The sequence below is a fragment of the Pelodiscus sinensis genome, chromosome 29, assembly GCF_052426305.1.
Source record: "Pelodiscus sinensis isolate ZL-2025 chromosome 29, ASM5242630v1, whole genome shotgun sequence".
Classification (NCBI taxonomy): domain Eukaryota; kingdom Metazoa; phylum Chordata; order Testudines; family Trionychidae; genus Pelodiscus; species Pelodiscus sinensis.
In genome coordinates, this window is record NC_143080.1 from 5,441,726 (window position 1) to 5,513,436 (window position 71,711).

Genomic DNA, 71,711 nt, shown 5'->3' on the forward strand with positions numbered 1-71,711 from the left:
ATGGGTGTCCAGATCACAACAAGGGATCCCCAAGGTGGAAATCTGGTTGTTAGGTGTTACATAGTGTGTTGGTGTGTTCCATCTCATTCCATCAGTAGCAGCTGGAAGGATTTGCCTTTACAGTAGATAATGCTGGGAAGAAGGCAGTGGTGGGCTAGGACTTTGGCAGATTGGGAGATAGAACATACAGAGGTTGAGAGCCCCGAGGAAACACGTTTTCAACGAGGTGCATAAAACTGTTGTTTAAGCCCAAATTACATCCCTCCGGATGCTTTAGAAAACCTCCACTCTTTCTTCTCTCTGCCTGGAGGTGCAGCAAAGTCAACTGGTGTCTCCTGAACCAAACATTTACCTGAGGAGCTCATTTGATCAGCAGGCACTTCAATGGAAGTCTGATTCCTTCCCTCCCTGATCACCAGCAGAGCCTAACTCAGCGACGGTGGACGAGTCTTCCTTCTGCGTCAGGATGCGGCTAGAAGTGGTTGTCACAAGCAGGAATGATGCTGAGAGCCCTGCAAATCCGCAGGTATCCGCAGTCCCGGCTCATTTTGCAGATGCACATTTTGTATCTGTGCAGGGCTGTAATGATGCTAGTTCTCCGCAGGCTCTGGAGCAGTAAGAGGAACAAGGGACGCCTGAAGTCTCGAAACCCTTCACTTCATGGAAGGGGATATGTCTGATCTTCTGCCCTGCTCCAAAAATGTGGTCTGGCAAATACAAGCAAAGTGGTCTGGACTACTTACCAACGTTTTCCACAAGATGTCAGCATCTTGTTAAAGAGAGCTCAGTCAGGGTGCCTGTCCTTCCTCATGCTGGCTATTTTGCTCAGGCCTTGTCCTGGTCCCACTTTCCAGGTGATAACACCCATTGCAAGTATCTAAAAGGGTGTTACAAAGAGGTGGGAGAAAAATTGTTCTCCTTGGCCTCTGAGGACAGGACGAGAAACAATGGGCTTCAACTACAGCAAGGGAGGTTTAGGTTGGACAACTAACTTCCTAATGGACAGGGTGGTGAAACACTGGAATAAATTGCCCAGGGAGGTTGTGGAATCTCCACCACTGGAGATATTTAAGAGCAGGTTAGACAGACACCTGTCAGGGATGGTCTAGACGGTACTTGGTCCTGCCATGAGGGCAGGGGAGAGGACTCGATGACCTCTCAAAGTTCTATGATTCTATGATTGCTATATTACCTAACACAGTGGGACTGGAGTATGTCAAAGAGAAGACTACGCAATAGAAATTTCATGCTGCAATAAGTTCTGCATCTGTCAGGATCCAAAAAGGAAGGTCTGTAGCCTTATGCTGCCATCTTTCCACATGCAAAGAGCAGGACAGTTAAGAACATAAGATCGGCCAGACTGGGTCAGACCAAAGGTTTATCCAACCTAGTATCTTGTATTGCGACAATGGCAACTTTCTCCGTACCTGTCATGATTTGATAGAATCCTAGAATCCTAGGGCTGGAAGAGACATCAGGAGTCATCGAGTTCAAACGCCCTGCCCAAAGCAGGACCAATCCCAACTCAATCAACCCAGCCAGGGCTTTGTCAAGCTGGGACTTAAAAATCTCTGGGGATGGAGATTCCACCCCCTCCCTAGGGAATCCATCCCAGTGCTTCCCCACCCTCCTACGGAAATCGTTTTTCCTAATATCCAACCTAGACCTCCCCCACTGCAACTTGATACCTTTGCTCCTCGTTCTGCCATCTGCCACCACTGAGAACAGCCTCTCTCCAGCCTCTTTGGAACCCCCCTTCAGGGAGTTGAAGGCCGCTCTCAAATCCCCCCTTTTTTTCCTGTAGACTAAGTAAGAGCAAATCCCTCGACCTCTCCTTGTGCTCCAACCCCCTAATCATTTTTGTTGCCCTTTGCTGGACTTTCTCCACATCTTGCGTCCACATCTTTTCTGTAATGGGGGCCCCAGAACTGGACACGGTCAGGGCCGGACTGAGGCATGGACGAGCCGGACAGCTGCCGGGGGGGCCAACCAATGGGGGGCGCCTGATGGCAGCTGTAAGGAGCGCGCGGCACCCCTTACAGCTGTCATCAGGCACCGCGCGCCCAACTCGCGGTGTGCCGGCCAGCAGCGCCCTACCCCCCTTGGCCGTGGGGCCCTGCATGGCCTGGCGCGTGCACCAGCAGCGCTGTCCGGGCCAGGCTGGGCAGCACATGTGCCATGCACCCCAGGGACGGGCCCCGGGCTGTGCACCAGCGGCCATGGCCAGCATGTGCATGTGCCGTGCTCCTCAGGGGCGGGCCCGTGCATGCGCCGTGCGCCTGGGGGCAGTGGCACGCACTCGGGCCTAGGGCGCCAAAAGGGCTCGGGCCAGTCCTGGACACAGTACTCCAGATGTGGCCTCCTCAGTGCTGAATAAAAGGGAATAATCACTTCTCCAGATCTGCTGGCAACGCTTCTCCTAATGCAGCCCAATATGCCCTTAGCCTTCTTGGCTACAAGGGCATCCTGTTGACTCATATCCAGCTTCTCATCCACTGGAATCCCCAGGTGCTTTTCTGCTCAACCGCTGCTAAGCCAGTCGGTCCCCAGCCTGTAGCAATGCTTGGGATTCTTCCGTCCCAAAGGCAGGACTCTGCACTTTGTCCTTGTTGAACCTCATCCGATTTCTTTTGGCCCAATCCTCCAATTTGCCTAGCTCAGACCTCGATCATCTCCCCCTTAGTGTCCTCTTTTCTAAGCTGAACGGTTGCATCAGCCTGTGAGTTTTAAAGCTTAAACTCGATACTGCTTGCTGCATTCTTTCTGTGCAGACTGGGAACGGGAACCTCCAGAGACAGCCAATTCCTCATGCCCATTGCTTTGTAACTAGATCTGGGAAATTGCCTCTTCACTGCGCTCCCCCGGCCGGGGAACCCTGTCTTCGAGAATTGTCGGGCCTCTTACACAAGCTACTGCACAACGTACTCTGTGGTGGTGCCTAATTTTGTGCAGCTCCTTGCGTGCTGTCGCAGGAGTTGCATTTGCTGGCTGATCCTATGAATGAGACTCTGTTGAGCTGACAAGTCCACCTGGTCACTTACACTGTGTGTCAGGCAGTCTGATGAGCCAGCCCCGCCGTCTCCCCTTGTTGGGACGGGCTCTGTACTCACAGCAGCGAAGAGCTTGTCTGAGCGAGAGCTCCAGCATCTGCCTCGTTTCTAATGGCTCCTTGCCACTTCCCCACTGTTGTCTGGAGTCACGTTGTTCCCCTAACCTTCTGATCAGGGGATCTGCATTGGTGACAGTCTCCTCTGGCTGTCCCAGTGTGGTTGGGCACAGCCGTGGATATGTGGCTAAGGGGAATGACTTCACTTAGCACAAAGGCAGCTCTACATTGTAAGAGCGTAGAGATCTGAAATCCTGGCAGCAGAATAGATAAGAACAAGGCCAGCAGCAGCATGTGTCCCCTGCAAACAAGCCTTAGCCTGGGCCGAGAGAAGGAGAGGGACTTTTAGGGACTTTCGCCTGCCAGGTGGATACAGGAATTGAGCCTGCTAGGCACAGCAGGATTCAACCTCTCTGGGGCCCAGAAGAGGGTCACCGGCCTGCACTCCCCTGGGGTCACATTGTCATTATGGGCCCCTTCTGTCCTTCCGATCTCAGCATTTATCTTCGGCCCCTCTGCTGAGCCTGCCAGGGAAGGGGCCAGCTTAAATCCCCCTTCCCCCCACTCATCCCACAGATTCCAACCTGTGCCTGACCCGAGCAAATTGTTATGTAGGAAAGTTCCATAAACCCTTCTCCGGTGGGTTTCGACTTTTTTGCATTTGCGGGTCCTTTCGGAACATCAGAACGGCCAGACTGGACAGTTAACCAGTGTCCTGTCTGCCAGCAGTGGCCAATGCTAGATGCCCCAGTGGGAATGAACAGCTGAGGGAATCATCAGATGATGCCTCCCCTGTCACCCATTTCCAGCTTCTGACAACAGAGGCTCAGGACAGCATCCCTGCCCAGCCTGGCTAATAGCCACTGATGCACCTAACCTCCATGAATTCATCTAACTCTTTCTTGAACCCTGTTAAGGTGCGTCTACACTGCACCAAACATAAGCTACGCCATTAGCCCTATGCAAATTGCATCGCTTATTTGGAGCTAATTTCGAAATAGCTTATTTCAAAATTTGGCACTGTCTACATAGCACCAAATTTCGAAATAAAGCGCTGTTACAAAATGTCCCTTAACTCTCATGGCAGGAGGGTTGTACAGGGATGCTGGAATAGTGTTCCTGTTATTTCGAACGCTATTTCAAAATAACGGTCTGCTTTAAAGATGCGGAATAGCTATTTCGGGATACTGCCGGTGTTCCGAAATAGCTCTGCAGTGTAGACGTAGCCTTAAAGTCCTGACCTTCATACCACCCCCTGGCAAGGAGTTCCACAAGTTGACTGTGCGTGGTGTGAAGAAAAGTTTCCTTTGGTTTGTTTTCAACTTCTGCCTAAGAACAGAAGTTAAACGAATTGCCTACATGGCACAGCCAGGACCCACCTCTGTTCTGCTTTCTTACTTTCCCCGCATATTGACACATGGCAGACTAGTGTCACGAGAACCCTATTGTCTGTACAGCAGGTGCAGCTGAATTTTGTTCTGTCCGTTTTTTGCGGGACTCCTCCGAGACAGGCAGTGGACAGAGCCCAGGCAGGAAACCACGGCTCTAATCTGCACCTTTCATCTGCATTCTGGCCTCAAATAGCTTCCCTTTACAGGAAGCGAGTGAAACGTTTCCATTGCAGTGAGTGGCTCAGGCCAGGACCCACACACTCGACACACGTCTGCACGACTCTTTTCATTAGTGATATGAAATGAATGAACTTGCAAGAGGGGGGTCCACCAGGTCTGCCTGGCAGGCATAAGCCTCTGGCCCTCCCAAAGCATTGCTGCACGAGCCAAGGGGAGTCTGGTGTGATCACATCCCGTCCGTGTCTCCATGCCCACCTGGTCCATCCCCAATGCGATGTTCTGGGCTGAGGGAAATGAGCAGTGTTGCTAGTACGTGACCGGTTTAAGCCTGGGTTGCAGCTTTGGGCTGCTCGTGAAAGACAACAGACCGGCTGGAAGAAAGATGCAAAAGCCCTGAGGTCCCATTTCCATCCCCTGGGCCGCTGGTCAGTGGAGCTGTGGAAGGGACACCGGGTGCTCTCTGCACCATGTTGGAACTGGAGCTGGGATCGCAGGGCACATCTTTGTCCCTGCTCTGGTGCGGGAGTCAGCTCTGGAGAGGACAGAAGCGGGTCACGGGAAGGCCTCATGGTTTGGGTGAGTTTCGTAGGGCGCGTCCTGCCCAGTCCTCTTTGGCCAGAAGAACGGCAGCTCTGATACGGGGAATGGTGGACGAGGCTCTGCTAATAAAGCGGCAAATTCACCTCATTGCTCAAAGCAGCTGATTCAGGGCACTGCATGGGCTGCAATGGTTCAACATCACAGTGTCCTGGGCCGAGACTCTAAGGCTGTGGTTCTCAACTGGTGGTCCATGGTGACTTTTTCGGTGGCCAACAGGAACATTGTCCAAAGTCACATGACGTGGGCAGGCACCAAAAATCTGTTAGCGAGAAATAAATTTCAAACCAAAGTGCTCGTTGTCTGCTCTTTTTTAGCATGTCTCAAAAAGGAGGTGGTCCACAGAAATTTTTTCATTGGCCTGGTGGTCCATGGACTGAAACGAGTTGAGAACCACTGCTCTAGGGTTTGAAGGCTGTTTCAGGCTTCACTGTTGGTGGTGGCTTGCAGGCCTTTAGCTACATCTCATCTGTGATGTGCTTAAAAACAATCTCCCGTCTGAGCTTGCTGTCTCAGCTCGCTCAGGCATCTGGGACACACTCCTGTTCGGAGGGTCAAGGCTGGAACCACATCAGAAGCTGCTGGCCTTGAAGACGTGGTGATACATTATAAAGGGTCTTGTTTGCTTCTTGAAACCGCTTCTTAAGGGCTTGTGAAATCAGACCCATGTGCAGCACGGCTTCGTGCGACCAGATAACCCTGCTGCTTGTGGTTAGGTTTGGAGGGTTGAGCAAAGAAGTACAAAGGTGTACTTCTTGACACCTGAGGTGCCTCTGGGAAAGTTCAGCTACACTGAAGAAAATGTTGTCGCTGAGTTGTCTTAACCTCTTCAAAGGAGTCCTATATCATGACTCCTGGAAGAAGCTGTACAGCCTCCTTGTGCTGTTAGCTTTGTTTAGTCATTCTGAGAGAGGCTGTTTTTCTTTCCCCCCCAACCCAGACACCACAGAACAGATTGTTTCTCTCCAGTGAGACAGAAAGTTGCATGTGGGGTCCTTGGGTGCTGTGGCCAATGCGTCCCACAAAACCACCCACTCTTACTTGCACCACGCTGCTGGTGAGACTTAGATAATGTTTCAATGGACCTAGGGACTGCCCTATGTGGGATCAGGGCCCTCTTGTTCTGGGCTGTTTGCAGCAAAAATGGGGTTCTTCCCTGCAGGACTAAAAAAGGAACAGTGGTTGGTGTGGTGAGTGAGAGTGGCTACGGAGGGAGCTGTGGGAATCTCCAAGTTGCCCTTACCAGCTATGCTCATGAAATAAATCGGAGCATGTGATGGCTGTATAGGCCAGTCACCATGCACAAGGGTTACGTTGCTCAAGGTAGAGGCAGACAGAAGAGTGTTTTCATTGGCCTGGTACCTGAGGTGAGTGTCCTGGGGTGAATCGGAACTGATGGTTGTTTGGGATGGCTGTCTGTCTCTCTAGCTCCTCCGCCTATCTGGAACTCTGCTGCGGGGCATGAGGCATTGGAGATCCCCCCTGTTGTGGGGCCTACACAGATGGCGGGGAGTGAATCGCATGAAACACAGCTGAGTGTGGTAGTTCCAAGCAACTCAGAAGCCTAATTTCCCTGGGCTTTCAGCAAGATTTCCAGAAGTGGCTTGGGAAGCTGTAGTTTTGCTGGGCCCAGCGGGAGATGTCTTAAAGGGGCTGCCCAGCACTGTCTTAAAACCAGGTCCCTGGGCCTGGCTTCCAGTTGGGCACCTAAGCTGCCCCTAAGGGGAGATGCACAGGGGCTCAGGGCTGCGGTGGGAGAGATATTTCTCCCCAAGTCTTGAAGTACTCAGCAGCTGGGGAAAGAGACCCCTTGCTGGCCCTGGCAAGGAGCTGCCCAGGGAAGCCCTAATCCCGTGCCCCACCTCGAGCCTGCCCCCAACCCTGAACACCCTCCTGCACCCTGAGTCCTTTTGCCCCAGTCCCACTCAGCTCTTGCACTTCCAGCTGGAGTCCTTGCAACCCATCCCTCTGTCCCACCCCTGCACCCCAACCCTCTGCACCAGGCCTAAGCTCTGTCCCACACTCAGAAGCCGTGGCCCACCCTCACCACATGTTGCACATCACCGCCATAGGGGTGCACATAAGAAAATTCATTCTGCATGGGGAGGGGGAAATTAGAGGGAACACTGCATGGGCTCCAAAAGTGGGAGGCACCAGTCACCTCTGAAAACGTAGGAGGTTACAGTCGGACGTGAGTCAAGTGCCAAAGTTGCTTTTGAAAATGGGGCTTAGACTCATGAGTTTTCTGAAGCACTCGTGAACATGTTACCCTGGCTCCCAGACTTTCCTGCAGAACGCCCCCTCCCGCCTGTGCTGTGTGGCACGTGGAAATACGTGTGGTGACTCTACTAAAGCGGGGCTGAAAAGGTGCAAAACATTTCCCCTGAGGAATTTGCAGAGGCTCTTTTGAAATTCTTCAAGCCATTTTGTGCGGTTATGGGGGAACCTGCCACAATATTTTCTTCGGTAAAACTTGAACATTGGTACAGCTTGGTCGGTTCTGGGTGTCTCCTGGGGTTTTACCTCAATCCTGTAGTGTACATGACAGATTCCGACTGATCTTCATCCAAAGTCCATTGCAGTCAATAGAAAGATTCCCATTAACCTCAGTGAGTTTTGGATCAGGTACATAGTGAAACAGGAGAGAAAGCAGGGAAAAACCTTCAGCAATGTGATTGTTTAGAAGTGAAATATGCAAGACTTCTGTGAGTTAACTGATGTGTTGCAGGCGAGCTGGCTTGGCTTTTTCTTCCCTTCTTAAAAATTCATCACAACCCTGAACTCTCGGAAATGGCAGGCCCAACCTACATATCATCTGGCACTGTAGCGTTCCCTGTAAGCTGAGGGCTTGTGCAGCCTCTCAGGAGAGATTCAAATGCTGCCCAGTTGATAAGCAGAGTGCCCACAGTTAGGTTTTCCATTTCTACTGGTGGTGCACCTGCCTTGATGCACATACAATTATTCTACACACAGATGGAAAAGATTGGCAAGAACATTGCTTGTGTGTCCTGCAAAACTGGGGCTCTGTTGATGAACCAAGCTGCACGACTAACAAAGGAAATAAATAGCTGTTCAATACCTTGTTTTAGACAATTGGATGAAAAACAAAGCAGCGAGAAGGGAAGTGGTAGTTTCAGTTCCCACAAACTGCAGATTTGCATTGCATAGCAAGGGCAAGAACACCAGATCCGGCCGAGAGCCCTTGAGAACTGAAGGCCTTTCCTTGCCAAGGCAAGATTTTAAGATTTGGTAACAGTTGTTAGCATGACAGCTGCCTAAATCAGTGTTGGGAGATACGGCTGCTTCCCATGTCTCAGGTGTTGATGACCACTCAGCTGTTTGCAGGAGGAAACAGACCCTGGATGTACGATCTTGCTGGATGATTAAAGTAAAAAAATACGCTGCAGCAATGCTTTATCTGTACCTTGAAATGCTCTGCGTGTGTCTTATGATGAGATTTTTAAACCCCTTTTTTGCCAAAGTCAGGAACATTTAAGAAGCTTTTCCGACCTAGGGGAAAACTCCTCCATGTAATAATACCCAGGAGAAATGAGGAACATGGCGACTTGCCCAAGGTCACATGGGAAGCCAGCATTGAAGCTTCATCCTCTACTCCACGCTGCTTCTCTGTGTAACCCCCAAATTGGGCAGAAATGTTGGAGCTCATCTAAAATTCTTCAGGCGTGTATAAAAACTGAAGCCAGTTTAGCAGAGTCTAAGTTTAGCCAGTTTACCAGTTGGCTTCATTTTAGGGATGTTAACGGGTTTTGCCCACGAAAGCTAATGCCCAAATAAATGTTAGTCATTACGGTGCCCGAGGACACCTCGTTGCTTTTTGCAGAGACAGACTAACCCGGCCGCCCCTCTGATAATTAGCAAAGCGTTTAGTGTTCATCTAAATTTACTTGCTTACTGATTGGTTTGGTTTGGATTTGTTCTGCCCTGTGGTTAACGCAGCTTCCAGTGGCTGAATTGTGCCTTCGCTTTGTTGCTAGGCCGTGTGTTTTTTGACAGACACGTGGTCGGCAGCTGGGCTCTGGAAATGCCTGAACTTGACAATCATGTAGCTGGCGTCAGATCCCATCTGTCGAATGCTCGTGAGAAGTGTTAATAGTTTCTAGTGAAACCTGGAATCCCCCCTTCTAATTTCGCTAGCCAATTAGCCCGTCATAAGATGGGATTTTCAGGTCTCTCCTCCACGTCGGTCTTCTCTCCTGAGACTCCGGTCTCTCGCCGCATCTCTCTCTGTCTCTCTCCTCCTACTGCCTCCCCCCCTCTCTCTCAGCTCTCCTCCGCCTCCTGCTTCTCTCTCTGTCTCTCTCTTTCTCTTCTCCTCCCCCTCCCGCCTCTCATTCGGGGGACTGCGGAGCCCAAACGGCTGTTTGGGCTCCTCACTCTCTGTGCTGCGTGGGGGGTGCGGAGCCCAAACGGTCGCTTGCGGCGCCTGCTCACACGCGGTGGCCTGGCTGAGCAGCGCAGAAGTCAGCCGAGCGCCATGACGGGAGGCGAAGGTGGGCGGGGCAGCGATGTTCACGGCTGGGGGGGGGAGCCTGGAACCGCTGTCATGCCACACGTCACAGCCCCGCCCCCCTTCGCCTCCCACTGTGGTGCTCGGCTGACTTCTGCGCCTCTCAGCCGGGCCACCGCGTGGGAGCAAGCGGCCGTTTGAGCTCTCCCGTGGCGGCCCGGCTGGGCGGTGCAGAAGTCAGCCAAGTGCCACGGCAGGAGGTGAAGGGGGAGCGGGGCGGTGACGTACATGGCCAGGCCCCGCCTCTTGGCCATGTACGTCACCACCCCGCCCTCTTCCCTTCCCGCCGTGGCGCTCGGCTGACTTCTGCGCTGCTCAGCTGGGCTGCTGCGGGGGAGCAAGTGGCGCAAGCGACCGTTTGGGCCCCGCACTCCCCATGGAGCATGGGCCGCCCAGAGGGAACAGCCAGCATTTCAGGCAACAGCACCGCCGAGAGGGAACAGCCAGCTTTTCAGCATTGCAGAGTCACAGACATTGGGCTACTATATATGGGCATGTTTACACTAGCCCCCTAGTTCGAACTAGGGAGGCTAATGTAGGCATCTGAAGTTGCAAATGAAGCCCGGGATTTAAATATCCTGGGCTTCATTTGCATCTTCCCGGGAGCCGCCATTTTTAAATGTCCCTTAGTCCGAACTCCGTGCCCGTGACTACACGCGGCACGGAGTAGGTAGTTCGAATTAGGATCTCTAATTTGAACTACTGTTACTCCTCGTGGACGTCTGTGCCTCTCAGCAACCATCTGGTGGGCGAGGCCAGGAGCTGGGCAGCGCGGGGCCCTGAATGCGCGAGTGAGCAACTGGGTGGGCGGGGCCAGGAACTGGGCAGCGCGGGGCCCAAGGCAACTGCCTCGCTCGCCTTGCCCAAAGGCCAGGCCTGGGTGTTGGAGCCATAAACTGGGGGCGAAGAGGAAGAGAGAGAGAGAGAGAAAGAGAGAGAGGTGTTACCTGAGGGTTTTTCCCCTTTGATTCCACACACCTGGGATGCTGTTATGGCAGAGGATAGTTTAGATTGGCCTTGTTTTCATCCCAATTAACAGCTGTCCAGGAGCAGGCGGCAGTGTGGTTTGTGGCCGGGGGTTGGGAAGAGAATGCATGTAAGTAAAAAACCAAAACCAAACCAAACCAAACCCCAAACAAACAAACAAACCATAACCCTTGTTTTCGTTCTTTAAATTTGACTAAAGCAAACTCCTGTCTCCGAGATCTGACAGGGAGCCCAGCTGTGCGCTGTCATTTGGTCTCCAGCTGGTTCCATTGCTGCTTTCTTGGGGCTTATTTATAGCTCTTCTATTCCCTTTTCGTGCATTGGTATGGTCTTGCTGGACAGGTCCGTTCTGACCGCGTAATTTACAGTCACTTGAGCGGGGGCGGAGTGACTACTCTCCATTTCAGGTCTGCCTGTATTTTCTAAGAGGAATTGGAACCTGTGGTTGTCGCTGGTATGTGGAAAGATCTCACATGGTGTTTGTACAGCGGGGGTACATCACCAGGAGTGACATGGCTCTGTGACAGCCTGACACTGGGCTAGAGCCTGGTGTCTCATGCATGTCAAGCATCACTGGGCGTCTGGAAAAATTTACAGATATTACCTACTGCTGTGTTTCTGCCTACAGGACCTAGGGACGCTCTGGTGATACGGTCCCGGTGCATCAGAGATGTGACTCCAGTCCAGACTCAGCAAGTATACAGCTGAGTGTAAAACACTTCACATGTTCAGTTCTGGATATTGCTACCTGCTCTTAGTCAGTTAAGCATCTTAGTACATGGTTAAAGTGTCAGTAGATGGAGTGTAAAATTGCCTTTCTGTAATTGTAAAGAAAACATATATTTATTCCTAGTTTTGTTCATGGCCCTTTGGGTTTTTTAGGCTGTGTTGGTTCGATCATCTTTTTGTACTGAGGTTTGTACGTAACTGGATCTTTTATAAGACATGGTTGGTCTTTTAAAATGTGTTTTAGATTATTTTCATGTTCATCTTCAGCTTGTTTTTTGTTGTTGTTTTTGATTGATCTCATCCACATCATGGGCCAATTTTCCTTTTAAAATCTTTCTGATTTTACTGTTGTCATGTGGCTACAGATTGCTGATGCAGATAAGGGTTAAAAATATCCCAGGGTAAACCCCCCCCCTAGTTAAACTATAAGACAATTTTTATAATAGACATCAACCCTCATGCTTCAGGTCATAAGCCAACCATGGAGGTCAGGAATAATTTTCTTCTGTATATAAGGTTGTGGGATAACTGTCCATGGTGAAGTAGTTTTGTTCTGCTTGTGTTTTCTACCTTCCTCTGTGATAAGTGGCACAGATAGGAATTTTATTATGCTTTTTAAGGTGAATACCAGCGTGGAGCAGTGGTGTCGTATCTCATCATGTGAACATCTTCCACACAGTTACCAAAAAAACCCTAGACCTTCTCATTACTGATTTTTTTTATTAAAGATACACAACATTGTTAACAGTGCAAAATACCTTCTTGCATAAGCAGTAATAAAAAAGGGGATCCGATTTACACAGTAACTGAGCAGCATTGAGGTAAATGGGTTATGGGTTAAACTAAGGATAAACACCACTATTTAAAATACAATAGCAACTTGTTTTACTGTATTTATCACATGTAGGTGAAGGAAAACAAAATGTCCAGGTCAGTTCCCAATAAAGGATATTTTACACACCTTTTCCTATAGAGTAATATTGATACAAGGGAAATGAACCAACAAACATCTCTATAGAGCACTAGAAGGAGCAAACATTAACCTTTATGATCAGTACAAGCTCCACAGAATGGAAAATATACTGGGGGAGGGGAAGCGGGGGAGAAGGGTTATACCGTATGCTAATGTTTTTTAGTTAATGGTAATAAGTTACTTTTCGCACCACTGGCAAAAAGTCATCTTGACATAGTCTAAGTTTTCAGAGTAAAACCTGGTTAAGAACAGATTAGACCATGGGTTCCCAAACTGGGGGGCGTGAGGCAACCCAGCCCCCCCCATCAAGTTTTGCTGCACTGCTTAGTTCCTTTTTTTTTTCCCCCTCAACAAGTTTTTTTGGGGGGAGGAGGGGCGTGAGGATTTTTCAAAAATCAGAAAGGGGGGAGTGATGCTGAAAAGTTTGGGAACCACTGGGTTAGACAAATGTCTGTCAGGGATGGGCTTGGTAGGTAGATTTAATCCTGTCCTAGTTGAGGAAATGAACTAGGAAAAATCTCTTGAGGTCCTTTTCAGCCTGACACTGTTGTGATTCTACCAGGGGCCTAAAGTCAGGCTGTTAAGCAATGATACCTGTAAGAGAAGCACTTAGGTGGCCACCCAGGAGAGAGTTAGGTGCTGCCCAGCTGATTAGCAGAGTGCCCAAAGCCAACAGCGTATGTTTCAACTGGTGGTGCACACCCACTCTTGCCTTGGTGCACATAACAAAATTTATTCTGCACATGGACGGAAAAATTAGAGGGAACATTGCTTGTCAATCTCCTAGAATTCTTTGAGGGTGTTTGCAAACATGTGGATAAGGTGTTCCAGGGGATGTAGCGTACTTGGATTTTGGGAAGCTCATCAAACACTCTTAAGCATAGGATAACCGGTTAAAATAGAGGCAAACAGTAGAACTAAATGGTCATTTTTCACAAAGGAAAGAGGTAGATATAATGGGGTCCCTCAAGGATCTGTACTGGGACCAGTGCTGTTCAACATATCATAAAGGGGTAAATAGTGAGGTGGCAAAATTTGCAAATGATACAAAATGAGTAAAGATAGTTAAGTTTAAAGCTGAAGTGATGCGTTACTAAGGTTACAAAGCTGGGCAACTCAGCAGGAAAAAGGCAGATGGAACTGAGTATTGATAAATGCAATGTCATGTACACCGGAACACAGAATCCCAGTCACAGCTGGAACAAAATGATGGTGTCTAAATTACCTGTTACGACTCAAGAGCAATTTCTTGGCTTCATCATGGATCATTCTCTGAAAACATCTACTCACTGTGCAGTGGCCATCAAAAAACCTAACAGGGTAGGAACTGTTAGGCAAAGGATAGCTAATACGACAGAAAATATCATAATGCTGCTATATATACCTGGGTATGCCCACACCTTGAATACTATGTGCTGGTCTGCTTGCCCCATCTCAGAAAAGAGATTAGAATTGGAAAAAGTACAAAGAAAGGCAACAAAACCAAGTGTGGGTATAGAGTCGCTTTCATCTGAGGAGAAATTAAAGTTTGGGAACATTCCACTAGAAAAAGAGACTATGAAGGGGGGAAGTGATAGAAGTCTATAATATCAGGCATGGTGTGGGCAAAGTGAATAGGGAAGTGTTATTTACCAATTCACGTAACACAATTTATATTAATATGTGGTAGGCTTCAAACAAATTAGAGGAAGTACTTCACAAAATGAACAGTCAACCTGTGGAACTCATTTCAGGGGATGTTGTGGCAGCCAAAATATAACTGGGCTCATAAAAGAATTAGGAAGTTCATGGAGGATAGGTCCATCAGTGGCTATTACCCAAGACCATCAGGGATGCAACCCTACACTCTGGGTGTCCCTAGACCTCCAACTGCTAGAAGCTGGGAGCGGATGACAGAAGATAGATAACTCAGTCATTTCCCCATTCTGCTCACTCCCTATGAAGCCTCTGTCCCTGACCACTGTTGGAAGACAGGCTGCTGGATAAGAATGACCATAAAATTACAATTGCATTTTCTTAGTGAAATAGGTCTTTTATTTAATTAAAAACAAATCAGCTTGAATATTTAAGCTGGAAGAAGCTGAGGGCTTGTCTACACAAACAGTTGGTTCACAGCGAGCTGTAGTGTGATTGTACCCAGCCCTTGTCTGCCACAAACTAACAGTTGGCGTAGGCCTGGCTGGTGCATATTAACCGTTTGTCGAAGTGCTTTGATCTAGGCCCATTTCAAAGAGGATGAGATTGAAGCAAATTAACGAACTGTTAATGCACGTCAACAGATTAGTGGTTCATCACACACCCCCGCTTCCCATGAACAAATTGTTTGTCTAGACAAACCCTGTTTGTGGGAGGTACAGCCTTATCGCCTACATTCATGTACAGCTTTGTGTCTGTTGTTCTACATATAGCAACTTTGTATAGCTAAATATACAGTATATCGCATTGATGCACCAGAAAAAGACCCTGTTGGGTACCTTACTCTGGGAAACACATTTTGAGAGATGATTGGTAGCCTTCCTCAATAAGGAGGGTAGGATCAATCAAACAAACAAACAAAATACAAAAACCTGAATATCCATTGTGTCAGTTCTAAGCCCCTTGTTTCTTAGGACTACTAAGAAAGCAGCACTCATTCTGCAAGAGACGCGGGCACCATGAAACACGCTAAACAATCAGATAGGATTGTGTAATCCTGAACGCATGAACTATGCAGAACAGAACTGATTTCCTTCTTTAGGCAGCCAGCGCATCATTTACTGAAATCTCTTGCCTCTGAGCAAAAGTTTTCAAGGACGTTATAAGAATGGACAGTTGAGCAGCTGGTGCAAGAAGGGCCAGCCAGAGCTTGTTGGGCCTCTTGCCAAGCAGGGCAGAATTTGTGTTTAGTATGCCGAGAAGATGGGAGTTAGGTGGTCGGGTGTCATAAAATGCATCCTGACACTGGGGTAATGCCAGGACCTTTTGCCCTGGGTATCTGCTTCAAGGGAGAGCTGTGTCTCTGTGCGGATTAGCCATTTCTGCTCTTTAGTCAGAACAGCTGCAGATGGAAAATGGCAAATTGCAGACTGGTTTATGGTGACTCCTGCTTAGTTGACTCAGCTTCCCCATGACAGCAATTCCCAGGATGGGCCTCCACAAGTGTCCTTCAGCCTTCCAATAAATGCACCCACTGGCATTACACACAGGGCACTTTTCCCACGTCTTAGGCCAGGTCTACAATACTGGAGAAAGTCTATCTAAGACATGCAACTCCAGCTATGTTGATGTACCTTAAGTCCCCATTTCTGCATCATCCCCATTGCGGGAAGTTGACGGGAGAAACTCTCCCATCAAGTTACCTTACTCCACGGTCAATTTATCGGGTCCTTCCTAGACCCACTAAATCAAACCCCGGAAGTTCAATCTCAGCATCACTGATCTCAGAGTAAGTGAAGACAAGTAAGTGAAGACAAAGTCCTGAGTTTAAATGACAGTAATCCATGGCTTAGCAGCTGTCTCTTTCAAATCAAACTGGGACCAAGAGCAGCATTAATATCCCTGACTGTAAGAATGTAAGACGCACCTTCTGGAGTTTATGGAGTTTTTTCCCTTTAATTTTCCTTTGCTTTATTGGAAGGGGCCTGTTACAGCTTCTTCTAGGGCAGTGGTCTCCAATCTTTTCAAGCACAAGAACACTTTCTGAATTTAAGTGCAATCCAGGATCTACCTCAGACCCAAATACCCTGGCCCCGCCTCCTTCGCGCCTCTTCTCCGTAGCCCCGTGGTGCTCCCTCCCTTCCCCTCCCTTTCATCAGGCAGGGGCAGTGGGTTGGGGCACAGACTCTGGTCTTGAGCTAAGGGATTTGGAGTGTGAGAAGGGCTCTGAGCTGAGCTGGGGTGGCAGGGAGTTGGGATGCAGGAGGGGATTCAGGGTACAGGCTCTGTAAGGAGTTTGGATCCAAGGGGCTCAGGGCTAGGACAGGGGCTTGGGGTGCAGGAGGGGGTTTATGAGTGGGGTAGGGTTTTGGGATGTGGGCACCAGCTGGGCTCTGCTGACCTCAGGTGGCTTCTTGGTAGTGGAGCAGTGATACTAAGGCAGACTCACTCCTGCCTTGGCCCTGCACCACTCCCAAACGCAGCAGCAAACTCCCTCCAACCCAAGCCAGGATGGAAGGGGGGCACCCTGATATCAGTGCCCCGTCCTCTCTCTTCCCTGCACTGCCCAGAATGCAGAAGGCTCCTGGAGAGGGGGCAGCTCCAAGACAAAGGGCAGGAGACGGGCAGTAGTGGGGGAAGGGGCGGCTGAAGTGCTGGCTCTTGAGCTTTTGGCCAAACCTGTCAGGATGACCTGTCAGAGGCTCCAAGATCTACCAGTAGATCTAAGTTGGTGACCACTGTTCTAGGGAAACTCACATCCATGTGTTCCTCTATCAGATGGAGATTAGCTAGTACGAATAAAGAAAAACCTGCCTCCCATCTCATGAAAAGCCTGAGCTGCCTTTTTGACAGGCTCTAAAGACTGGCGTACAGGAGCTGTCAAACCAAGGGCAGAAACAAACTCACTCCTGTTGGAATTCAGCAACAGCTGCAGAATTCCATCAGGTGTATGAATTCCGGACAAAAGTCCCCCCTGAGAACTATATATTATATAGCTATAGGAGCCCTGGACTCGCTCCACAGTGAACACTTTGGCCCAGTCCAACAAAATGCTTATTACGCGTGTGCGCAGTCAAATGTCTGAATAATCCTATTTGACTTCATTAGGGTGGCAGGGGCCGGGGACTTTGCAGGGGCTTCAAACTAAGCACATGCTCAAATATCATGCTCAATTGAGGCCTGAGTAGTCTGCCATTTGCAGGATCATGCGATAGTGACCCAGCTATACTGTACTGGAGATTTACAAACAACAAGGGCTTGTCTACACCGGGGCATTCTGGAACTTAAATCCAAATTAACGAAAGGTGTGAATTGAAAGCACGGCAGGTAAACAACATTAACTAATTAAATGATATCAAATTAAGGGCACATTCATTCTGAATTAAGGATGTGAATGGTTAACTGGTAAGCTTTAACCTTAATGGGCGAGCTTACCAGTTACAGTTAATCAGTGGGGGCTGGCAGCCCTTTGCTCACTATGACCCACCGCAGGCAGGGGTAGTACCAGCCCTAACGGAACAGCCTCTATCCATGCCCGGTCCGGGGATGCTGCAGGCAGAGGCACTCTGGCAGGCGGGCCATGCCAGCTTACTCAAGCTGGAGAATCCCCCCGTCTCCTCATTTAATTAGTTAACCAGTTAAACCTAATGTTTAACCTGTTAACTAAACAGGATTTTACATCCATTTGCTGAATAAGGGTGTGTCTAGACTACAGGGTTTTGTCAACAAAAGCGGACTTTTATCGACAAAACTATACGTGCGTCTACACTACCGCTGCATCCTGTCGACAGTAAGTCGACAGAACACGGCAGTTTTGTCGACGGCGGTAAACCTCATTCTGCGAGGAATAACGCCTTTTTTTGATAGAGTTATGTTGAAAAAAGGCGCTATTGCATCCACACTGTGCTTTTTCAAAAGAGAGCGTCGAGACTCTCTGTCGAAAAAGGGGCTTGCTTTGCTTCGGCTGTAATCTAGACGCTCTTCTTCGACAGAGGCTCTGTCGACGGTATCTGTCGACAAAGCCGCTGTCGAAAAAAGCCTGTAGTGTAGACGTACCCTAAGTGTCCACACAGGGGTTTAATATGATTTAACTAATCCACTTTAAATTCAAAACTTGCATTATCCTGAGTGTCCACTCATAGGCAGCGCCCCCCCCATTCAGTATTGACGTGGCTTTGGTGCAGTTTGCCGCCACGAAGAAGCTGCTTCCCACCAGGTACAAGCCCGAAACTATATGGGACTTTAGAGGTGAAACGCAAAATCCCAGCACAAGTGAAGTGCCTTGAACACCGTTGTTTCCCCCAGCAAATTTTTGAGATTTTGTATTAGCAGTGACTGTTAGTAAACTTACACCTTTTAAAAATCTGTAGCTTTAAGTATGCAAATTTAAAAATTATGCATATTTAATTATGCAAATCTGACGTCTGGAGTGGGGAGGAGGGAACAGCCAGTTGCATGGAAGGGATCTAGATTCATTCCATCCTTCACGCAACTGAAGCCTAACTCAGAATCCGAAGTCTGTGCTTGCTTATCCCATGCATTATGTCAAGCTTGGAATCTGAGCACGGTTTGGTCCAGTTCTGTCTTACTGTCTGGATCAGTGCTACAAATTTTGTGTGAGTAAGAAAGAGCAAAACGCAGTCTTGTTGAATGCAGCATTCAAAGCAAGAAGGGGCTGGGGAGGACTCAGCTATGAGGAGTGATGCTCAAAGGAAACAGAGGGGAAACGGGACAATTAACATGCCAGTCTAATTGCTCCCTAGCTTAGTACTCTGTTGTAGCTTTAGCCGAGTCTCTCCTACTTGGCGTACTCTCCAGCTACTTGGATTTCCTGAAAAGTGGGAAGCCAACAGTTTTTGTTCTGCATTGATACAGCTCTCTGGCCAAAGTCACAGACTCATAGAAGATTAGAGTTGGAAGAGACCTCAGGCGTCACTGAGTCCAACCTCCTGCTCAATCAACGTAGGACCAACCCCAACTAAATCATTCCAGACAGGGCTTTTTCAAGCCGGGACTTAAAAACCTCTATGAATAGAAGTCAGGCTGGTCCTACTCACATCAGTCATTTGAGAAGGTTGGCTGCAAGATGCAGGTATATACCAGCCTTGGCCCCGTGAAAGCAGGCACGGAATGCACCTCATGGTGAGTAAGTGGTGGTGGTCTCCGTCTCCATGGCAAAGGAGAACCGCCTGTTCTCCCTGCAGGTCGACAGCTGCCAGAGCCGCTCTTGGCTCAGGCAACCCAGCTCCTTGAGAAGCTTGAAGAGATCGTTGCGGAACTTGACGCCGATGAAGGCGTAGAGGAAGGGGTTGAGGCAGCAGCGGAAGCAGGCCAGCGTGTAGGTCACGTCGTCTGCCACGTCGAGCTGCTTACTCTTCTCGCACAGGCTGTCCGTGTTGTTGAAGGCCGAGATGGTCTTGGCCAACATGACACCATTGTAAGGCAGCTGGAAGGCGATGAAGACTATGACCACTGCGATGATGACCTTGATGGCCTTGTTCTTCTCAAAGTTACGGGCCTGGAGCAAGGTCTTGACGATGACAAAGTAGCAGAAGGACATGACCAAGAGGGGCACTAGGAAGCCAAAGACCATCTGGGACACTTTGATGCCAGTGTCGAACTTGTGCAAGTCGGTGGTGGTGATGATGGAGCAGCGGGGGGTCTCAGATTGGATCAATCCACTGTGGACCAGTTCCGGGATGGAGAGGATGAAAGCCAGCATCCAGATGGAGAAGCACGTGACCTTGCTGATGAAGATCATGCGGGCACGGAGACGGTGGGCGGAGGCGGCCTGGACGATGGAGAAGTACCTGTCAATGCTGATGGCCAGGAGCAGCAGCATCCCGCTGAAGAAGCTCATCTTGCAGATGCAGTAGACGGCCTTGCAGGCAAACTCCCCAAAAAGCCAGTACTTGGCTGCACTTGTGGCCCAGAAGGGGAGCGTCAGCAGGAAGAGGATGTCCGCTAAGGCCATGTTCAGCAGGTAGATATCAGTCATTGTCTTAAGCCTCTTGAAGTACACGTAGGTCAGCATCACCAGCCCGTTCCCCAGAAGTCCTATGAAGCAGATGAGTGAGTACATAGCTGGGAGGAATGCAGCGCGGAAGCTCCGGACCTCAAACTTCTCGCAGACACTCTCAAACATATTGTAATCGACGGTGGTGTTGGAGTCATAGTCGTCGGTGACATTGTTGCCTGTGCAGAACTAGAAAGGGAAGGAAACAAGCATGCTCAAGGCCTTACCCTGCAATGAGGCAGATCTGTCATAAATAACTCACTGCAAAAGCGAGGTCTGAACGGGGAACATAAAGCGAGCAAAACCACCAAGCCTCCAAAAGCAGAGACATCCCACATCCCCGCCAAGCCTGGCATGCATCGTGAGCAGAGATGGTCAGGGCTTTTCATTCCATTTATTTGGATGAAAAATGGAAATTCTGTTGGAAATGCTGGAACCTCACTAACATGTTCCATCTCTCCATGGGAAAACCGGAAACCTCGGGGGAAAAAATGTCATACTTATTGGCTGAACATTTGTCAGGTTTTTAAAAAAAAAAAAAAGAAAAAGAAAAATTTCAATGTTCAATTAAGGGTTTTTTTGGAAAACTTGTGAAGAAAACAGTTTCCTCTTCATTGAGACCATTTTGTGGGAACAAAACCCTTTCCTGACCAGCTTTGGTCACAAGGAAGTTTCTGCCTTTTCATGGAACCGAGAGAGCAGTGCCATTTAATCATTGACTGGTAGAATCATAGTATTAGAACTAGAAGGGACCTTGAGAGGTCATCAAGTCCAGACCCCTGCCCTCATAGCAGGACCAAGCATCATGATAGATATTTATCTAACCTGATCTTAAATATCTTCAGTGATGGAGTTTCCTGAACTTCCCTAGGAAATTTATACTAGTGTTTAACCACCCTGACAGTTAGAAAGTTTTTCCTAATGTCCAGCCTAAACCTCCCTTATGTGACTTAATCCCATTGCTTCTTGTTCTTGCTGGTTTTTACATATGGGGCCAGGATCCAGGGTGGGGTCCCTAGGCACAACCCTAAATGCGTACAATTAAAATTACATATTGGCTTGTGCACTTTTGGGGGGTTCTTAGTGCTGAAACTGCTAAACGAGAGTGATTGCAGGAGGTACAGCAAGCAAGCACGCTCATTTAGCGGTTTCATCACTAAGGATCCCCAAAAGGTTCAAAAGCCGCTCTCTGTCTGGGGAGAAACAAAGCAACGGTGGCATGAACCTTGCAGCAACATGTTCTGGTGTGAACCACTGCAAATGATTTTGTAGGCAAGAGAGCCTACATGTGGAATGATCGAAGTGAGTCTAGGCAGGAAATGTCAACATCCCCGTTCTCAAAATGTCCCCCAGAGACTCCCCCAAGGGATATAATTTTGGATGAAATTAGAACGAACCTTGACAGGTCCCTAAACGCTGAAATTTAGGATCAAACTTTGGTCGGCGTTAACACTTCATTGACAGGCAAGAGGGTGGAGGAGAAGCAGCTAATTACTGCCAGAGCCAAACCGATCCGGTGAGGCTTCTAGCCTGGTGTGCTAGAGCCAAGAGGCCTGAATCAGTTGCAGATGCGTGTCTTCCTCCGCATCATAGAATCCTGGGGTTGGAAGAGACCTCAGGAGGTCATCGAGTTGAACCCCCTACCCCTAGAGGAGCATCCTCTGAAGGCAGTCCATTGCTAACATCTGTGTGGTCTCTGCACCACTGGTCATGCTCTGGGGAGCAGAAATCTTGCTTGCACAGGGTGAATTTGCACTAAGGTCTGAGGGGTGACACTAGCCCAAACAAGTTGGCCAAAGCTTCCATTGACCAAGAAAACAGCTGGATGCTAAAGCTGGACAAAGGAGTTGGATTCCTTATAGATATTCAGGATGAGAGGGTCCAACTGGCATTGCCCACTGCTCATTCACTCAGTGCCGCGGCCTAGATTTTTTTGTAACGCTGCGGTCTCCAATGTACTAATATTTTGCTGTCCTTTTTGTTTTAAATTAAACCGGGGTTGCAAGTGTGCTTTGAATGACTAGCCTTCTCACAGAATAGCCCATCCCACTAAAACGGAGTGCGCTGTACAAACGCTAGCTTGCACAGTGATTCAATTACAAAATACACCCACATGGTAATGCCCCCTTGTCACGTCACGGCTATGGAATGTAGACAGGATAGGTATTGCCAGTCACAAGGCTTCAAAATTTGAGGCAGTCTCTGCCCACAAAGTCTTGAAATTGGCCTAAATATTTTTTTTTTCCAAACTAAGGGTCCCAGTTGACTTCTAGATTTTGGGGCATGGGTGGTGAGTGATGCTAGAACAGGAGGGAAGCAAGCGCTCCACCCCTGTCACCTGAGGCCCTGCACCTGCCACCCAGAATTCCCATGGCAGCTAAGCCTTCCTCCACTGTAGGGGCTTTAGCCCAGGGATGAGAGACAGCAGGTAGTGCAGTCCCAGCCTTCCCTGACCCTGGGGAGGGCAGGCAGTGTGTGTCCCCCCCCAAATACAAGTGGTCCCCTGGCTGTGTAGTGGGTGGTTCCCCGGCCCTGGAACACAGGTGGTGCTTGGCCCCAGCCTGCGTGAGGCTGAAATGCAGGCAGCCTCAGAAGAGGAGCTGTGCTGAATGGGGGGGGGGTGTCAGCTGGGCAGTTTGGGAAGGCATTGCCTTCCCCTGCCTCTTATACCCTCCACCCATGGTTTGGCCCCCTGACGGGCCATGTTTTCAAGCTTTGCCTGGCAGCCCGGAGTCCTACAAGCATTGCCCGTTTGCACAACGAATGCTGTCGTGCTTTCCGGATTCCCCCCTGGCCGGGGCCAGGGCTCTAAGAAAAGCCATCAAGCAGCGCGAGATCTAGAACGGTGAGAGCAGGCAACACCAAAATGGTGGGGAAAGCCCAGATGTCCTTAGCTGCTTTCTGGCTCTCCTAGATTTGCATATCCCAAAGCAAGAGGGACCCAGTCTAGTCAGACCCCCCCCCACCCCCCGGGTAAAACAGGCCAGAAAACTTAGAATCATAGAATCTTAGGGCTGGAAGAGACCTCCGGAGGTCAAAGTTCAACCCCAAAGAAGGGCTAATCCCAACTAAATCATCCCAGCCAGGGCTTTATCAAGCTAGGGATGGAGATTCCAGCACCTCCCTAGGGACCCCATCCCAGTGCTTCCCCACCCTCCTAGGGAAATAGCTGTTCCTAATGTCCAACCTAGACCTCCCCCTCTGCAACTTGAGCCCATTGCTCCTCGTTCTGCCATCTGCCACCACTGAGAACAGCCTCTCTCCAGCCTCTTTGGAACCCTCCTTCAGGTAGTTGAAGGCTGCTCTCAAATCCCCTCGCTCTTCGCTTCTGCAGACTAAACAAGCCCAAGTCCCTCAGCCCTCTCCTCATAAGCCATGTGCTCCAGCCCCCTCATCATTTTGGTTGCCCTCCGCTGGACTCTCTCCAACACGTCTACATCCTCTCTGTAATGGGGGGCCTAGAACTGGCCGCAGTACTCCAGATGTGGCCTCCCCAACTTGCATAAAACAGCCCCCTGCCTTGGTATCCGGACTAGGAATGGGTCTGTGGAGCAGCAGAATGGAAGAACTTGGGTGTGGTTGTGGACAGGCTCCGTGGGGGATCACATGACTGACTGCCCCCCAATGACTTTCTGTAATAAAACAATAAGGGGATCACTACAGCCGAGACAAACATCCAGAGAGTGAAGCTGCCAGGAAGTGAGTGGCGACTCACAGAGTCCCCTGCTGCTTTTCACTCAACTTCCCCGCCCACAGCAGCCTGGAGAGCAGCGTGAGCTTGTGATGCCTGCCTGAACCCGCTTTTCTCTGTCCCTCTCTCTCCCTGCCTCCCCTCCCTTTCGCTCTGTGCAGAGATGAAAGGCTTCCCCTCTGGGTGGCATCTGCCTGCCTTATCACCCTGCATCTTTGCACGCTTGCTCTTCGTCGCGTCCCCGCTTGGCTTCCACCACATCCTGCATGCACCTGAACCCGCGCCACCTGAAGTGAAAGGGGAAAGAAGCCCACCGCAAACCCTTTCTTGTTTTGCAGAGCCCCTTGCAGGCTCGTGCTAGGGCAGGAGGGGGCACTCCCGAGGGTACAGCCATGCGTGGAAGCTGCTCTTGGCACACAGTTCAGAACGGACAGGTCAGCAACGCCTGGGTCTCTTCTTATGGGTTTCCTTTCTCCAGCTCTCGTTTTACTCTGAACTGGAGGAGGAAGAGAACAATGGCGCTGGAACTATTTTGGGGGTGGGGGTGCTGAGTCGTACCCCTCTTTAGACCTGTTGAGATCATGTTGCCGACTCTCCCAGGCTGTAAACAGTGTCTGGTCTGTCTAGTCTGGGACAGTGGGCATCACTCACTGTTCCTGGCTGCGGCCATGGCTGGGGGCAGCTGTAGAGCCCTAGCCAGTGGTGGATAAAGGGGGTGGTGGGCTGCAGATCCCACAGCAGGGCCAGTGGGCAGTGGAATCCCGATGGCCAGTGGGCAGTGGAATCCCGATGGCCAGTGGAACTCACGTGGCCAGTCAAACCTTGGGGAACTCACAAAGCCTCGGGGGCTGGCAGGCAGCAGGACCTTGGGGGGCTTGGCAAAGCACATGCAACCCTGTGGGGGCTGACCAGAGGCCAGGACCTGGGGCTGGAGGAACCATCCATGGGGCCAGCTCTCAGGTGCAAAACCTGGGGGTGCTGCAGCACTCTCCACACGCCAACTTCCCACGCCTATGGAAGAGAATGAAGGAGGATTCATGGCAGAGGAAGAATTTTCCTCTTCTTCCAATGTGCCCCAATCCTGCAGCCCTTTCTCACAGGAGCAAAGGCTGCAGTGTCAGGTAGCTATGAACAGATTTTTCCAAAGAGCTCACTACCCAACATGTGGGGAACCTGGCTGCTTGCTGAGAGCCAAAAATGGGAGCAAGGCTGTCGGTATGAAAACACTTCTGGAAATCACAACCTTAATGGTGATAGAAATGTAACCTTAATGGTCACTTTGCATTCTCTGTCTGTCTGTCTGTCTGTCTCTCTCTCTCTCTCTCTCTGTAATAATTCAGAGAGTTGTTCCGTGAATTGTCCCCACTTTGTTTTAGGGGCCATGTAGTTTCTACCAGAATCACTTTTGTCAATCAAAGTTACCTGCACCTTCTGCTCTGCCTTCAGTGTATGAATGCAGCTAGATTTTAACCAGGCCATCTTTTGTTTTTAAACTTCTTACCTGGAATATTAAGGGAAGACTCAAAACCGCTGTCACCGTCATCTGTTTACCTAGAGAAGGAAGAGGCACAATATTATTGGTAGCAATTAGGAAGGGTTCCCAGGTAATGTACACTTGTTCTAGAAATAAACTTTGAAAATGGTCTCCAAGCTTTAACATAATAAATTGCACAGCTCTAGCATTTCTCATCCATGGATTCCCACAGCATTTGACAAACCTTGTTAAGCTTTCCACAGATGGATAAACTGAGGCATAACAAAGAAGTTAAATTCCAGACAAGACTCTGACGTCCCACTGAACCCAATGAGAGGAGCTGACCTTTGAGGATCCTGGCTTAGTTGACAAACCCCAACTCACACAGCAAGTCAATATCAGAGCAAAGAATAGAAACCAGATGTTCTGCATCCAAGCACTTAAAGACCCAATTAATCTGTCCTTGGTTTATCTAGAAATGTGGTTTATTTTGAAAAACAACAAGTAGTCCTGTGGCACCTTAGAGTGTGTCTAGACTACAACTCTCTGTCGACAGAGAGATGTAGATTAGGCACATCGAAATTGCTAATGAAGCCGGGATTTATATATCCTGTGCCTCATTAGCATAAACATTGCCCCCGCTTTTTTTCAAAATGGAGTTTTTTCGAAAAAACCCCAAACCCGGCAGTCTAGAGGCGGATCTGTTGAAAATAAACCCTTTTTTGATGGATCCTGTAAACTTCATTTTTTGAGGAATACAGGATCTGTCAAAAAAGGGTTTATTTTTGACAGATCCGTGTCTAGACTGTTTTTTTCCGAAAAAAACTCCGTTTCGAAAAAAAGTGGCAGCCATGTTTATGCTAATGAAGCGTGGGATATTTAAATCCCTCCTTTAGTAGCAATTTCGATGTGTTTGATTTGCAGCACTCTGTCGACAGAGAGGTGTAGTCTAGATGTAGCCTTTGAGACTACCAAAAAATATAACTGTATAGTATCATGAGCTTTCATGGGCAAACCCCATGTTATAGTTATTTCTTTACAAAAAGTCCGTGGGGTTGTGGACGCAGTCTCTCACCAGTCCCACAGACATGCCTCATCACGGCGGAGCCAAAGCATACAAAAACCACACAGCTGCATCTGCGACCCACCCCCTCCTGTGACAGAGGAACTGGGCCCCCCCACAGGATACATTTGATGGAAGCTGGCTGAAATTTATGAAGCCGCTGCCTGCTGAAGCGGGGGAGGGAAGTGTGAATTCTGAACCAGGAGTGAGGTGCTCAAACCATCACAGGCGAGCAGCTTTTCCTCCTGTGGTTAATGAAGTTGCACAGGCCAGTGAAAGCATTTTGCTTTCCGCTGTGTATAACGGACTCTGGTTTCTTACCTCAGCCTCCAGTCATCTGCTGCCTAGGTTAGAAGTGGATCCAGCAAGGCGTGCATGCTCTCTGGCTCTAAGAGGAGTGGAGGATGCAGCCCATTTTGGCTGTGTAGCCAAACCTTGGACAGAGGGGGCTCCTCCATCCTTCTCGGGAGCTGGTGGGTTTGTGACATCTGCAACCTCCTGATATTTTGCGCTCACATCATGCTTTTTTTTTTTTTTCCAGGGTTAACCAAGTACACTAACAGCCCTGAGGCTACATCTAGGATACGTCTAGACTACACCTCTCTGTCGACAGAGAGATGTAGATTAGGAATGTCAAAATTGCTAATGAAGCGGAGATTTAAATATCTCATGCTTCATTCGCATAAACATGGCAGCCACTTTTTTTCTAAATGGAGCTTTTTCGAAACCCCCCCCCCAAAAAAACCCCAAAATGGCAGTCTAGAAGCGGATCTTTCGAAAATACAACCCTTTTTCAAAAGATCCTGTAAACCACATTTTAGGAGGGATAAGGGATCTTTCAAAAAAGGGTTGTATTTTCAAAAGATCCGCGTCTAGACTGCCGGGTTGTTTTTTTTTCGAAAAAGCTCCATTTCGAAAAAAAGCAGTGGCCATGTTTATGCTAATGAAGTGCGAGATATTTAAATCCCTGCTTCATTAGCAATTTAGACAGGCCTAACCTATATCTCTCTGTCGACAGCGAGATGTAGTCTAAACACAGCCCTAGACTGCAGGCTTCTTTTGGAAGAATATTTTTCCAGAGGAGATCTTCTGGAAAAGCTTATTTCGAAAGAGAGCATCCACACAGCAAAAGCGTAACGAAAAAGTGATGTGTTTTTTCGAAAGATAGTGTCCACACTGATTGGCAGGGCCAGCCCACAACATTTTGGCATCTGAGGCGGGGAGCTCAAATGACGCCCCCATGCCCCCTCACTTGGGCAGGTCTCAATTCTCTGGGTCCTAGTGGCACCATCCCACCCCACAGTCTGGCACCTGAGGCAGCTGCCTCAGTTCACCTCATGGTAAGACCAGCCCTGCTGATTGGACGCTATCCCGCATTAAGCTTGATGACTTTGGACAGAGGGGCCACCAGGGTACCTGTGCTTCTCCCTGGAGGCCTCTCCTTTCGAAAAAACACTCTCTTCTGTGTCCAAACACACCTTTTTTCGGAAAAAGGCTTCTTCCTCATAGAATGAGGTTTACCGCTGTCAGAAAAACCCCTCCGTTCTTTTGACCTTCTGTTGAAAGAACGCAATAGCAGTGTGGACGTAAGTATTGTTTTCCCGGAAAAACGGCTGTTTTTCCAAAAAACCCTGCAGTGTAGACCTACCCTGAGAGACAGATGCTATTTTACCAATGGGGAAATTGAGACTTGAAGTCAAGAGATTTGCCCAAGGTCACTTGTCAAGACACTGGTAGAGCTGCTAATGACCCATCGGTTCACAGCCCTTTGTTTCTTCCCATAGATCATGCTGCCTTTGTACCTTTAAACCCACTCATTACTGACTTTGAATTACTCATTCATTCCCATTGATGTTACCATCCTCCTCAGTGTTTAGCTGAGACCATAACAAGGTTCAAAAAAGAACAAGCTAAATTGATAGAGGATAGGTCCAGGATGCAGGAATGGAGTCCTCTGTCTCTGTTTGCCAGAACCTGGGAATGGAGTCAGGGGATGTATCACTTGATAATTACAACATAAGAACCATACTGAGTCAGACCTAAACTCCACCCAGCCCAGTGCCCTGTCTGCAGACAGTGGTCAATGCCCGATGCCCCAGAGGGAGTGAACAGAACAGGGAATCATCAAGTGATCCCTCCTCTGTCTCCCATTCCCAGCCTCTGACAAACAGAGGCTAGGGACACCATTCCTACCCATCCTGGCTAATAGTCATTAATGGACCTAACCTCCATGAATTTATCTAGCTCTTTTTTGAACCCTGTTAAAGTCCTGGTCTTCACAACATCCTCCGGCAAGGAGTTCCACAGGTTCACTGTGTGTTGCATGAAGAAATACTTCCTTTTGTTTGTTTTAAACCTGCTCCCTGTTAATTTCATTTGGTGACCCCTAGTTCTTGTGTTATGAGACCAAGTAACTATCTTTTCCTTATTCACTTTCTCTATACCTGTCATGATTTGTATAGACCTCTAGCATATCCCCCCTTAGTCTCCTCTTTCCTAAGCTGAAAAATCCCAATCTTTTAAATCCCTTCTCATATAGCACCCGTTCCAGACTACTAACCATTTCAGTTGCCCTTTGCTGAACTTTTTCCAAAGCCAAGACATCCTTTTTGAGATGAGGTGGCCACATCGACATGTAGTGCCTGTTCTGTTCATTCCCTCTGGGGCACTTGGCCTTGGCCCCTGTTGGAAAATGGGATTCTGGGCTAGATGGACCTATGCTCTGATCCAGTCCGGCAGTTCTTTCTGGGGCTGCTGACGGTTGTTTATCTGCTGTGCCTCTGCAGTGCCAGTTTGTGCCCATCTCAGCTCTGGGAAGCTCTTGAGCAGTATCTCCTGGGCGCTGGGAAGATGTAGATCCATTATTTCAAGTGTCTGTTGCCGCACTGCCATCTGTAGGACCTAGTCTGTAGTAGACACATAACGGCATCGTTGCTCACCCGTGGGCGAAGATCGGCAAGAATGTTGTAGGTTGTTTCATGTTGCACAAAGGAGGCTTTGTCTCCCTAGAGACCCGTGAGAAAGTCACGATTCTCCTCTTCCCAGAGCCCTGTGTGAGCTCACCACAAAGTTTCTCAAAAGTTGAGGCCTTGGTTGGAGATGCAACATGGGCAGGGAGGGCCAGGGCTCCAAGGTGGATCTGTGCTTTCCATCTCCCAGGCTGGTGCGCCTATACTCAGCATCCCCATATGTGATGTCAAGAAGGAATTTCCCTCTGGTCAGATTGGCAGTGATCTTGTGAGGGGAAAAGGGCTGTTCCACCTTCTACTGCTGCATGTGGGGGGCAGGATTATCTGAGTAGACCTCACTTAATCTTTTCCCGGCCCCTGTGGTGGCCCAGTGAACCTCGGTATTGCTCACTCTCTGCCTGCCGCACATACCAATTGGGTCTTGTGTGAGTGGTCACATGTCAGTCTAATTTCAGTGCTTGGGTGTGGAGTGTGGGTGTTAGTGGCCTGGTCATCCCCGCTGGCCTTAAACTCCATGGTTCGTGTTGAAAACGTGCACTTCCCTTCATTTCCATGGACCCTGGCTCTCTCGTGTGCTGTTTCAGTCCTGAGCTCTCCTCACCCAGGTGTCCTTCAGTCCTGATTAGCAGCATGTCCTGCTGGCCCACGTCGGGGACTTCCACAGCTTCCCACCTGAGCTCATCCCTCCCCCTTGTTATTCCAGCTCCCAGACGTCCTGTGACCTAGGACAATTATTCCTGGGCATCTTCCCTTTTAAACAAGCCGTCCAATGCTGCTGCACAGCTCCGGGATGTCTCACCTAGCCCTGCCTCCGCAAAAGTCCATGAGCTGAGATTTGCATGTGCAAAGTCTGATTCTGTTGCGGGTCAGGTCGGGGTTGTGTTTGCCCTGAACCTCCAGAATATGGAGTGGGTGGAAGATCCTTACAGCGATACAGAGCCTTTCCCTCGAGGGATTTCAAAGAGTTATCAAACGGGGGCAGCTGGAATGGCTCTACTCACTACTGAGAGTAGTCACCCCTGACTGAACCACAGTGCATAGGGCAGGAAACATGGACGGTGCCCAGAAAGGGCTGATGGAAACCAGTGAGGCAGAATCCAGTTACTTGGATTTGGAGGGGACATGGAGGCGACACCCCAACTCTTCCCAGAGGCCCAGTGGGATCTTTAGTGATTTGTGAGGCCTTTTCCTGTTTTTAATTCCTCCAATGCAGCCCCTCCTGCAGGGCTGCCCTTAGGATGCATGGGAACCCAGGCAGTACTATGAAACTGGCATCCGAAGGTAGCCAGAGGCAGGGAAATTATGATTTTTTAGGGATGTGATTTTATCATCTTCAGCAACACACTAATGAGATATTTTAAAGCAAATTTTAAACTGAAGTCCCATGAATTAACACAATAAGGCTTTGTCTACACTGGCATGCTGTGTCACCAAAACCTGCGTTTTGAGAGCGTCTACACTGCAAATGTGACGTTTATTGTCAAAAACACCCAGTTTTGGCAACAAAAACTTCCACCCCGGTGAGAGACTCTTGTCTTTTCCCCTCCCTTTCTTGTCAGCTAAGAGCCAGTGTGGACTCTACTGTTTGTTTTGTCAAGAGAACCAGTATCCCACAATGCCTGCCCTGATGGCTGTGCTCAGCATTTTGTGGTCTCTGCTGCCCTGCAAGCATATCCCCTTCCCCTTTCAAAGTTCTGGGAAGTATCTGAAAGTTGAGGGAGCGGCTCCGTTTGGGGAACAAGCAAAGAACAAATCATTGGAATGCTCCAGTTCTGCCCTGCTAGGAACACAGCGGCGGGCAGATTCTGCTGTATGGGTGGGGTGGGGGCAGGAAAGACTGCTATGCTGCTTTGACATTCCTCAGCACAGAGAGCTTAATCCCAAGAAGCACAGGGATCAGCTCTGCCTTCCCACAACACTGCCTGGTGAGATGCTTCTCCACAATGCTTTGCTCTGTCTGTGGAAAGGGTGCTAGCAACGTGGCCATGAAATATCAGCAATGGAAAAATGGAAAGCGGATAAACTGGTTTGACCATTTTTCACTTTTGGAGACTTTTGCATGTCAAGACAGCGCAGACATAGCCTAAATGTGGAAATGGACAGCATAGACCTGGGGTTGGAAAATATGAAATGGCTTTATTACCAAAAGAATGGCTCTTCCAGAGGGTCAGTGTTCTGCTAATCTCTCTGGCAGGCTTTGTCACTTTTAAATTACCTAGACCACTTTGGGGAAAGCAGTTCTACAGAACAGGGATAGGAAGAGGCAGGTGGATGGACATTAAGACCCAGCGGTGCCCCCAAATTTTCAGGTGCCCTACACAGCTGCATATTCTGCATTTGGTTAAGGATGGCTCTGTCCTCCCCCAGCATGCAGCCTCCTACCACCAGGTTGTGGTAGTGGTTGAGAAATGTAGAGGACACTGCATCTCTCATCAGCTACTGACCAGATCTGCCCCCGCTTGACCTCAGTGGTCTGGTTTACGCTCAGGATAATGAGGAGCTGTTGCTAAAATTGTCTCAACTAACCATTTTTGGCTAGTTCATCTATATCACTTTCCTTTATAGAGCCCATTTTGCTTTCCTTAGAGGCTTACAGCATCCCTTGAATTCCAAGATCAAGGAAAAACTGCTTCAACAAACCCCCAGAGCAGTCAACAAGCCCAAAAAGACCAACTCAGGAGACAACTTCTTCCCACCTGGTTTCCTGAGTGAGTCCTTTTCTAAGGGTAGTGGGCACAGGAGCCCACTCACCTATCTTGCTAACACCACTGCTGGGAGCCAAACTTTCCAAAGCCTTGTGGGGAGCGAAAGTGACTGGCAGGAGTGGGGTGGAATACAAAGAGGAAATGAGCCAAACAACTGCTTGAACTCTGGAGTTTTATGGGCATGTGTCTGTCTTTTCTTTTTTTTTCTTGGTTCTGGGTGTTTTCCCAAAGTTTCACCTCTCAAAATACTATTAGAAAGTCCCTAGAAAGTCCTGCAATGAAAAAACTCTCAACCACTCACAAATAAACAAAACAAATACAATATCCAGGGCAGGGAACTAATTCAGACGGGAGGCCCAGAGCTGCCCTCCAGCTCCTTTGGCTGTTTTCTGTACATGCTCTTCCACCACTTGGTCTTTCAAATGCACCACCTCAGTCCAGGAGACCTACACAGACAGACTTCTAGACCAGCCTGGCTCCTCTTGGATACACTCACGGGAGCAGTGATTCCCTGCTGAGCGCAACTCATCGTGGATCCTACCAGCCTCGCAGTTGGGAGTTGGGTACCAGCTGAGAGCTCTTTGCTCCTTCTGGAGACAGGTTAAAAATGCTCAGCGTTGGCCCACCTCTGCTCCCATTAAGTCTCTGCAAAACATCCATTACTATCATGGGGCATAGGGGAGACCAGTGCTGGCAATCTCGTCCCACCTCCCCCCGCCACTAACGTATGCATTATACTCTGGATCAACCATGACATATCTCATACCAGACGAGGGAAGGCATTACAGCAAGGGGCGGGAACAGGAGGTAAAAAAGAGGCATTTGTATTCATCTTCACAGCCTTTGCAGGAGTAAAGGCTTGGAATAAGGAAAAGGAAACTTTAGGCCAAACATCAAAGAAAATCTCTCCAGAACTTGAGCAGTATTTGGCTGTAGAAGAGTCTCCCACGCGAAGTAGCAGAAACCCCATTAACGGGGCATTTAAAACTAGACTGGAGGCAGCCCTGCGGAATGGACCAGAGAACCATCCTACATAGACTCTTGCGCAATGAACCACAAGGAACCTAAAGGTCTGCTCCACCCTCACCTTCTATGAATCTACCACTCCTACATCCGGGTGGGCTAAGACGGTGGCTGCCCAAGGTGTGGAGCAACAAGGAGTCAGGGAGACCACTGGATTTTCAGACGACTGGGAAAGACTTTGAACAGTAGCGGCAACAAACCCAATAAACTCAGCAGAAAACCTGCCTTCTCTTGCAGAGGAGAGTCCACAGAGCGAACAATCCTTTTGCACTAGCCAGAAACACCCAGCCTGAGATTCAAAGTCAGGGACATAACCCACATGTAGATGAAGGGTCCATTTACACTGCGCAGTAATGCAGTGTGGTTAGTCTTACCCAGACTAGCTAGACCCATGAAGTTGTGGCAGCACAGGATTCAGTGTGGGCTAACCATCCCAATACAAGCCCGTTGGGGACCCTACCTCCGCACCAGGGTGCTGAAGGGCATGGCACCCCATTTTCGCTGCTATTGTCCTCACTAATTAAATTAAAACAGTCACAGGAGGCATAACTATGCTAACAATCATACCTTCATCGTACCTAGCTATCACCTTTGGAAAATCATGGGAGACAGGAGTGATTCCAGAAGACTGGAAAAGGGCAAATATAGTGCCCATTTATAAAAAGGGAAATAAGAACAACCCAGGAAACTACAAATCAGTTAGTTTAACTTCTGTGCCGGGGAAGATAATAGAGCAAGTAATTAAGGAAATCATCTGAAAACACTTGGAAGGTGGTAAAGTGATAGAGAACAGCCAGCATGGGTTTGTAAAGAACAAATCATGTCTAACCAATCTGATAGCTTTCTCTGATAGGATAATGAGTCTTGTGGATAAGGGAGAAGCGGTGGATGTGGTATACCTAGACTTTAGTAAGGCATTTTGTGGAGAAATCCCTGTAATATTATCACTCTCATATAACTTTGTGTTAAGATCTTGTCCTTTTCCATATATCTTTAAGTGTTCTATAGAATATTTGTAACATTTATCCTATAACTTTGTATTAAGAGAAACTTTCCATGTAAGAAAAAAAAATGTCTTTTGAGCTGTCCCCTTTCCTTGATTGTCCTGTTGAACTAAATGAGGTGTGAATGGAGAATTAAAGGTGAGCACCTCCAGCACCAGTTGCAAGGGTGGAGAAGGTCTGGGAGCCAGATCCAAGACAATACCTGTAAAGTGAGCTCATTAAGAAGACTGGACATACAGACACTTGGGAGTCAAGCAGCAAATGCCTGCCCTTGGAAGAACTCTCTTTGAAGCAGCATTAAGAAAGGCAAGGTGATGACTAATTGGCTGCATGAGAGGGATAAATAGGAGGCATCTTGCAGAGGGACCCCTGGTTTTTGTCTTGTCAACATGGGAGCATCAATCCGGATTGGCAGAAGCCCAGTTCCACCCCTCCCCCATCTAACTAATCTGGCCAGTGCAGTTAGGGGGAGCAGCTTTTGGTAACAACAAGATGGAGTGTGCTTGTGTGTGTGTGTGTGTGTGTGTGAGTGCATGAGTGTAATGTATCATTTGCATATGATAAGTATTGATTGATCTATGTATGTTCAATAAATGTGGCGTGTTGCCTTATTCCCCTGAAAAAGATCCAAGGTGCTTCTTTTAAGCACAACTATTTGATGTGGTCTCGCATGATATTCTTATCAATAAACTAGGCAAATACAACTTAGATGGGGCTACTATAAGATGGGTGCATAAATGGCTGGATAACTGTTCTCAGAGAGTAGTTATTAATGGTTCCCAATCCTGTTGGAAAGGTATAACAAGTGGGGTTCCACAGGGGTCTGTTTTGGGACCGGCTCTGTTCAATATCTTCATCAACGATTTATATATTGGCATTGAAAGTATGCTTATTAAGTTTGCAGATGATACCAAGCTGGGAGGGGTTGTGACTGCTTTGGAGGATAGGGTCATAATTCAAAATGATCTGGACAAATTGGAGAAATGGTCTGAGGTAAACAGGATGAAGTTTAATAAAGACAAATGCAAAGTGCTCCACTTAGGAAGGAACAATCAGTTTCACACATACAGAATGGGAAGCGACTGTCTGGGAAGGAGTACGGCAGAAAGGGATCTAGGAATTATAGTGGACCACAAGCTAAATATGAGTCAACAGTGTGATGCTGTTGCAAAAAAAGCAAACATGATTCTGGGATGCATTAACAGGTGTGTTGTGAGCAAGACACGAGAAATCATTCTTCTGCTCTACTCTGCACTAGATAGGCCTCATTTGGAGTATTATGTCCAGTTCTGGGTACCATATTTCAAGAAAGATGTGGAGAAATTGGAGAGGGTCCAGAGAAGAGCAACAAGAATGATTAAAGGTCTAGAGAACATGACCTATGAGGGAAGACTGAAGGAATTGGGTTTGTTTAGTTTAGAAAAGAGAATATTGAAGGGGGACATGATAGCAGTTTTCAGGTATCTAAAAGGGTGTCATAAGGAGGAGGGAGAAAACTTGTTCATCTTGGCCTCTGAGGATAGAACAAGAAGCAACGGGCTTAAACTGCAGCAAGGTAGGTTTAGGTTGGACGTTAGGAAAAAGTTCCTAACTGTCAGGGTGGTCAAACACTGGAATAAATTGCCCAGGGAGGTTGTGGAATCCCCATCTCTGGAGATATTTAAGAGAAGGTTAGATAAACGTCTATCAGGGATGGTCTAGACAGTACTGGGTCCTGCCATGAGGGCAGGGGACTGGACTCGATGACCTCTCGAGGTCCCTTCCAGTCCTAGTATTCTATGATTCATTTGTGGTGTAGGGCACACCAGTGGGCTAATGCAAGGGTGGGGAGCCAGCTGCAGTTCCCTGCTTAATTTGATTCAGCCCACAACAAGCCTCTGTGTTGCAGGCTGGAAGCCTTGAACCTCGGTGCCTCTCCTCCATGGGGCTGGAGCACTGGCCGGCTGGAACGGGCCAAGCCCTCATGCCCTGAGTGAGGGGTTTTGGGGGGTTGTTTTGTGTTGTTTTGTTGTTTGTTTTTTTGCTTCTCACTTGGGAGCAGATCAGGTGAGTGAGGTGGGTTTTTGTTTGTTGATTTGTTTTTGTTTTCTTCTCCTTTGGGAGCAGGTAAAGGAGATTTTCGGGTCAGTGGCCCCTGACCCCCACCCTTGGCCTAATGCAATGTGCATTTGTGGGCTTGCCTTCATGTGCCACATTCCAGCAGTGTAGCTGTGCCACCGTGGTACTTCAGTGACAATGACACAGCACCACTGAGACAGGACCAGTTATTCTGCCTCCCTGAGAGGCAGCAGCTATGTTGATGGGAGAAGTTCTCCTGTCAAAACAGCACCATCTACATCGGGCCAGGTTGGTAGCACCTAGGACCAAGTTGGCACGCCATCTCGTGGGGGTGGTTTTTTTACACCCCTGAGCCATGCATTTTTACCGATAGACGTCTATGGTGTAGATTTGACCTGTGTCTCATATAGGATGCTGTAAGATAGAAGCTGCTTCTGAGGCCCCCCTCACACTTTTCAAACATTGTGACTTTCAGGAAAACAGCCAGTTTGTTTCTGAGAACGAATGGCTCATCAGTTAATTAGCATACTGGTATTTCGCGTGGGAGCGTCAGTGCCTGTTGCTCCCTTATCTTGCTCTCTCTCATTCTGTCACTCATCTCTTGCCATGAAGGCCTAGCGCCCTCATTTCAGTAGCGAAAAGGACTAAGGAGATATAACTGTGCCTTTCATCTCATGCACTCGCCACCCCTTGTGACAGAAACCAAAAATGAACCCTCTTTCCCCACCCTCTCATGGAAACAGTGAACCACACAAGAGCTACTGAGATAAACAGATGAGCAGAAAACCCATTCTTAAAAAAAGTAACTTGTTTTTTCTGCCCTAAGTGCTGTATCAGTAAGAATCGCTAAGCTCCAGGCTGGATAGGCACTTTCACCCAGTGTAGTGCCAGTGCCCTAATTGTGCTGTGTGGACAGTTAAGCACGTGTTGACGTGCCTTGCCAAATCAGGCCCTAGGTCCCTTGAGCCAGAGCCTGCTATCTTTATGCAACGGAGCAGGGATTTTTAACGTGAGTAAGCTTTGCAGGCTGGTGTTCCTAATGCAGAATCTAGTGTGCAGTAGGCGTTAGGGTACCACAGGGCACGGTCCTCCCTGTCATCGCCCCATATTTATCTAAGAAATTCTTTCAGTTAATAGCTTTCCTCCTTTCCCTGCCATGTCAGGAGTCTCTGTCTTGGACCTGCACTGGCTCAGCTCAAACCACGCGTGTTAGATAATAGCTGCCCCAGAGCCTTGCCTTATGTTTGCCCTTTATTATTTGCAGTTGGTGCTCATGTAAGGCATGTGCTACTGCACTTTCAAAAACTCCTTAGAGAGGAAGCATGGTCTTATACTTGAGACTGGACGGAGATACAGACTGAACCTTTCTAGTCCAGCATCCTCAGGACTTGACCAGAGAATTTGCCCAACCATGGCAGGTCAATATTGTCTAGTGGCATGACCAACACTTCCACTGCTTACTGGGCTCTTGGAAGACATTTAGGAGTAAACTAGAGCTAAATAACAGCACTGAACATTGCGAGCCAGGACTGGTGTCTATAAACAAACTTTCTGGGACCACAGGAAACTTTGCCCCCACTCTTGATAAATGGACATCCAGCTAACTGAAATCATGCCGGCCTACGGATGTTGCTGGACCAAGGAGTGCTGGATTAGAGAGGTTCAACTTGTATAGGAAACCTGTGTTTGTTCCCAAGCGCCATCACCGTCTCCCTGCGTGACCTTGGGAAAGCCTCATTATTTTCTGGCAGCTGTTTTGCCGTCTCCTAAAAGGGGAAAACACTCCCTGGCACCTACCTTTTCTCATCTTGCCTATTATGGGTGGGATTTTCCGGAGCATAATGGAATTCAAAGATTCCGTTGAAATTGTTCTCTATGGGCACAAGGGAACTCAGATGGGGTTTTTAAACGCTACCGGGAGGCATGTCACAATAACATCCCCCAGGCTGCTGTACTGGCAGGTGCCAAAAGGCCTAGGGAAGCCTTTTAACTCCCTATTCATTCCAGAGTTTGACTTGAAAACATGGCATGAAGACAAGAAGCAGGACCAACCTCCTCAAAGCAAATTCCAACCATCTGCAGATGCTGGGAGACTTCATTCTTCTGTACTCTGGTTTCTCTGTCCAGTATCTCAGAGCAGATCTTGCCCTGAATCTTTACCACACTCTCCCCTACTTATAGCACTGACCCCATCTATTCATTCCCAGAAAAACAGGGGTATTTTCAAGCCCACTTTGCTTAATTCATCTGCAAAGCGCTTCAACTGTCTGCTTTCTTCTGTCACCATTCCACCTTCTCTGTTGTCTTCTCTCCTCCTCCCCCACCTCTCTTTGCCCTCTTCCTTCATTCACTCACTCACTCACTCACTCACTCACTCACTCATCCCAGAGTGCTTTTCTTTGCAAGTGTTTTGAGTAATAAAGAAAGCCGAAAGAAGAACATTCAAGAGCAAGCATCAGGAGGAAGGAAATTACTTGAGCAGAACCGGGAGTTTGAAGGATAAAAATATCTGCTACATCTCTGATCCCACTGCTCTAATTTCCTATGTGTTAACCCTGTGGATGCCATGAAACCACTGAAGGCAAATCTGAAACAGGTTCTTGCAAGGCAGTCCCAGGCTAGAATGAGAGTCTTAAATGTGGACAGAAACAAGCTGTAAGCTCTCTCTGGGAGCAACGCTGATGCCATATCCCCCTCAGCAGACAGTGCCAATGCCTGCTGCTTCTCATTTTGCTGCATAACAATGAAACCATTCCTGGAAATACAGCTCCAACTAGATTCATTCCCACACCAAGTGACTCCAAAAGAACAGCTCTTCGCGTGGATCCAAGGACCTAAAATGGCTTTGTAGACCTTCACCAACAGAGCCCCTCTGAGAGAGGGAACCATTTAAAAATGATCCCCACTTCAGCCATAAGGAAATCAAGGCACAGAGAGAGGAGGTGACTCACTGTAGGCTGCACAAGGGAGTCCGTGGGAGAGCCAGGAACAGACTCCAAACCTCCGCACGCTGAGTCCCCTGCTCTAATCACGGGAGTGTGTCCACGCCACACTCGGGAGAAAGAATCCATTCTCATTTAAAAAGAGGAAAATTAAGTAGTTTTTACAATCGGGCTAGAGAGATGGGAGGAAAATTAAAACCATTTAAAACCAATGTTTGAAATAGACATTTATAAAGAAATATTTCCAGGGAATGCCCAGCCCTCTCAGCATCACTTGGAATGACACAAGCAGCATCCCGAAGAGGGCAGATGAAAACGAGTATCTGGGTATCTTTAGCCAAAGGATGGAGGAGAAGCACTTACCACTGTCCATGGTCTGACTTCTGCTGGTGTTACAGTCTCAGGGTGAGTGAAAGCACCATAGACTCCAGTGCCGTGTCAGAGGGAAGCATTTCTTGACAAGGGTCGCATTTAAGGAACTCTGACTTTTATACCTTCCCCACTACAGGAGCACATGACACACTTGGCACTGCTGTGATTTAGCTTATGCTCCTCCTACCTGCCCCACCGAGCTGTGCCTTTCAGGGGAGCACAGCACACGGTGAAGTGCACCGGGAGGAAGTCTGTCGCCGGGAGCTGAGGTTTCCCCAGAAATAAAAGTCTGCCCTTGCGCTGGTGCGCAAGGAGGGGGCTGTCTCTAAGCGGGGAGGGCTTGTTGCTCTTTGGTTACTTCGCCACCGCTGTACGTTCTGCTCCTTGTCTCTAAATGCTCAACAGCTTCCAAGCTAGGAAAGGCGTTTCCTCCTCCTCCTTTCATTAGTTCTCTGTGGTTTGCACCGTCACCTGATAAATATCTCGCCACACACAATCTGTCTTGAAAGGCTCCGGGTGTATGCAATTCCCCTGCTCCGTCCTCACTTCTGCATCAGTACAGGTATTTCAGAGAAATCGCAGATTCCTCATTCCTTTCCAAGAAGGCCAAAGGTCAGTTTCCTCAACACTTCCTTGCGGGACAGTGTTGCTGCAGGAGTTTTGGATGGTGAAGGATGGGGCATGCCTCCTTTGGCCAGATTCTTCCTTTATGGCCATTTCCTCCAAGACGTATCAGTATACAGGAGAGACGCAAGGTAGCCACTGAACATGCTGTCTCTGCAGAACTTCCAACCCCTACTAGTGAGCATGAGGAAAGAGTCTCTTCAAGTTACCTATCAGGCACATTGCAAAGGTGAAGCAAGTGAGAACTTTGCATTCAGTTGCCCATGCTGGATTGCATCACTTGCTCCTTGAAGAGACTTGGCTTCCAACAGCGATCATCAGTGTTCCCTCTATTTCTGCCCCCCCACTCATGTGTGGAATAATTTTTTTTATGCACACCAAGGTGCACCACTACTAAAAACACACGATGCTGGCTCTGGACACTTGGCTAATCAGCTGGGTGGCATTGAATCTCTCCTGGGAGGTTGCCCAAGTGCTCATCCACAGGTAACACAAGCTGTCAATCCCAGGCTAGTTCTCTCTCACACAGAAAGGGCCAATTACAACGAGGGTGCGACCCCCATGGACTTTAATATACTTACACCAAAGATGAACTGAGTCCAATGTCTGGAACCGTTATGCTGGCAAATTCAAAAGTTTTATCCTGCAAGTTTTCCACTAATGGTAAGTGAGGGAGAAGAAAAAATATTATTCACAATCATTTCTGTGCAAACTTTGTAAAGCAGCTTTTTTTTTTATAAGATATGGCACAAGACACGTGCAGAACACACAAAAGTCAAAAGATAGTAAAGTGTGTAAACCTCAGTGAGGTTTACAGTCCTCACTTGGGACAAGATACAAAATTCACATGTGGCTTTCTTAGCACACACCTCTATATTGTGAGTCACTTGCTCTTTCTCTCCCATATTTTTCTAGTCTCAGAGGGGTAGCCATGTTAGTCCGTAACTTTACAAACGAGTGGTCCCGTGGCACCTTAGAGACTAACAAAAATATATAGTATAATGAGCTTTTGTGGGCAAAACCCACTTCCTCAGACGAGCTGAAGTCTTAGGACTCTGCAATAGATCCATTTAGCAACTGAGTCTGATACTTTTTCTTTTGACTACTCAACATGTAGAAGCAGGTATGCTACCTACGAGAGAAATATCCTTCCCCTCCCCCTCCTTACACACACACACTTTTTTTGGGTACCTTTTCCTGGAACGAGGTCTGAAGAGGAAACCACATTGTAGGGTTAGGTAAAATACTTAGAAATGGTAGGTACAAAGGTTTTGACTTACACACTTTTACTGTACATAGGAGCAAGTAGAGTTGGCAGAATAGTCACATTCTTCTCATCCCCAGCACTGTGACCAGATATTTAGGACTTAACCTGTGCTTAATGCCGAGGATCAAGACAGAGGGATGCTAGCTGCGGTCAAAACCAATGAGAGTGGAACTGTCAGCCAGATGTTTGCAGTTTCTTCTGCAGCTTCCTGTATGCTCATCATGGGTTGCCTTCAAAGCTGCTGCTTCTACAGGCTAAATTGTAGGTTGTCAGAGACGAGTGAATCTATGTAAATAACTTTCTGCAAAGCGTGGAGAGAAATTTTAAAAATAACAATGTACAATGTGCTCTTTGTCTTCAAGTTTCAAAATTTTACCGCCCCTGTTGCTTAACAGCCATGTTCATGAGGTTTTTTCTCCCCCCCAAATGAGATTTTGTTGGTGACCACTAGCTCAGAAAACCCTACTGGGCTTTTATTGCTGTCTTTTATCTGTGAGCATGGGTACACTGGTCCCTCGGTACCCTTTCTCCAGGATTGTCCTGTTCAGCTTACCATAGTTTACAGATAAAGCAGTGAGGAAGAGGTTAACATAAGAACATAAGAACGGCCGTACTGGGTCAGACCAAAGGTCCATCTAGCCCAGTATCCTGTCTACCGACAGTGGCCAGCACCAGGTGCCCCAGAGAGGGTGGACCGAAGACAGTGATCAAGCGATTTGTCTCCTGCCATCCCTCTCCAGCCTCTGACAAACAGAGGCCAAGGACACCATTTTATCCCCTGGCTAATAGCCTTTTATGGACCTAACCTCCATGAATTTATCCAGCTTCTCTTTAAACTCTATTATAGTCCTAGCCTTCACAGCCTCCTCTGGCAAGGAGTTCCACAGGTTGACAACACGCTGTGTGAAGAAGAACTTCCTTTTATTAGTTTTAAACCTGCTACCCATTAATTTCATTTGGTGTCCTCTAGTTCTTCTATTATGGGAACTAATAAATAACTTTTCTTTATCAGCCCTCTCCACACCACTCACGATTTTATAGACCTCTATCATATCCCCCCTCAGTCTCCTCTTTTCCAAACTGAAAAGTCCCAGTCTCTTTAGCCTCTCCTCATATGGGACCTGTTCCAAACCCCTAATCATTTTAGTTGCCCTTTTCTGAACCCTTTCCAAGGCCAAAATATCTTTTTTGAGGTGAGGAGACCACATCTGTACACAGTATTAAAGATGTGGGCGTACCATAGTTTTATACAGGGGCAGTAAGATATTCTGTGTCTTATTTTCTATCCCTTTCCTAATAATTCCTAGCATCCTATTTGCCTTTTTGACCACCGCTGCACTCTGAGTGGAAGTTTTCAGAACCTTTCTGGGAAGGTTCATGTTCCAGGCTATGTCTAGACTGTAGGCTTCTTTCGAAAGAAGGTCTTCCAAAAGAGATCTTCCAAAAAAACTTCTTCCGAAAGAGACCGTCCACACTGCCAAAGCACATCAAAAAAGTGATCTGTATGGACGCTCTCTCGCATTTAAACTGTAATTACTTCGGACAGAGTGGCCACCAGGGCACCTGTGCTTTTTCCTTTTTCCTCTTCTTTCGAAAGAACTCCTCTTCCCTGTCCACACATGCCTTTTTCCGAAAGAGCTCTTTTGGAAAAAGGCTTCTTCCTCGTAGAAAGAGGATTACCAATGTTGGAAAAACCGCTCCGTTCTTTTGATTTTTTTCAAAATAACATGATTGCAGTGTGGACGCATGAGAAGTTTTTTTGGAAAAAACAGCCGTTTTTCTGAAAAAACTCTGCAGTGCAGACATACCCTCCAGTGGTGATGATAGTGTCTGGCTGTGACTGATTTCAGTAGTCCCTCTGCCAGTGGTGTCTGGAGATGGATGTTCTGTAGGGAAAACTGATAAGGAAGAGTGTGGTTATCCAGTGTCATATCTATTCCTCTGTTGCCCTTGACACTAGTTCTTTGGACTGACGGAAGTCTCAAGGTGGAAAGGGTAGATTATGAGTGTTCCCTTTATCGAGGTAATAGATCTGTTTCTGTCCTTAGTGGCATGGTCCATTGCTGCTCCTAGGCTACTGGATGACTGTACTAGCTCAAAATGCTTCTTATCATTTTTCAAATAGTGGGACCTGCCCAGGAACTCAGGCCCTTCTTGAGTTAATGGAGATTGCCTATCTCCTAGAACTGGAAGAGACCTTGAATGGTCATTGAGTCCACTCTCCTGCCTTCACAGCAGGACCAAGTACCATCCCTGACAAATTTTTACCCCAAATCCCCTCCACAAGGATTGAACTCACAACCTGGGGTTTAGCAGGCCAATGTGCAAACCACTGAGCTATGCCTGCCCTCCCCCAATGTGCTTCAATCCACAGAAACCTGATGCTTATCTCCAGGCTGGAGGCTCCTCAGAACCTTCTGCTCAAGTGGAGGAGCCTATACAGCTTACACTTCTTATCCAGTTCGGGGTGCAATTCAAAGTACTGATGATTACAGGTGCTAAGATGACGTCTGAAATTCAGATTATGCAAAGTTATAAGAAACTTTTCACGCCTGACTCTGACCCGATGAAGTCACTGCCAGTTAGGAGAAGAGAGAATGCGCTACGTGAAAATCCAAATTAATATTTTTTTTTCAAGAAAACCCCACACGAGAGAGAGGATTCAGGAACTGACAGATATATCACGTTAGAATTGCTGATTATTAATTCCAGTCAGGACTGCAGGAAAAGAAGAAATCAGCATTACAATTCATTCAATGAAAATTCTAAAATTAGTCAGGAATTTTCATGAAAATGATTTTTTGGTGGGACCCCCCTCCAACACACAGTTTCCACAAAATTAGAATCTTCTACAGGAAATTAAAAATAAATCCAATCCAAAACTTGACCAGAAACATTTTGGTTTATTGCAATGAACCAAAAATTTTTGTTTCCAATCAGTTCAACATTAAATTGCATCTGCCTAGGATGTTGTAGTGCCTCAGGGGAATTGTAGTTCAGCTATTTCAGGCCCCCATTCTCTTCTATGGGCTGTATTTCTTGGCTGGACTACATCTCCCATGATGCACTGAACCATGTGATGCATAATGGGAGTCAAATACCTGCTGTGCATCATGGGAGATGTAATCCAGCCAGATTGCTCTCTATAGGCCAGGCTATGATGGCAGAAGGCCTTTGAGCGAGCCTCTTAAGAGACTCTGTGCCATCCAAGATATTACTCTGCATCTGTCTATCTGACTCAAAAGGAAATGCTTCCAAATTTTTCACTCCACAAAATAGTTAATATTTTCACTTTTTGTCCCAAACACATGTTGAAATGTCATAGAATAAAACTGAAAAGGACCTTGAGACGTCATCAAATCCAGTCCCCTGCCCTCACGGCAGGAACAAGGACCTTCTAGATCATCCCTGATGGATATCTATTTAACCAGCTCTTAAATATCTCCAGTGATGGAGATTCCACAACTCCCCCTTGGCCTATAGTGTTGCCAGGTGTCCGGTATTTTCGCTTCCTGTCCGGTAAAAAAATTCAGAGAATACTGGACACATGAGATGTCTGATATTTTCTGAATTTTTCCCCAGCCAGGAGGTGAAAATGCCAGGCACCTGGCAACTCTACAAACACTCAGTGCCCGGCCTCCCCCCCACCCCTCCGTCCCGACCCCCAGCACCCCCAGTTCCTCAACCCCAGCCCCCATGCTTACCTGGTTCCCCAAGGCTTCCCCTGGGTCTTAATGCTCAACTACTCCCCTGTTCCTATGCCTGCACTCACTCTTAAAGGGGACATGCTGTTTTAATGCTGTTTTATTTTAATTTTTTTTTTTTTTTTGCTCAACAACTTTGTTCTCCCTTCAACATATTATTTTCCTGTTTTTTTTTTTTTTTGTGTGTGTGTGTGTGCGGGGTGGGGGGTGTATTCAGTATTTTTGTTTCAACCGTCTGGCAACCCTATTGGCCTATCAGAATTTTCTATCAGCTGGAAATTCCAATTTTTGCTCACTGACACTTATTTCCAGGTACTGAATGGCAAAGAATCAGCCAAATTGCACTTCATGGATTATCTCATAAAATGCACGGTTTTGTTTTGCCAAGTAAAACTCTAAAGGCCAAACTCAAACCTTGGACATGCTTAGCTTTGCCCTACCTCCCAGCCCTTTCTGTAGGGCCACATATTAAGGAACTGTGGAAGAATGCCTCTGGATGCAGGGGGGCCCAGACCACCCACCCTCCTGGTTGCCCTCTGTCCCAAATGGGAAGATTTCTCCTCTAACCACTGAAGGAAGCCCAGATTAATCTAGACTGGGAAATCAACAAGTCACTAAGCAGTGAGGGGGAGAATTTCGAAAGCTACTTATGTGCCCAACAGCCACTGAGTTTCAGTAACAGTGAGGTACTTAACTGTCTTTGCCATCTGCCCCCTAAATGAAAGTGCAGTGAAGCCTGTGGTGACAACCCTGTCATCTCCCAATGTACAAAATTACCCTTTCTATGCCCGAGAAGTACAGAAAATTCCCCACGCTCAATCAGACGCATAGAAGAGCCAAAATGTCACATCACTGGATTTGCTCATCAGCAGTTTTGCTTCTAATTTCGTAAATATTCCTGCCCATTCTCAAGCTGTTTCTACAGCGTCTCGAAAAAAAAATCCTTGGAAAAAATCAGTTTAACTGAAGACAGTGGTCCAGTATGCTCTTCAAACAAGCAAAGTAGCAGAAGTGAAAGCTCCGGGGAATACTTGACATTAAAAGCCAGGGCAAAGTGGGCATACATCAGCCATGGTGTAATTTTAGGGGATATCCTAAAAGATCAGCTGAATATTATCTCATGATGTGGTTATTATAGTGACACCCAACCACCCAAAGGAGGAAGTGGGCCTCTCTGCATAAGCAGATTTTGCCAGAGACAGTGTCAGGCAGTTTGCCAGAAGGATTTTGAATACCAGCTAACCACAAATCCATTAGACTCTGTATTTCCTGTTGGTCAGCCATGTGTAAAGGGCACACACATGCTGTCACTGGGAATCCACCTCCCTCCCTTCAATTATGTTACTTCCCTACTCTTTAGTTCTCTTTTTAAGTAGAATAGTCTGGCGTGGGATTATATGGAGCATGTGTGCTGTGGTGCGGTCACAGATGCCCCCTTGGGATTGTCCCCCAGTGTGCTAATATTGCCACTGATGTCTGCCTTTTTGTTCTCTGGGGCGCCCGATCAGCATGCCTTCTAAGCTGTGTGGTAGCCTAGCTTCACAGGTGATTAATCAACTCTGCCCAGGCAGTTGATCAGGGCTCCATGCATGGAGCTTAGGGGGAACACTGCTCCCCACCACCCTGGCCTTCTTAGCCAGATCCTCTGGTCTCCCACAGACAAGGCACAGATTTGGAGTTATCACCCCCGTAAAGAGCCTTGCAGATTCTGAAACATTTCAGCTCTGGGAGAATGCATTCCTAGGGCTCAGCACTCAGGAAACCAACCCTCAAAATGGATGAAACCCCCAAATAAATCCGTCTTGCTTTGTGTAAAAGTTTCACACAGAGAAAGCTCATGAGGATGGTCATACTCTTCATCAATAAAAGAAAGAGATGCAGATTGGTTGCTCCCTCCAGGTAACAGCTATTTACACTGGACCTGACAGTAAACATTTTGGTTAAGTACAACAAAGTAGGATTTAAGTGGCTGCAAGTGAAAACAGCCAGATCAATGTAAGTTAGTAAATTAAAATGAACAAAAACTCTCAGCTCGCTCTAATTCAGTAAGAAACTTGTTATAGTCAAATTCTTACCCTGAACAGTTGTTCTTATTTCAAGTATAAGCTTCAAGTCAGACACATAGACTTGTTACTCTGATTTGGATCTCCAGCTGTTCAGAGTTTTTTGCGCCTTCTCATGATGTGCCAGGCTATTTTCCAAGCCAGCCAAAGACAAAGTGCTGATAGCATCCCGTTGCTTAAATAGTCTCTTCCCCAGGGCAGGAATCTTTTGTTTGGATCCCCTCTTCCCATGGAAAAACACCAGGTTCAAAATGGATTCCAGTATCAGGTGGTATGGTCACATGTCTTTCTAGACCAGGGGCAGGGAACCCATGGCCCAGGGGCTGGATGCGGACCCTGGCTTGCCAGGATCTGCCCCCCAAAGCTCAGGTTCCCCCCCTCTGGAGATGGTGCTCCAGAGCCCCCTTTTATCCGCCTGCAGGGCTAGAGCACATAAAATATACTAGGCTGTGCTCTCCTAGGCACACCATGTATCCCCTGGAGCCACGTCAGTAGGGGTTGCTTTTTTTTTTTTTTTTTTAAACTTTTCACTTGTGTGTGGCCCCCAACTGATTTTTCTGTGGGTCAGCAGCCCCCAACCCAAAAAGGTTCCCCAACCCTGCTCTAGACCAACCATCTGTGGACACTCAAGGCTGTTGAAAAGTTGTTCCGTTGATCACCAAGCCATTTGACACCTTGTGCGCCAGTAATGGCTCTTGTTAGCACATTTAAAACTATAAACAGATTCACCCTTCATCTTTCTAACTTCTCATACAAGGGTGATACATGCACCAAAACAGGATATTCAAATGCAGCAGAGTGTAACATTAAAATGAATAGGTTACATGAGTATTTTGTTTAAAGCATATTCGAGTTCTGCATATTTGTATTCACAAGCCAGTTTTCATAAAGTATGGGGGGAACTGTCACAGTATGGATTTTAAGGAATAATGTAGTGCTTAAAGCAGATGACTTTCCTGTTTCTTCCACTGACATGCAGTTTTATGATGAGCAGACCTCTTGGCCAATTCTCTGCACATTTACCCAATGCCCACATGCCAAGAGAAGTGACTCTCAGACTCTTACATTTGTGTCATGATATGAACTGTCCATAGCTGCATTAGACAAAGCTGCCAGGCTGGCAGCTGTAGGAAGGCCAAAGAGCAAGGGCACCATTTGGGGGGTGAGGGGAGGCAGTAGCCACCCCTTCCCAAATTTGAACCCCTGGATTTCATACTTAAGGTCTGCTTAAAGTCCATGCTCTGACTCCAGAGGTAGTTTTTAAATGCAACAGAGTTTGAGCTGCTTGCATCTTTGCCTTTGGAACAGGGAATTTGTTATGAAAAGAGGGAGATAGGGTGATTAAAAAGCAAAAGGCTGGGCATTCCATTGGAGATCATTAGGCCATCATGAAAACACTGCCAGGTACTCCACTTAAAAGACAAGGGGGGGGAGGGAAGAGTAGGAATGAATGTCGTGCTGCTAGAATTTGCATTTAGATTACTGTGTTAAACTTATAAATGTTCTTGAAAAAGGGGTGAACAGTGACTGATCCAAAGCTGACTGCAAAGAGTTACAAAGGGATCTCACAAAAACAGGTGACTGGGCAACACAGGGGTAGAAGGAATTCAGTGTTGATAAATGCAAAGTAGTGCACATGGAAAAATGTAATTCTCAGAGATACAAAAATAGCTCTCACCACTCAAGGAAAAGATCTTGGAATCGTTGTGGATAGTTCCCTAAACACATATATTCAATATGCAGTGGCCGTTTAAAAACTAAAAAGCTAACAGAATTTTGGGAATCATTAGGAAAGGAACAGATAAGACAAAATACCATATGGCTTCTATATAAAGTCATTGTTTGCCCACATCTTGAATACTGTATGCAGATCTGGTCACCCCATCTAAAAAAGAAAGAGCAACAGAAATGATTAGAGATAAGGAACAGCTTCCATACGAGGAAAGATTAATAAGGCAGGGACTTTTCAGCTTGGAAAAGAAATGACTAAAGGGTAGGGGGATATGTTAGATGCCTAGAAAATTGTGAATGGTGTGGGAAAATAGAATAAGGAAATGTTATTCATTGCTTCACTAACATAACACAAGAAGCTGACCCAATCAAATACATAGGCATCAGATTTAAAACAAAAGAAATCACTTTTTCACAGTTGACTTGTGGAACTCTTTGACAGGAGATGGTAGAAAGGCCCAAACCATAACAGGGTTCCAATAAGAACAAAATAAGTTCAAGGAGAATAGGTCCATCAATGGCTACTAGCCAGAATGGGTAGGAATGGTGTCCCTAGCTTCTCTTTGCCAGAAGCTGGGAATTGGCAACAAGGAGTAGATCATTTGATGATTACCACTTCCATTCATGCTTTCTGAAGCACCTCGTAGTGTCCACTGTTGGAAGACAGGATATTGGGCTTGATGGACCATTGGTCTGACCTATTATGCAGAAGTGAAGGAGAAGGAGTCCTGAAGCACCTTATAGACTAACAGATGTACTGGAGCATAAGCTTTCGTGGGCAAAGACCCACTTCGTCAGATGCATGTAGTAGAAATTTCCAGAGGCAGGTATAAATATTCAGGCAAGAATCAGGCTAGCGATAACGAGATAAATTCAATCAGGGAGGATGAGACCCACTTCTAGCAGCTGATCTGGAGGTGTAAACACCAAGAGAGGAAAAATTGCTTTTGTAATTGGCTAGCCATTCACAGTCTGGCTACATCTAGACTGGCCCCTTCTTCGGAAGAGGCATGCTAATTTCTAACTTTGGAATAGGGAAGTCCGCGGGGGATTTAAATATCCCCCGCGGGATTTAAATAAACATGGCTGCCGCTTTTTTTCCGCTTGAAAGTAGGAATAAGAGATCCTCCGGAAAAGGGCTTTATTCCGGAGGATCACGCCAGTCTGGACGCTCTTTTCCGGCTTTTCCCCAAGCCGGGAAAAAAGCGGCGGCCATGTTTATTTAAATCCCGCGGGGGATATTTAAATCCCCCGCGGATTTCCCTATTCCAAAGTTAGAAATTAGCATGCCTCTTCCGAAGAAGGGGCCAGTCTAGACATAGCCTCTTTGTTTAATCCTGAGCTGATGGTGTCAAATTTGCAGATGAACTGTAGCTCAGCAGTTTCTCTCTGAAGTCTGGTCCTGATGTTTTTTTGCTGCAGGATGGCTACCTTTAAATCTGCTATTGTGTGTCCAGGGAGATTGAAATGTTCTCCTACAGGTTTTTGTACATTGCCATTCCTAGTATCTGATTTGTGTCCATTTATACTTTTGCGTGATGGATTTTTCACTTTCAGTCCATTTGGTATGATGTCCACCTGTTTGCATTTGGAGAGAAAGATTATATCTGTCTGTACTTGTGCAAGTTTCTTCATGAGGTTGATGGATTTCAACTCCATACAGCTAAATGCAGTGCCTTGCATGGTGTCAAGTATCAGAGGGGTAGCTGTGTTATCAGATCCAGTCTAACACGGCTACCCCTCTGATACTTGACCTATTATGGTCATTCTGATGTTCTTATATAGAGCTGAAATGTATCTGCCCCCTTGCTGTAACCCACTAGATCCCACTCCCTTCGCAGAGCTGAGGAAGAGCCCAGGAGGCCTGATGGGGTCTGTCTCTCTCCTCAGAGTTAGTAACAAAGTAAGGCTGTGTCTACACTGGCATGAATTTCCGGAACTGCTTAAAACGGAATACTATTCTGTTTTCAGTTTTTCCAGAAAAGGAGCGTCTACATTAGCAGGCTGCTTTTCCAGAAAAGCCCTTGTTCCGGAAAAGCGTCTGTGGCCAATGTAGACGTGCTTTTCCGGAAAAGAGCCCCGATCGCCATTTTCGCGATCGGGGCTTTTTTCCGGAAAAGACTACTGGGCTGTCTACACTGGCCCTTTTCCGGAACAGTGTTCCGGAATAAGGACTTATGCCCAAGCAGGAGCAGAATAGTTTTTCCGGAATAGCGGCTGATTTTGTACAGTAGAGCATCGTTGCTTTTCCGGAAATTCAAGGGCCAGTGTAGACAGCTCGCAGCTTATTCCGGAAAAGCAGCTGATTTTCCGGAATAAGTGGCCCAGTGTAGACACAGCCTAAGAGTGTACATTACAATTTTATGGCTAAGTGACTTGCCACAAAATGTCAGACTATGTTAGTGGGAGAGCTGAGTGGGTCTAATATTTATTTAATTTTCTTTTTTTATATAGGAAGTAGATACAGTGCTCCTGTCTGCTAACTGATAAGTTGTCTGCCAAAAATGTAAAGTTTTCCAGTGCCTTAGTAACCCCTGGGTAGAGATGATGTGTGTGTGGCAGAAGGTAAATGGTGTTGGTCCCCCGCATTTGGTGCTTGACTTGTACTGAACATGCTCAGGAACACTGCTGAAGCCTCTGTTCTCAGTCCACCCCACTTCATGCTCTCACTCTCCCCTCCTCCTCATTATAGCATGCACCCCCATACCCAAATCTGAAATGGCACCCCTGCCAAAGGGCCCTCACTTCAGGAATTGGACACTAACCATGATGGGGTTTAACTAGCAGCCAATGTAAAGCCCAAAGAACTAGCTAAACCAGGTAGAAACACCTGAGTTTTAGTGGTGCACATTAGAAAGGCTTTATCCAGCTTTCTAGACAGATGTCTAATGCAAATCGATGAGGTGGACAATAACACCTCACAGGTAAGAGAGATGCACCAGTGATATCATCCTTACCCATTTACAGAATACAGAACTGCATAGGGCACCAAAAAATCTGGGGCAACATTAGGTCTTAATGTCCACCCATCTACCTCTTCCTATCCCTGTATCATGGCTTCCCTTCCTCTAGAGAGGATCTTGTTAACTTAAAAGTGACAAAGCCTGCTAGAGCTATTGCAGAACATTGAACCTGTGGAAGAGCCATTCAAATGATAATGAAGCTGTTTGCCACTTCCAGGTCTATACTGTCAGCTTCAGAATTAACTGTGATAGTCAGCAGGACCTTAGTTTAAAATTTGCTTTAAAATATTTCACTAATGTGTTGCTGAAGATTATAAAATCACATCTACAAAAAGTTGCCCTCCCTTACCTCCACTGGGCACCCGTTTAGTACCACTACCTAGAGCCCCATAAATCCAAAGGACGGCCCTGATCATCAATTCAGGTGGAAACAATCAACAAGGAGAAGCATGAAGAAATGTTAATAATAAGCACCAATGTGATAAAGTAGATGAGAGCTCACTGGGTATAGATGAGATAAAAAACAACTTTGAGCTTCATTAAAAAGGAAAGGAAAGGAAAGGAAAGGAAAGGAAAGGAAGTTGAAGAACAACCGAGACAGCTCCAGAAAGCTGTTGTGTTGGCAGCAAAGCATTAACTTCCAAGAGGAAGTTGTGTGAAAAGATAGTGAGAGGAGGCCAGACCTAGCAGAGTCCAGGGTGGCTGTAGAGTTTGTACAGAGATGAAGCCACCGTGATAGCTGGGGCCAGGATGCCTATGAAAGACCTGGAAGAGAAGGGGCATGGTTTTGTAGATGAGGAACCAACAAAGGTCTTGACAACATGGGTCTGAATGCGAGATCCTGATGAAGCCTCCTAAACTTCGGATATAAGGCCTGGTTTACAAAGTTAGGTTGAGTCAAGCAACAAAGCATTGATGCTAAAATGTAACTTGTCCATTACACAACTTCATAACAGTTAGGTCGATGCAGTATCTTTGTAGATGTTGCATTGCTTACATTGACTATCCCTGCCTTTCAGAAGTTGTCTCACAATGCTCCATGTTGGCAGCTAAATGGGTGCAAGGGCTTGTGCTGTGGTTCCACATTTCCAACATACGAAGAGTAGTATGGACTTGACCATCTAATTACATTTCTGCATGTGTGGCTCCACCCCTGGGTGCACGGTGCATCCGCGGCCCCGCCCCCTGACACACAGCGCACCTTACAGCTCCAATCGGGTGCACGGTGCCTGATTGCAGCTCTAAGGGGCACTGTGCAGCCCCTCGGTCCTGGGCGCGCGGTGCCTGATGGCAACTCTAAGGGGTGCACAGCGCCCCTTACATCTGCCATCAGGCGCCCCCCATAGGATGGCGCCCTGGACAGCTGCCCAGCTAGCCCCCCCCTTAATCCAGCCCTGATCATAATGATTCCTTTCAACTTTAAATTCTGTGAATCTATGTAATCTCAGAGTCAATGATGCTTCCAAGATTACAGTGAAAAGGTGGAGGAGTTAAGGAAAGAGAGGTTGTAGACTTGTCTTCATTTACTGGGGAATCGATGCTGCAGCAATCGATTCTCCACAATTTATCAGGTCTAGTAAAGACTAGCTGTATCAACCGTCGATTGCTCTCTTGGGGTATGTCTACACTACCCTCCTAGTTCGAACTAGGAGGGTAATGTAGGCATACCGCACTTGCAAATGAAGGCCGGGATTTGAATTTCCCGGGCTTCATTTGCATAAGCGGGGAGCTGCCATTTTTAAAACCCCGCTGGTTCGAACCCCGTGCAGCGCGGCTACACGGGGCTCGAACTAAGTAGTTCGAACTAGGATTCCTATTCCTCAAGGTGTACCGGTAGTTCGGAATAGGAATCCTAGTTCGAACTACCTAGTTCGAGCCCCGTGTAGCCGCGCTGCACGGGGTTCAAACCAGCAGGGTTTTAAAAATGGCGGCTCCCCGCTTATGCAAATGAAGCCCGGGAAATTCAAATCCCGGGCTTCATTTGCAAGTGCGGTATGCCTACATTACCCCGCTAGTTCGAACTAGCGGGGTAGTGTAGACATATCCTTGTTGATTCCAATACTCCACCAGGATGAGACACATAAGGGAAGTTGATGGGAGAGTTTCTCTCGTCAACTGTCTACAATGGAGATCCTACATTAACTTGATCTAAGATACCTCAACTCCAGTTACAGTATTCACATATGCCAGGTCTACAATAGGGGATACATTTGAATCAAGATACACAGCTCCAGCTATGTTAATTGCGCAGCTAGAGTTGTCGTACCTTGATTTGGACTTTGATACCATCCCCACAACAGGAGGTTGATGGGTGAAATGCTCCCCTTACTCTTCCAAGAAAGAGGAGTACCTGGACCCTTAATGTTCGATTTACCAGACACACTAAATCAAATGCCAGAAGATTGATTTCCGGAGCGTTGATCCGTGGATAAGTATAGACCTGGCAATAGCAGGAGTTGCATAAATTGGGTCGACTATGCCCATAACATAGACCTGCCCTAAGAGACCTAACTGTGCATAGCCTGGCTAATCAATGGCTAAGAGCAGATCCAATCATTAACAGTCTACACATATCTGAAGGGTTTTCACACTAATGAAGAAGAAGAATTATTTAGGAAGGTTCAAGGATCTGTAATTAGGTCTAACAGGGTTGAATCAAAAGAGGGAAAAATTATGTTAACTAGAAGAAAAAGCTGAGATCATGTCACTGTGTCATGGACATAGTAGATATAAGGCTCAGCACATGGGACATGTAAAAACCAGAGACAAAGGACTGTACATGACAATAGGAAACATTCCTGTATCGTCTGGATCAGTGTTTCTCAAGCAGTGGTATGAGTACCCTCAGGGGTACTTGAGAGAAGTCTAGGGGTGGGGAAGTATGCCAACACAACTGAAATTTGGAGAAAACTGAATTTTTGTTTTAAGTTTTATAGCGCTTTATTATTTTTGTACTTTTTACACTCAAAAATTTCATCACCCACCTGGCTACGATTATGTTGTTTAAACAAATGTGTTGCAATGGTAGGAAAAAAAAATTGTGTCTGAAAACTGTAGGTACTGGGGGTACTTATAATTTTTTTTAAAGGGGTACTTTATAAAAAAAAAAAGGTTGAGAAACACTGGTCTGGATCATTTAACTGGTATTCTTCACCTCCAAATGTTACGATTCTTTGAACGCTCTCCATCCATGTTGGAAAATAGCACGATATGTAACCTTTTAGTTTGAATTTGTATGCTTTACTCTTTCTTCTTTTTAATGTTTGTTCATTTATTTCATGCTTAATTCTCCAGAAGGGGTGGTGGGATTTCAAAAGATGCTTTCTTGCCCTTCTCAGCAGAACAAGTTAACAAAGAACAGAACTAAACTCTAGCTGTTTTTAATGAATTGTAGTCTTTCACATCTAGCCAATGTGCAAAGCTGTGAGTAATGTTGCTGTGACAAGATGTGCAGCCTTGACAATAACAAAAAGCCACTTGAAAGAAAACCCTGAAGGTCAAAAAGCCAAGGAAAGGAAAGAAGAGTGAACAAAACAGCAAGAAACAAGAAGAATTAAAAAATAGAGCAAGGGCTCAGTCCTGCAAAACTACACCTTACCAAATGAACACCTGTTGGTTTAATCTGTGGAAAGTTTGCAGGATCTGGCACCAAATCACTATCAAAAGCCGATAAGAAAAGAAACAATAATGCTTTGTACTTTCAGAGCATTTGCCACATTGGGGACCACACAAGACTTTATAAACACTGGCTATGTCTAAACTGGGAAGGCTTGGTGATAAAAACACCGTTGACATGCAAAAGTCGCCAAAAGTGAAAACTGGTCAATCCGGTTTTTCTGCCTCCCGCTGTTGACATTGCATGGCCACATTGCTAGCACCCAGTACCCACAGAGCAAAGCATTGTGGGTAAGCATCCCACAGTGCAGTGTTGTGGGAAAGCAGAGCTGATCCCTTTGCTTCCTGGGATTCCCTCGTAGCTCTGGGAGCTCTCCGTGCTATGGAATGTCAAAACAGTACATCTGTCTCTCCAGCCCTCCCTCTGCAGCAGCTGTCTGCTTGCCATTGTGCTCCTATGGCAGGGAAGAACAGAAGCAGTCCAATGTTTTGTTCTCTGCTCCCCAAACAGAGCAGCTCTCTCAGGGTATGTCTATACTACAGAGTTTTGTTGGAAAAACGGCTGTTACATACACACTGCAATCACGTTCTTCTGAAAGTAAATTGAAAGAACAGAGGGGTTTTGCCTGGCATTGGTAATCCTCTTTTTACGAGGAAGAAGCATTTTTCCGAAAGATCTCTTTCAGAAAAAGGCATGCATAGATGGGGAAGAAGGAGTTCTTTCGAAAGAAGAGGCAAGAGGAAAAAGCACAGGTGACCTGGTGGCCACTCCATCCAAAGTAATCACAGCTTAAATGCGAGATAGCATCCATTCAGTGTAGATGCTATCTTTCAAAAAAGCAGATCGCTTTTTCAATGTGTTTTTGAGTGGACACTCTCTTGCAGAAGTTTTTTCAGAAGATCTCTTCCAAAAAAATGGTTCTTCCGCAAGAAGCCAGCAGTCTAGACATAGCCTTAGTTATCAGATACTTCCCAGAGCTTTGAAAGGGGAGGAGCACATGCCCACAGGGCAGCAGAGATCACGAAACACTGAGCACAGCCACCAGGGCAGGTATTATAGGATACCGGTGGAAGCCAGTTCTCACAAAACAAACAGCAGAGTCCACACTGGCTATTGGTGACAATAAAGGGTGGGGGAAAGAAAAAAGTCTCTTGTAGAGCTGGAAGTTTTTTGTCACCAAAACTGGGTGTTTTTTCCAACAAAAGTCACATGGCAGTGTAAACGCTCTCACTGTTTTATCATGCAAAGGCAGCTTTTGATGACCAAAAGTGCCAGTGCAAACAAGTCCTGAGCTTCAGAAGCCTCAGTGGGCTGTATGCAACTATCACAGAAGTCATTCTACAAAGGAAGAATTGTAGTCCTGGCCTAACCTAGACAATTAGATTGAGAAGCTTCAAGGGGTAGCTGAGTTAGTCTGTACAGTTAAACTGAAAAAATAACAAATAGTCTGGTAGCACTTTATAGACTAACAAAACATGTAGATGGTATCATGAGCTTTCATGAGCACAGACCACTTCTTCAGATGTCAGATGTCTAGGACCAAAATAAATAGGGCAGACGTGTGTGTGTGTGTGTGGGGGGGGGGGGGACAAGAAAAGGTAGTGGGAAAAAAAATATATCCAGGGAAAGCTGAGTCTATAAGCACCTAGGGTATGTCTAGACTACATGCCTCTGTTGTCAGAGGCATGTAAATTAGACTACCCAACATAGTCAGTGAAGCCGGGATTTAAATATCCCTGGCGTCATTAAAATAAAAATGACTGCCGCACTGTGCCGGCTCAGCTGATCATTGGCACAGCACAGCAGTCAAGATGCGGACTGGTTGACAGGGAACGCCTTTGTCGACCGCTCCTGTAAACCTCGTTTCATGAGGCATAAGGGAGCAGTTGACAAAGGTGTTACCTGTCAACTGATCCGCGTCTTGACTGCCGCGCTGTGCCAACGATATGCTGAGCCAGCACAGCATGGTGGCCATTTTTATTTTAATGACGCTGGGGATATTTAAATCCTGGCTTCATTGACTATGTCGGATAGTCTAATTTACATGCCTTTGGCGACAGAGGCATGTAGTCTAGACGTACCCCCAAAGACTAGATAGTCAAAAGGGGCAGATAAGAATAATTAATTAGCAAACAACAAAGAGTCAGGAAACACTTAAGACTGATGAAACATCTAGCTGGTATCATGAGATTCTTCAACAACAAAGAACCATTGTCACCCTCATTGTCTGATAGATAGGTAATAACCTAACCATTCAATATCTTTGTTTAATCCAGAGGTATGAGAATTGGACTTGCAAATGAGCTGAAGCTCCAGTCCTTCCCTGTGTATTTGGCCCTAGTAATTGGTTTGTATCAAAACAGCCACTTGAAGATCTATTAATCCATGCCCAGGGAGATTATGGTGGGCTCCCACAGGCTTTTGTATGTTCCCTTTATGGATATCTGATTCATATCCATTAATTCTTTCACAAAGGGACTGTCCAGTCTGTCCAATATATATTGCAGTGGGGCAGTGCTGGCATTTGATGGCCAGAATCGGCCCATCCATATAGGCGAACTAGGCGGTCACATAGGGCGCCAAGTTAAATGGGGCACCAAATGGTGGTGTAGTATCATTGAGGGGTATGGAGGTGGGGGCGCTGATTGCATGGTTCGCCTAGGGCGCCAGTTGCTGGCAGCAAGCGTAGGGCTGCCCCTGTTGAAGGCATAGATTAAATTACTGGATGTGCAGTTGAATGAGCCTCTGATTTGGTGGCTTATGTGGTTGGCTCCAGTAATGAGTTTGCTTGTATAGATATGTGGGCAGAGTTTGCCCCGTGGTTGATTGCAGGGATGGATTACTGGATGTTTATAATGTAGCTGTGTAGCATGGTTATTGGAAAGAATACGTTTCAGGTTGGGGAGTGTCTGTAAGCGAGAATAGGCCTTTCTCTCAAGGCCTCTGACAGTGAGGGAGCGGTTTCCAAGATACGTTGTAGGTTGTGGATAATGCGTCGGAGAGGTTTGAGTTGTGGACCGTGGCAGCTTATGTTAACCTAACGCTAAGTGTCTACTCTACAAAGATGCTGCCAATCACGTAAATCACCCAGCACATCAACTTAGCAACTCCACTTAGGTGTCAGGGGGCTGACAGCCTGGAGATCCTGGTGCCACCTCCTGGCGAAGGATTGTTGCCTGATTCGGGCTGTCTTCTCCGTCTCCATCAATCACTCACCAGGAAGCACTGACAGAGCTCCAGATTGTCAGCCCCAGGCTGTTGGTGCCCTGCAATGCCAGTTAAATCATTGGAAGCACTCCTGGGGAGGATTCACACCACCGATAGCAGCTAGGTGAATATCAAAACATGCAGTAATTACCCGTTGGCCATGCATTGACCTAAGTGAGGTCAACTTAATTTTGTAGCGTAGATAGGGCCTAAGTCACACACAGAGTTAACAGTAGAGTAAGCTACAGAACTGAGGAGTCCTGAGTCCAGAATCCCTGGTGTAACCATTAGAAGGACCCAAAGTCGGCCCAAGCTACGGGCTGACCAGGCTACCGCCCAGGGTGCCCCATTGTAGGGGGCGCCATACAGGGCTGCCGGACAGAGCGGGGCAGCGCATGTGCCGGGTGCCTGGGTCCTGGCGACACTGTGTGCCCGGGGGCGAGGCCGCGCATGCGCCACACTCCCAGGGGCGGTGCCACGGTCCCGGGGCCCGGGGCGCACGAATGGCTCAGGTTGGCCCTGGAAGGACCAGTTGTGACCACTAACAAAGAAAGTCTCTGTCTCAGTTCCAGGGAAAAGGGGATTTCTGGCAAGAGGTGTTATACCTATTCTGAATAGTAATAGAAATGTAGCCGCATTAGTCTGGTGTAGCAAGGGAAGGTACCAGGGTAGACGAATACCTAGAAACCATCTACTTCAAGACAGACCCAAGAAAACCAACAATAGAACACCACTTGTCATCACCTACAACCCCCAACTTAAACCTGTCCAACACATTATCAATAAACTACAGCCTATACTGGAACAGGATACCATACTCCAAGAGGCTCTGGGAGACAGACCCATAGTCTCCTATAGACAACCACCTAACCTCAAGATGATTCTTACCAACAACCACAGGACATACCACACTAATACCAACCCTGGTACCTTCCCTTGCAACAAACCCCGTTGCCAGCTTTGTCCACATATTCATTCTACTGATAACATTATTTGACCTAACCAAGTGAGTTATAAGATCAAGAACACATATTCCTGCGCATCCAGAAATATAATTTATGCTATCATGTGCCGAAAGTGTCTGTCTGCTATGTACATTGGACAAACGTCTCAGACATTTCGCCAAAGGATTAATGCCCACAAAACAGATATCAGATAAGATCACAAAGAAAAAACTATTTCTTGCCATTTCAACCAGAAAGGACACTCTCTCAATGACTTAACCACCTGCATTCTGCTACAAAGACCTTTTACATCTGCACTTGAAAGAGAATCTTCTGAACTGTCATTCATGTTAAAACTCGACACTCTCTGGGGGGGGGGGGGATTGAACAAAGACCCCAACTACCTTACCCATTACCAAGATAGCTTCCCCAATTATCACCTCTAATACCATTAGCTCACAGACATCTAACTTTCCCCACCTCTAATATCATTAACTCACAGACACTTACCTTCCTTCCTCTCTCCCCCCCCCCCCCCGCATCCTCCTTCTGTTCTGAAATGTGATTTTTCCTTTTCATATGTGTTCATTTTTTTTAATTGTATCCTTTGGTATATATGGTTGTGACTATTTTCTTCCACTATTTGATCTGAGGAAGTGGGTCTGGCTCACGAAAGCTCATCATCTAATAAACCATCTTGTTAGTCTTTAAAGTGCTACATAGTCCTGCATTTTGCTTCAGTTATACCTATTCTGTGAGCAATCAGTCCTGAAGTTAGAGGATTATTATGGTAATTCAGCAAAGGAGTTAAGGCACCCTTAAAGTGACAGGCTTAAGATGCTGTCTGTTCAAGAGGAGATCCAAATACTTAAGAATCTGGCTCAGGGCAGCGTGAGAGACTTGTTTCAGAGGGGTGGCCGTGTGAGTTGATTTCAGTGCAATCAACGAGGAGTCTTGGGGCATCTTAAAGACTAGCATGTTTATTTGGGCATCCGCTTTCATGGGCTGGAGTCCACTTTAGTAGTCAATTCCATTATGAGTGGAGATCTGGGTTCTAGCCCATGAAAGCGGATGTCCAAATAAATGTGTTAGTCTTTACTGTGCTACAAGACTCCTCTTTGTTTTTGTGGCTGTGTCTAGACTGCAGGCTTCTTGTGCAAGAAGCTTTTTGCGGAAGAGATTTTCCACAAAAACTTCTTGCACAAGAGTATGTCCACACTGCAAAAGCGCATTGGAAAAGCAATGCGCTTTTGCACAAGAGAGCATCCAGACTGCATGGACATTTTCTCGCAAAACAGCTCTGACTGCCATTAACAAAATGGCCACCAGGGCACTTGTGCTTCTTCCAATAGGCTGTTTTTGTGCAAAAGAATCCTATTTGTTGTCCACGCACACCTTTTTGTGCAAGAACTCTTGTGCAAAAAGGAGTTATTCCTTGTAGAAAGAGGAATACCAATATCGCAAAAAAACACTCTGTTCTGTCGATTCACTGTAAATTTTCATGCGCAAGAACGTGCTTGAGGTGTGGACGCTCCATGGGTTTTTGCGCAAAAACCCCATATCTTAGCCTGTATCTTCTGCTATCCCTAGTCAAGTGTATAAAAGAAACCGAATTGGGCAGTCTGCATTCACGTAGTGCCCCTTCAGCGAATGGGGTGAGCAGATCTGGTGAATTCAGGAGGTTGTGCCTAATTTGCTGGCACATGGGTGCTTTTGAGAACCCCACTAGGTATCCATCTGCATATGTTGGGACTTAAAAACCTTAAAAAGCCAGACCTAAGTCTTCACTGCCAAAAAGGCGCATTCTTGCAGTATGAACGCTAACGTGTTCATGCTCTCAATGTAAAATCCTAGCAGAGATGAGGCTCCCTCGTTTTTACTGTGGTGTAGCTAGTTAAGGTCAAAACTGGCAGGATGGATACGGGGATAGAGCGTTCCCATTTATATCATGGAAAAAATAATCTTGGATAGGGGTGGGCAAAAGGGCCTCCGCGGGCCGGATCTGGCTCTCCAAGCAGGTGGATCTGGCCCACGAAGGCCCTGCTGCTCCCCCGCTCTCTCCAATTAGGGACTGGGGGCGAGGAAGTGCGCAAACCTTTTCTGCTCTGCCCTGCCAATCAGCTGGGGAGCTGCGTGAAGCTTCCTTTGCCCTGCCCCAGCCCTGAAGTGCCGCAGGCTCCTCACAAAGTGCCACGTGCTCCTTGCAGGGTGGGAAGAGGCTTCCTGAGCTCCCATGCCTCCAGGCCCTGATTGGCCTGGGGATAGGGGACATGCCAAGCCTCTTCCAGGGCATGGGTGCCTAGTGGAAACAGGGAAAAAAAAGTGGCTCTCCCACCCCCAGACCAATCATGGTCTGGGTAGTCCCACCCCTTCCCATTTAGGCCCCACCCCTTTCTGTTTAGGCCACACCCCTTCTAGGGTGGCCCAGGGCTACTTTAAATTTTTTTGAAGTGGCCCCCGGGCAAAAATTATTGCCCACCCCAATCTAGACCTTCTCTTCACTCAATTATACAGTGAGAACGTGCATTAGGCAGCTTTTAAAAAAACCCAAACCATCTTTTTTGGCAGTGAAGACATAACGTTGGTTAACTTCAGTCTGTGGTGTGCAACAGTATTGTGCACCCCCTCATCACCTTTCCTCAAGAATCATAAAGAACTCTACAAACATTAGGGACCAAAAATTGCTCTGTTAAATCACGTAACTCCAAACTATCTCCACTAATAACTGAATTGATTGCAGTGGAGTTTCTCCAAATCTATACCTACATATCGGAGAAAAGAATCTGACTTATGCTTATTGCATGATAAAGTCTCTGTGTAGCAAAAAACAAAAAAACCCCAAAACTCACCAAAACCCCCACCAGACAGAATTAAAGCCTGGAAAATAAAGAAAATAGGCATTTGGCTGTATGATATTCAGTGTCTCCTTTCTACAGTGCATGCAACAGATTGGGCCAGTGGATTGTAAAGGTATTTACTGACATTCTATGTGGTTCTTCTTCCTTTCAACCACATTTCTCACATTTTGCAAAAACAACTTGAAGTTTGTACAAAAAAACCCACAAGACCCCAGAAGCTCTTTAGTTTTTGGGGAACTCAGGGGTGGCTACAGATCTTGGGACAACACACACAAAGTTGCTAGCACCAGTTGACAAGATAGTTCATGAAAACAGAACCTAGCAGTGAACACTTTAACTGGGACATCTGCAGTTTTCAACAAGAGCTGCGAAATTGAAATGGGCTTTAGCAATCAATTATATTCCCTTTTAAAGAGATTCATGACACCTCCTACGTGTCACCAACAGCAAATCTCTCTGCTGTGCATGGATACCATCTTGTTTCCCCCCTTTCTTTTGAATCACCCCTTTTCCTAATGCACAGACATAATGGACTCCACATTGCGTTCCTCCAAAGCACCACTTTACTCTCTGCTTGTTGCATGTGAAAAGTGGCTTTATATTTGACAATAAGAAAAAGATGGTTTGAGATTTTCTTGATTTGTTCACTTCTCTCTCTCTCTCAGGACAGGCAAGGAATCCACAGCTGCTGCTCAGTGATGGAGGAAGATAAGGAAGTTTGTAAGATAAGTATTATAAATACGGAATCCACTCATTCCACCACCTTAATAAGCAGAGAAATATATTTCCAAATTAAATAACTGTGTAATTTCAGGCTCTGATCAGAATTTGATCAGCCATACATAATGTACCATAACCAGAGATTCTTGATACTGTCCTTTCCGGAGTTCGTTGCTGCTAGATAGCTGTCAGGGATAAGAATGTATACTTTATTCACTTCTTGCTTGAAAGATACCTAACTGATGAAGTGGGTTTTACCCTCAAAAGCTCATGTTATATTTGTGGGTCTCTATAGTGCCACAGGACTGCTTGTTGTTTTTGAAGTTACCTAAGGCTACGTCTACACTGTAATGTTATTTCGGGATACCAGAGTATCCCAAAATAGTTAACCCGTGTCTTAACAGCAAGCCTGTTATTTCAGGCTCAATATTCTGACATCCCTGTAAACCTCATTCTATGAGGAGTAAGGGACGTTTCAGAATAGTGGGTTATCTCGAAATTCGGCGCTGTGTAGACAGCACCAAATTATGAAATAAGATCAAAATAAGATATGCAATCTGTGTAGCTTAAACTGCGTATCTTATTTTGAGCCATGGTGCAGAGAAGACACACTAACTGTTTCTTTCTGTCTCAGGCTATGTCTATACTACAGAGTTTTTCCGAAAAAACTTCACTTACATCCACACTGCAATCGTGTTTTAGAAAGAACAGAGGGGTTTTTCCAACATTGATATGCCTCTTTCTACGAGGAAGAAGCCTTTTTCCGAAAGAACTCTTTCGGAAAAAGGCATGTGTGGATGGGGAAGAGGGAGTTCTTTTTAAAGAAGAGGAACTTATGGTGGCCACTCCGTCCATAGTAATCACAGCTTAAATGCAAGAGAGCGTCTATTCAGTGTGGACGCTATCTTTCGAAAAAGCAGATCGCTTTTTCAATGTGCTTTGGCAATGTGGATGCTTTCTTTCAGAAGAAGTTTTTTCAGAAGATTCCTTCCAGAAAAGCTTCTTCTGAAAGAAGCCTGCAGTTTAGACATAGCCTCCGGGAGTAGCGGTATTAGTCTGTAACTTAAAGAACAATGGTCTTGTAGCACAACCCCCGAAATACTGTCATTTGAAGAAGTGGGTTTTGCCCACAAAAGCTCATGATGCTATTTATATATTTTTTGGTTAGTCTCTAAGGTGCTACAAGACCGTTTTTTAAAATGTATTTCTTGCAGGAGACAAATTGCTTGATCATTGTCTTCGGTCTGGGGCACCTGGTACTGGCCACTGTCAGCAGACAGGCTACCGGGTTAGATGGACCTTTGGTCTGACCCACTACGGCCGTTCTTATGTTCTGTCTCTGGACAACTATAGACAAAGGCTTACGGGAGACACCTAGTGGCTGCATTTGTTGTAATCCTCCATGACCCTGCATTCACCCATCTAGCTCCGCTTCTTGAATTGGCTCCGTATAATGGAAAATTAACTTTCTTGGTAATTCACTGGTTTATGAATCTGGGATAGGTTTGCTTTGGCCTATTTGATTAGTACTGGTAGCGACTTCTGTTAAGAAGATGCGTCTTTACTTTGGTGAGGCAGGGGGATAAGCAAAGGGAGAAATAAAAAAGAAGCTAGTTTGTGCTTTATGCATAAATGAAGGCACAAGGCTTTCCAGATTTTACTTTTCATCCCACACAGATAGTTTGTCCCAGATCAGCTCAATAAGCCAAAACAAGTCTCTTTACTCAGTATTAGGGAATGTCTACACTAGGAAATTATTTCAAAATAAGCTTATTCTCCAAGAAAAGCAGGAGTTATTTCATAATAATCAGCCCCTTATTTTGAAAAAACAGGCTTGGTAGTGTGGATGCTCTGCTTGCTATTTCCAAGTAAGAGGAGTTATTTCAAAGTTTACAGTCCTCAGCACACTCCCCAGCTTAGCATAAATAATCCGCACTGCCCTCTGTGGTTGAGCTTTGTGATAACCTTTGTAAATCAACCTATGCTACAGAATCCCAGATCCACAAAGGTACCTAGGCGCAGAGTTTTAGGCTCTACTGAAAACATACAAAACTCTAGCTTAACACAATCAGCACCCCCTCATTTTTTTTTTTCAGAAAAAGTTCTGAAGGTGTTTAATATTCCACTTCTAGGCATGGGCACTGCAGCCTCTTCTCCAGGCACCCAGCTCCCACTTGAGCCCACAAATGATCCACAAATAAGGGGAAGACAGGTGGACACAGACGCCCATCTTAGTGACAGGCCCTTGAAAGAAGGGACGCTCAGATGCTGCCGCTGTGATCAGGCCCAAATAAAAAATCTCACAGGTGCTGTTGCTGCCACATGCACCTTGTAACTTTTGCAGCAGAAGCTAGCCCACTTGCCTAGAATGTGGGAGACCCAGGTTCAATTCCCCCTCACACGAAGGATGTTAAATATCGGTTAATTTACTAGCCAAGTAGTCGATGGAATTTCCATCGACTACTCGATTAGTTGATAGTTAGGCACTTCCACATTTCTTCTTTGAAATGTACAAGAGCCCCGCTGGGGGCCAGCGGGAAGTCCCAATGACTCTGGGCTGCAAGAGGGGCGTGCCATCTTTGAAATATACAGGAATCCTCAGCGGGGACTCTTGTGCATTTCAAAGTGGAAGCATCCTCATGGAACTCCAGGTCAGTGGGAGACTCAGAGTCCCCCGCTAACCCCAGGCTCCATGCTGCGCTGCTGCTTTGAAATGCCACGCGGAGCCTGGGGTCAGCTGGGGACTCCCCAGATGATCCCAGGCTCCGCATGGCATTTCCATGGAACCTGGGATTAGCTGGGAACTTCTCATCTGACTGTGGGTTCCATGCAGCATTTCCTCAGAATCAGGGGGCCAGCTGGGGACTTCCCAGCTGATCCCAGGTGCCACGGAAATGCCACATGGAGCCCAGGATCAGTCTCCAGCTGATCCCAGGTGCCACACAGCGTTTCAAAGGGGCAGCACCGCACAGCTGAGCCCAGGATCAGTTGTGCAGTGCTGCCCCTTTGAAACACCGCCATGGCATTTCAAAGTGGCAGTGCCACACAGAGACCGGGTATGGGGTCCATGTGGCGCTGCCGCTTTGAAGTATCCCATCTTTCCCTCTTGCTGCCTCTAACTTATAGAGGCAGCAAGTATGTGTGTGTGTGGGGGGGGGGGGGGGAATCGACTAGTTGGCTGGACTATCCGATAAGCATTAGCTTATCGGATAGTTGACTAGTCCTTAACATCCTTAAAACTGAGACGGGGGAAGAAAAAGGATTTTAATGGGGATTCTCCCACACCACTCAAGTGGAGCAGCTTAGATACTCTGATGTGCCTCTTCCTCAAATTCTCCTATGAAAGCTGTTCCACTCTATATAAATCCTCCAAGAGCCACAGAGCCAGGCAGAGTGAGATATCTTTGCAGTCTAGTTGTCCGGACATCCACCTGGGAGACTCAGCATCCATTCTCCCATGGGTATCAGCAAGACGTATAGGAGACCCCAATTCAGATCCTTTATCTGTTTGAAAAGGGACTTAAACCTAAGTCTTCCATATCCAACACCGATGTTCTTACTGTTGGTGCTCTAGGATATTTTGATGTAGGGCTCGCTTCTCTCTTCCTGAAGGTGTTCCACTATGTGTAACTAATTAAAAAGTCATTAGAGCATGGTGACTCAAGCCTGGGGAAAGAGTCAATTTGCATGAACAGGTCTAGGGGTGTTCCTAGAAGCATTCTGGGAAATCTCTTCTTGCTTGGAAGGGAATACAGCTTGCTGGTGCTTCCCATAAGCTAGATGCTAAAAAACAAAAAACAAAAAACAAAATCTAACGGTACAGGAGGCCCAAATCTCTTCTGGTTGGGCTGTCCTCATTGACTCAGGCCAGCTGCAGCCCCTAATCAGCTCGTCCACAGCTGGCTTCTTTTTACTTTAGTTCTTTTCCCCGTGGTGTACCCTTTCCCCTGCTGGTATCTCCTGGTTCTGAGAATGTGTACAGCCCTGTTTCCTGCAACTGGTCCTGGTTAGTTGGAAGAGACAGGAGCCTTGCCCTGTTCTCTGTTCAAGGTTCCTGGTCCAGAGCACTGAAAAGCCTCCCCCTGCAGCCCAACATAAATTATTCTCCCAGGACTGTTTCCTCTCTCCCTGTAACTGCCTCTCCCATTTTCCTAAGCTTCTGGGGATCTTAAAACTCCACAAACTTTAATAGGGACTTTCTGTGGAACTTGGATCTGGCTTACCCCACAGACCCTACGGCTGTGTCTAGACTGGCAAGTTTTTCCACAAAAGCAGCTGCTTTTGCGGAAAAACTTGCTAGCTGTCTACACTGGCCGCTTGAATTTGCACAAAAGCACTGACGTTCTACTGTCAGAAATCAGTGTTTCTTGCGCAAATGCTTTGACGTTCCTGTTCAGGCAAAAACCCTTTTCCGGAAATGTTTTTGCACAAAAGGGCCAGTGTAGACAGCTCAGGACTGTTTTGCGCAAAAAAGCCCCAATCGTGAAAATGGCGATCAGGGCTTTCTTGTGCAAAACCACGTCTAGATTGGCACGGGTGCTTTTCCACAAAAAGTGTTTTTGCACAAAAGCGTCCGTGCCAATCTAGATGCTCTTTTCCGCAAATGCTTTTAACAGAAAAGTCTAGATCTAGCCTACTACTCTTAAATGAGACAGATCACCCATTATAACTCCCCACTTCTTTCAGACTTTGATAAGCCCTGGTGCTAAACCAATGCCTTCTCACAGGATTCGGAGGTGGCATACTGCTTTCTTTTGCATGAGACATAAAGCAAAGGTCCTCTGAGCTTCATTGGCCTTTAAGGCACTATGGCATTGTTTTGCAGGTATTAACCTCAGTATCCCAAAATTTTGGGTTAGGCAGAATGAAATCAACTATCTAAATTCCCCACTTAACTTTCTAGTAGATGAATAATACATAAATAATAATAATAATAATAATTTCTTCTTCTTCTTGTCCTACCCTGAACTGTTGTGCAACATTGATGTATACTTTAAACAACACTTCATTTTTACTTTACTCATTCTGATATTTCATCCATCTTGGTCTCCCTTTTTTATTCCTTTGTATGCCAGAGAACAGAGATGATCTCTTAAATACGTAGCTGTTTACACATAAACATGCGTATCCTACTTCAGTGGCTCCCAACCTTTTCCAGGATACGGACTTCTCAATCTATTACAACTTTATGGACCCCCCCCAAACAGTATAGCTGTGCCTGCACATCTCTCCTCCACCCACGCTGCTTCCCAAGCGGCGTCCCACAGCCTGCTGGGGAAGCCAGCACATCCTTCAACTGGTTTTCCTTCCCGTTGCTCAGGAAGCAGCATGGGCTGAGGGACTTCCTGCCGCTCAGAAGTAGTTGAGCTGAGAGGCTTCATGCCAGCAGCCAGCAAGTCTCACAGCCCATGCTGCTTCCCAAACTGTGGGAAGCAACGTGGGTTGAAGGATGTGCTGGTTGTGAGAGACTCCAAACGGACTGTCTTCAGTACCGTTGCAGACCCCCAAGGGTCCATGGACCACAGGTTGGGAACCACTGTCCTACTTGACACAGAAGAGCTTTACCAAAGTACTCCAAAGGTGACTTTCCAAATTAGTGGCAGAAGAAATGCACTTGTATTTCCTTAGCTGCTTTGGAAACTTCCCTTTTATGTAGAAAACCAATGGCAGTCACTTTGAGCCAATTTCTAAAAGGTGTTTTTGGCACCTAAAGATGTAGCTACGCACCTAGTGAGATTTTCAAACATGCCTACTTAAGCAGGTTAGGTCCCTAAATCCCATGGATTTCAATTCTGTTGAGGCCCCTAATTGGTCTAGACCATTTTGTGCTAATATGTAGCTTTAGGTGCCTAAACAGCTCTGTAGATCAGAGCCTGATCCCGAGATTAATCCCATATCACTCAAAGCTTTCTGCACTCTTCCTTTTCTCATGATTATGCTTTCACACCTGGGTTTCTTGGGAGCCTTTTTTCCCCAGTGGCAGTACTGACAGAAATAAGGAAACCCCTTCCTTACTTGGGCTACTTTAACTGCTTAGAAAACATTTAATAAAAATCCACTAGTGGGTGTTGGAGGCATAGCTGTGAGAGCTATCAGGGAAAGAAGAAACCCAGCTTGTTTCTAGTGCCACTAGTGGGCACACTGCAAAATAGCTTCTGCTACTTCAGCAAAATTCTCACAAATAAACCTCATAAGGCACCTCACTGTGTAAACCTATATAAAACCTAATTGTGCTGAATTGTAGGGGAGGAATTTCTCCTCATCCTAACTCAGTGGTGATCAGTTTATGCACTGTATCCTAGCTATTATCTTTCTCTATCTAACATTTTCCTGCCAGGTGATAAAATGTCATCACACTCTTTGGACACGAAAGCCACCAGAGACGGGGAGATTGGCGAGCACAGTGAGTGCAAGGAGTAGCCCGTTAATAATGATAAATGTTCTTAATAATTATGTTTGAGATACAGGTTGTACTTCCCTAAACCAGGACTCTCTGGTCCAGTGGGGGCCTGCAATACAGCCAGGAGCCTTGTGGCACAGCCAGTTCTGTGGCAGAGGGGCCAGCAGTGCAGCTGGGAGCCCCATGGCTGGGGGTCTAGCAGCACAGCCAGGAACCCTAAGTCGGGGGGACTTGGAGCCCCACAGCTCAGCACTGCAGGTTGGTGGTGCGGCTGTGAGCTATGGCAAGGGGCCACTGGCAGCGGGCTGACAGCACAGCCAGGAGCCCTGCAGCAGTGGAAGTCAGCGGTGCGGTTGGGAACCCTATGGAATGTGTATGTGTTGGGGGGTGTCTAAGCTCAGCCAAGGCTGGCAACACAGCTGGGTGGAGGCAGGGGCCTGGCCAGGGCCCAAAACAGAGCCAGTGGCAGAGAGGTATGACAAGCTGGGGTCCCAGTGTCAGGGGAACTCCCCATGTCTGGCAAATTCCCTTGTTTGGGACTGGTCAGGTCCTGAGGGTGCCGGACTAGGGAGGTTCAATCTCTAGTGTGTACTGACCAACACAAATTGGAGCCCCATGCATTAGGCACTTCACAGAGCGATAGACAGCTCTTACCCAGAGGCATTTGCAGAGTAAATAGGTCGGACTATAATAAGAAAAAAAATCAAAGTGAACAATGTGATAGGAGCCAGCCTGATTGCAGTTCCATGATTTTTTCTGGGGGTGGGGGTGGGATTAGTTAGGCAGGGATAAGCTATTACAGTAAGTTAAATGCCAATTTATTTCCAGAATTCAATCCATGTGCTTGAGCAGGTACTTAAAATGTTTTTGCAGGTTTATCACTTACTAGGAATTAAGTCAAACAGGTTCTAGGGTGTTCAGAATTAATTTTGCTACTGAAAATTTACCTACTCCTTTACATACACACCCTTTATTGTAAGACATCTTCTCGCTGCCAGTAATTACAGTCAATTAAAATAAGCCATGAGAATATGTTCTTACTGAAGACACAAAATAGCTTAAGTAAAACCACAACTTCGGAGATAACAGCTGTTACAACACAGGAGATCACAACAACTAGGTCTCTTAACGTCAGCAAATGGTTTTATTCAAGAAAGGAATCTTTGCATCTAATTAAAGGAATGACTAACCTGTTATTGAAGAGGAGCTCAGCCAACAGCACTAATACTTCCTCATTTCTGAAGTACTGATTGGATACAGATCAGCCACATAACTTGAAAAAAATTCCAGTGTGCATCGTAGAGGGGTATCCAGGGCGGAATGAAAATAATTAGTGGCAGGTATTCCATGTTTTATATCCAAATTAGCCATTCAACTAAGACAGACAAAACTGCTAATTAGGGACAAAATGTTCATTTAACAGGGCAAAAGCCCTATTTAGCCTCTTCCAATAATTATAATAATTTGATTCTAACAAGGGGAATTCCCCTCTGTGTGTGTTCTGGTGCTAATTACACGTTACAAATGGGAAGAGAACAGCAGAATGGCAAATGCAGGCACAATGTTTACCCTTCAGCAACTGAACAGACTAAAATAAAAGCAATTAAGTAAATTTACTGAGAGGTAACTGTTGGCCTAAGAATAGCTTAGAGCAAGTTGTGATTGAATATTGATAGTTGTGAAGAGTTTTTAGACTTAAGAACTGCTGCACTAACAGCACAAAACAGAATTAAATATTTGCAGAAATCAATGACATTAGTAACTGAGATCCAGAGTCACACGGGTATTTAGGCACCAACATCTTGAGTTTAGGAGCCTGTCTCCTTTTTAGTCTCCATGATCCACAAAACTCCCGCCAAACCTTGTATGCACCTAAACTCAAAGCCAATATTTCTGGATGCATATTCCGGTGCTTTTGTCTAGCCATCTAGACACCTGATAAACCCCGGAGAAATTCAGACTGGAGGAAGGCAAGTGTGCATCTACCTAAGTTGTATGCAGGGCCTGACCCTGATAGTACCTACCAAATTGGGTCTTATTTAAAATGTGGTTGGAGGGAGAGATGGTGATGCCACCTACCCACTTCGTAATTTTAGCTGAGTAGTCAAGTAAGAGAGACAGGCACAATTTATGTGCTCTCTGGGAGGAGGGAAGATTTGAATTAGGACCTC

General features: G+C 46.8%; 1 protein-coding gene across 4 annotated transcripts; it reads right to left on the reverse strand.

Annotated features, from left to right (window-relative positions):
• Window positions 1–10,395: 10,395 nt before the first annotated feature.
• CCR7 (C-C motif chemokine receptor 7) lies at window positions 10,396–41,522 on the reverse strand. Of its 4 annotated transcripts, XM_075911227.2 has the most exons (4): window positions 41,348–41,522; window positions 40,649–40,724; window positions 25,335–25,384; window positions 10,396–20,331 (listed from the first exon to the last, which is right to left on the reverse strand). In XM_075911227.2, the coding sequence occupies exons 3-4, from the start codon at window positions 25,374–25,376 to the stop codon at window positions 19,264–19,266; spliced, it is 1,110 nt and encodes a 369-aa protein (XP_075767342.1). In that variant the 5' UTR covers window positions 25,377–25,384; window positions 40,649–40,724; window positions 41,348–41,522; the 3' UTR covers window positions 10,396–19,263. The 4 variants fall into 4 exon arrangements, with proteins under 4 accessions (XP_075767342.1, XP_075767343.1, XP_075767341.1 ...); XM_075911228.2 differs by lacking the exon at window positions 40,649–40,724; XM_075911226.2 differs by lacking the exons at window positions 40,649–40,724; window positions 41,348–41,522 and adding an exon at window positions 39,435–40,618.
• Window positions 41,523–71,711: the final 30,189 nt, after the last annotated feature.

What these genes read in the sequence shown, in the direction of transcription:
- CCR7 (XM_075911226.2), bottom strand. An exon ending in GTCTTCCCTTAATATTCCAG is followed by an intron (nt 20,332 to 25,334) that starts GTAAGAAGTTTA and finishes TTCCCTTTCTAG; the next exon opens with TTCTGCACAGGCAACAATGT.